We start from the raw sequence: 72,089 nt of genomic DNA, 5'->3' as shown, positions 1-72,089 counted from the left end.
AATTGGCTGCAGTGGTATTTGCTTTGAAGATTTGGCGACATTATTTGTATGGTGAAAAGTGCCGAGTATATACTGATCACAAAAGTCTTAAATACTTGATGTCACAGAAAGACTTGAATTTGAGACAGCGAAGATGGTTAGAGTTATTGAAAGATTACGAGCTTGTTATTGATTATCATCCAGGAAAAGTGAATGTGGTTGTCGATGCTTTAAGCAGAAAGTTGTTGTTTGCTTTGAGAGTTATGAACACTCAGTTGAAAATTTCAGATGACGGTTCGATTTTAGCAGAGTTAAGAGCAAGACCGATGTTTTTACAAGAGATTTCTGAAGCTCAAAAAAATGATCAAGATTTGCTAGCCAAAAGAAAACAGTGTGAAGCTGATACGGGATCAGATTTCAGAATCGGTTCTGATGGTTGTTTGATGTTTAAAAATCAGATTTGTGTACCGAAAAATGATGAGTTTATTCAAAAGATTTTGCATGAAGCACATAATGGTTGTTTAGCGGTTCATCCGGGCAGTACGAAGATGTATAATGACTTGAAGCAAATGTACTGGTGGAGTGGAATGAAAAGAGATATTTCCGAGTTTGTATCAAAGTGCTTAGTTTGCCAACAAGTGAAAGCTGAACACCAAGTACCTTCGGGATTACTTCAGCCTATTATGGTTCCTGAATGGAAATGGGATCGGATTACTATGGATTTTATATCAGGGTTGCCGTTAACTCCAGGGAAGAAAAATGCCATCTGGGCAATAGTTGACAGACTGACTAAATTGGCTCATTTTATTCCGGTACGTACAGATTATTCTCTTAATAAGTTAGCTGAATTGTATATCCGAGAGATTGTTAGACTTCATGGGTTACCTTTGTCAATCATTTCGGATAGAGATCCGAGGTTTACCTTACGGTTTTGGAAAAAGTTGCAAGAAGCATTAGGTACAAAGTTAAATTTCAGCACTGCCTTTCATCCACAAACTGATGGACAATCAGAGAGAGTAATTCAGATTCTTGAAGACTTGCTTAGATGTTGCGTATTGGAATTTCAAGATAGTTGGGAAAGGTACTTACCATTGGTAGAATTTGCTTATAATAATAGTTATCAGACAAGTTTGAAGATGGCACCTTATGAAGCATTATATGGTCGTAAATTTCGGATGCCATTGTATTGGACTGAACTCAAGGAAAGTCAGATTTATGGAGTTGATTTAATAAAAGAAACCGAAGAAAAGGTGAAAGTGATTCGAGATTGTTTGAAAGCTGCTTCAGATAGACAGAAATCTTATGCGGATTTGAAACGAAAAGAAATGGAGTTTCAAGTTGGTGATAAGGTATTTTTGAAAGTGTCTCCATGGAAGAAAGTCCTTAGATTTGGACGAAAGGGCAAGTTAAGTCCGCGTTTTATTGGACCGTATGAAATAATTGAAAAAGTTGGACCGGTAGCATATCGGCTAGCGTTACCACCCGAATTAGAGAAGATTCATGATGTGTTTCACGTATCTATGTTACGTTGGTATCGTTCAGATCATTCACATATAATTTCATCGACAGAAATTGAATTGCGACCGGATATGACTTATGAAGAAGAACCGATTAAGATTTTAGCTTGAGAAGTCAAACAACTAAGAAATAAAAGTGTTGCACTTGTAAAAGTGTTGTGGCAAAAGCATGGGGTAGAAGAGACTACATGGGAACTTGAAGAAACTATGAGAAACCAATACCCACACCTGTTTACCGGTAAGATTTTCGAGGACGAAAATCCTTAAAAGGGGGGAGAGTTGTAATATCCTGAATTAGGGCTTAATCGAAATAGTGGTTTTGTGACCACAAATCTAAGATAGAAATAATTAATTTACAATGATTTTGATGTTTATGATATGATTGCATGATTGTGTGAAAATTTCGTGATGAAATTCTATGCCAAAAGTGCTTAAATTGAAAGTAGGGACTAAATCGAATAAGTTGCAAAACTTGCATTCTAGAAGTTTTTAGTATGAAATTGTTTTGGAATATTAATGAGGAGGTCTTAAATATAAATTTGACCAATTTTAAGTTCATGGACAAAATTAGGACATGGAAGGAATTTTTGGAAAGTTTAGTAGTAAGGGTATTTTGGTCATTTAGTTATTAAAATGAATTAAAAACAAAATTAAAAGCCAATTTTTGTCCATCTTCTTCATTAGGCCGAAATTGCCAGGGTTTTCCATAGCTAGGGTTTGTTTCAAGCTTCCAAGCTCCATAGTAAGTGATTCCAAGCCCCGTTTTTAATGTTCTTTACGTTTTTGGAATCCCGGTAGCTCGATTAAGCTTATGTTAGCAATAAGTCAACCTAGGGTTTATATTTGGAAAAGTACCCATAGGTGAAATTTGTGTATTTTGATGTTTTATGATAGAATATGAGGTTTTAAATTATGTTAGACAACTCGTGCTACTCGGTTTTGAGTGAAAACGAGTAAAAGGGCTTAATCGACAAAAATACCTAATAGTCACAAGTATATGTTAGAGAGAGAATTTGATGTTGCCATAGAAGGGAAAAATGATCAGCATGTTATAAAACATAGGAATAAGGAATACAGTTTAATTCCCGAGCCTAGGGGCAAAAGTGTAATTATGCAAAAGTTTAGGGGCAAAAGTGTAATTTTTCCAAAGTTCGTATTAAATGCTGTTTTGATGAATGTATGTATTAAATAAGATTAATTTGGTATTATAGATCAAGAAAAACGAGATTCAAGTCGCGATCGAGGAAAAGAAAAGATTGTGGACTAAATTGCAAAATCTTTATATTTTGGTACCAAGGTAAGTTCATGTGTAAATGTAGTAACATAATTGTCATTTTAAGCAATTTAATGTTGTTTATATGATATGATGCTGATTATTATCATGAAATATTATGCTTTGTGGTTATTGTTGAATAATATGTAATTATGTGAATTACTTGATGAGTATGAACTATCACCGAAGTACCAGTTTCGATATTTCGTGGAAGACGGCAAAGATGTGTGATCAAGGAAAACGCCCGTTTGAACCTTAGGAATAGATTAGGATACAAGTGACATGTCATTAGGATGGTTGAGCATCCGAACTCGTTGAGTTGAGTCTGAGTTCACTTATGGATGCAAATGTCCGAACTCGTTGAGTTGAGTCCGAGTTCGTGAAATGTAACTAGGCATCCGAACTCGTTGAGTTGAGTCCGAGTTCACTTATGGATGCGAACGCCCGAGCTCGTTGAGTTGAGTCCGAGTTCACTTATGGGCAGGTTACATGGTAGCTTGATTACATATGAGGCACTTATGTGCAAATTATCCGTGTATCTGAGTTGTATTCCGATGTGTTCAACGGGTGAAATTTCTAGTGAAATGGAAGAACATTTAAGATGCAAGCGACGTTTTGGTAAGTGTTGTGAAATGGACACTTTGGACAGGTATGTTCTTAACCCTCGGGTTGAAAATAGATACAACAATGATAAGGTGGTAAGATGAGGAATGATGTTTAGAAATGTGATATATGTTTTGGTGATACCATGCTAAAGTTGTTTGGTATATTTGTATTGTTATGTTACTTGTTATTTACATATGAACTTACTAAGCATTTATGCTTACTCCCTCCTCTTTATTTACTGTAGTTTTGAACAAGCCAGCTCGGGAATCGGGACGGGTCGAAGGTTCGATCACACTATCCAAAGGACTTTCATCTGGGTAAATGGCTTGTAAAACTTAAGTATGGCATGTATAGCAATATACTTATTTTGTGTAAATAATTTTATGATATGGCCATGTTTGGTTGAGAAAATGTTTGATATTGATAAGTCATGGTGATGGCTAATTTAGATCATGTTTGATATTATGGAAGTTTAATAGGTTATCTAGTTCATAAAAATTCATGGAAAGATGAAACTTGCCTTAAAACAGAATATTGCTGCAGCAATGACATGAATTTGAAAAATCACTAAAAATAGTGTAAATGGAACTAAATGATGAGTAAGTTATGAAATTGAATATTAATGAGTCTATTTTCATGTGGATTGAACAAAAAAGGCATATAAATTATATTTTATGAGATATTTAAACTTTTGTGAAACAGGGCCAGAGTGATTTCTAGATCCCCTGTTCTGACTTTAAAAATTCATATTAAATTTTAAAAAAATAATTAGAAGTTTTTCTTTATATGTACAGGTTCTTTATTGAGTCTAGTTTTAATAGAAACAAACCTCATAGTCATTTAATTTCTGTATAGAGAAATATCTGAGTCGTAATACACAGAGGTCAGAGCAGTCGAACCCTGAAATAGGGGAGACTTTAACTAATAAAATGTACTAATTGGCCCAACAAAAAATTCTATAAAAAATTTAGTAAATAGATATATGAGTCTAGATTTAGGGAAAATTTACAGATCTATATTTTGAGTTTCGTAGCTCGAGATATGATTTATCTTGGAACTGTGACGCGGGTAGTTAGAAAGCTGTGAATGTAGAAATAAATGATTTGAAGTTCTTAATTTGATAAATATTGTTCGGTAACCCCTCAAGCTCGACTCCGGCGATGGTCTCGGGCGTGGGGGCGTTACAGTAACTCAATCATATAACATTTCAATTCACTTAATGCAACATTTCATTATCATTCATAAAACAAACAACCACTTAATCAATTCACTATCTTAATCATATCATACAATCTATTTAACCGTAATACATCCCATTTTAGATTAATGCCAAACATTACTTTTTCATTTCATAGTTTGAATTCTCAATCAAATTCATATAAAAATAATATAAAGTTAATTTCCAACTCATATCAGTTCATATTTATACCAAATTTATATATCACCCGCCAATTTAATGTCATTTACTACTTCATTTCATAATATGAATTATGAATCACATTCCATATCAATCTCCAAATTCATGGATTCATTTAACATAATTAATCAACGTTCCAACTCATTCCGCAATTTCATATTCCATTTCGCATTTCACTTTCATTTCACATCATTTGCCATTTCAAATATCAGATATTTTATTTTTACCATTTATTTCCCTATTAACATGACTCAAACTTGGATGGATACGTGGATACAACTAACACACCAATTTGGCACCCAGTGCTTATTTGCTAAACCAGAATAATAAATTGTACCTTGCACTGGTCGATAAAACCAACAAATAAATGTGCCCATCATTGGTCAGTATAACCAACAAATGGGGTGCCATCCACTCCTCGAAACGTAGTCGTATAACCCTAAACTCTTCCTATCCGATGGCATGCCAGTCATACCCAACCCTGCTCGAACAACTAATAGTGTAAGAATTTCTCACATTCGTTTATAACCAATTCTTTATTTCAATATCAAAATCAAAATCATCTAATCCGTAATTCCCATTTATGACAGCATATTTCATCACCACAATAGCACAATTTCACATTTCAAATAATATTTAATATTTCTAAATCTATTCAATTCAACTTATATCACTGTCAACTAGTCTAAATCAAATCAAATCAACTCATTTCATCACATCATCTTGTAATATATTCCATTTTAGTTCAATTTCAAGTCAATTCCATAATTATTTCAATTTTCAATTTATCGTATTCAATTTCATCCTCTTACTCACCTTTTTGTACCAAATTGTAAACAATTAGAATTTCAATTAAATATAATTACAATTATAATTCTAAATGCATAACCATTTAACAAAAACAAATTTTATGAACTTACCTGCTCAAGACATAAAACAAACAACCCTCTAAGGACTAATTAACAAATTTTGTCATTTTCTCGACTATTTTCAATTTAGTCCAATTTCTTATCTATTCAATAATTGAATTGAATTTATCAATTCCAAACATCTTATATCATTCTATTATAAGTATATATTGGTTTAATTTTATTATTCATATATCCCTAAACTTTTGCATTTTATTCAATTTAGTCCCTAGAATCGAACTTATCATATCGTCTGAATTTTAACTCCAAATTTTAAACCCATATCAATTATGTCCATATATGGCCTCCTATTATCACAATTTACAAAAAATTCATACCAATTTCAAGATATTTACACTGTAGTCCTTAAACTCAAAACTAACAAAATTTACTGAACAAATTAATCCTTTTTCATTTCTAAACTTCAAAATCTACCATCAATATGCAAAAACCTCAGTTAAAGTCAATGGAAACTTTAAAAATCTCTAACAGTTTTGAAAGCGGAGATAAGGGTTAACGGGACCTAATTGTAACGATCTCAAAAACATAAAAATTATAAAAAACGGAGTTGTGACAGCCCAAAATTGACCCTAGTCGGGAAGTGGTTTCGGGACCACAAGACCGAGTCATAAAAATAATTGATTTCCATATTCTATGCTTATTATGTGTGTACATGAGTATGTGGAAGTTTCATTCTCCAATTTTGCCAATTGCATGAGAAATTATTAAATAAGGATCGATATGAGACATGGTGAAAATATGATAGGCTAATTTAAAATGGTCTATTAATGCATGTTGTGAAAATGATGGGTTTGCATGTCAAATTACCCAAAATTTGAGCTAGTGGTTGGCCATGCTATGGGTGGAAACATGTTGGGAACATGTTGGCCTAGTGAGGTATGTAGGAAAAAAATAAAATAAGGAGTATGGGTAATAAAGAAAGGAATAACAAAAAAATGAGTGGTTGTTTCCCCCCCCATTGCCGTGAGCTAAAGAAAGGAAAAGAAAAACTTGTTCATCCTTTTTCATCCTCTTTTGACCGAAAATTCTAAGGAAGGAGGAAGGAGTTCTTGCTTCATGTTTGGTTTGGAAGAGGATTAGGAGGAAGTTTGGCCATGCATGTAACTAGATTGAGGTATGTTTGATATTATTCTTTGAGATTCATGCATATTTTAGTTGTTAGCTTGAGTTCTACCTAGCCCATGGTCTAAATCTTGCTATGTGATGGAAATGACACTCGGCCATGGATGCATCATTCTTGGTTGATGTTTGATGTTGTGGTGATGAGGCATGAAGATGAGTTAAGATTCGGCCTAGGTGGAGTTTGTGTTAATGCCATTGCATGCTAAATATGAAGCTTGTTAATGATGCATGTGATGGTGGATTGATGATTCTTGAATCTCTTTTTTTTAGCATTTTTGAGTGAGCACATATGTGCATTGGTTGCTAGATGGGGAAGAATCGGCTAGCAAGTTGTGTGCTAAGGCCGAATATAATTATTGTAGGTTAATGAGTAATGCATGTGCTAAATTGATGGAAAGGGAGAGGATGCTTTACTAGTGTATATATGTGTGTATTAGCCAAGTTTTGAACTTGAAACAAAAGGGTGTTTAGTCAATACAAGTGACCATACTTGTAGAATGTATTAAGTGTTGAAATCGGCCCCAAAGTAGACATGCATATTCGGCCAAGGGGGAAAAATTAGCAAAAAAATGTTGAGTTTGATTCATGATTCCGTACATATGTGACCTTAATGTCTAATGTATAAATATGGGCTAAGTGCCTTGTGTTCCTCTTTTCGATGCTCAAATGATTAAATCAATTTATTTGTTTAATTAAGCTCAAGAGCAAAGGGGAACTAAATCCGATAAAGGGGAGGAAAAAGTGGTCGAATAGCTATCGGAATCGTTCGACAACACCCGAGGTAAGTTCTTGAGTAAGAGAGCTTAAATTAAGATTTGATTAGATCATGTTTTAAGCAAATCAAAATCATGCTCTTTGTGTGTGGCTATTGAGCCGAAATCACAAGAATGATAAGTGTCTTGTGTTTGAGTTTTGCTAACGAAAATGAAACACGAATGTGCTATGATTTATTGTTAAATGTGCATGGTTATTTGAATGATGTCCGGGCTAAGTCCCGAAGGCTTTATGCTAAGTGACAATATCCGGACTAAGATCCGAAGGCATTTGTGCGAGATACTAATTCCGGGCTAAGCCCGAAGGCATTTGTGCGAGATACTAATTTCGGGCTAAGCCCGAAGGCATTTGTGCGAGATACTAATTCCGGGCTAAGCCCGAAGGCATTTGTGCGAGTTATTAAATCTGGGTTAAGTCCCGAAGGCATTTGTGCGAGTTACTATAACCGGGCTATGTCCCGAAGGCATTTGAACGAGGAGCTATATCCGGTTAAATTCCGAAGGTACGTGATTTGGGAATGAATGATCTTGCTGTAAAAATTTCAGCTAATACTCTAGAAACATCCCAACATTGAGGTATGTTTCGTATGTGCTTGAATTTAGTTGAGCCCTTACAAATAAGTATTCGCTCAGTTGATAAACGAGCTACCGGCCTTTGGCTGAGTTGATCTTTTGTGTATGTACATAAGGGTTGGTATGTGAAGCAAGTATGATATCGAAAATTTGTGCATATGAAATTATCCGTTTAGCTATATGAATGCTATACTTTTGTTGTGCTGGAATTCCTTGCTCAAAACTTACTAAGCATAAATTGCTTACTCCGTTTCATTGCTCCTCTGTTTTATAGATTGGTTCTCCTGCTATCGGACTCGGGATCTTGAAGTTGAAGTCGCCCACACTATCAAAGCCCCCTTTTGGTACAATTTTGGTTGAACTTCGAAATGGCATGTATAGGACTACCCGTTTGTTGTGGGTCGTGGACCCTTTGGACTTGTATAATTTTGGATAGCCATGCGAAAATGGCTTATATGTGTTTGAGTATAATGTTATAATCATTCGGTGTGGATATGCTTGACAAGGATTAGCCATAGGAATGGTTAATCACTATCATAAATTGTGCTATTTATGCAAAAAGGGCTAGTTGAATCATGGAAACCATGAAATAGGTAAAGTCTACCTTAAAGGCAGATGCTGACAGCAGCAGTGATGTAGATTTGGAAAATCACTAAAAATAGTAGGAAGGGAATTAAATAGTGAATAAATTATGTAAACAAACCTTGATGAATCTACTTTCATAGAAAAGTAACGAAACAATCATACGGACAGTATGTTAAGAGATATTCAGGTTCTCGTGAGACAGGGCCAGAACGGTTTCTGGATTTCCTGTTCCGACTTTGGAAATTCATTTCAAATTAACCAGAGATAATTAGGAGTCATACCATATATGTATAGATTCCTCTCTGAGTCTAGTTTCTATAGAAACAAACGGCATCAGTATCGAAGCTCTGTGCAGGGAGATATCCAGGTCGTAATGCGCAAAGGTCAGTGTAGTCGATCCCTGTAACATGGGAGACTTTGACTAATAAACTGTACTAATTGGCCCGACCAAAAATTCTAGAAAAAAATATGTAGATGGGAATATGAGTCTAGTTTCAGGGAAAAATCACGAAACTGATTTTCGAGTTGTGAAACTCAAGATATGATTTTTAAAGCGACTAGTACGCAGATTGGCAGTGTCTGGGAAATTTTTTTAAGGGGTTTAAAGTCTGTTAACACCTCGTGTTCGACTCCGGTGTCGGTCTCGGGTTCAGGGTGTTACAGGAGTTGAATTTGGCTTACATGCAAAGAGTTTTGTGTTAGCTGAACCTTGGAAGCTTTAAAAATGGATTCCCAAGCTATGATTTTCTAATTTCGATGGTAGGAACATAAATGAAAGATGATAACCATTTTATTTTATTTTATTAATTTATCATTTTTAACTGATAAAATTTTAAGTTAAACATTCCACAACCATCCATAATGTTACATTATGGTATAATTGTAACAGCCCGATTTTGGGCCTAGTCGGAACAATGGTTTCGGGACCACTATTCCGAGGCCAGATAAAATTATTTTAGTATTATTTTATGTGTTATAATAATAATTTTATAAGTGCATGTAAATTTTGGTAAGTTAATTTTAGCAATTTCTAGTCCAAATTCGAAAAAGGACTAAATCGCGTAAAAGGTAAAAGTTGTGTTTTAATACCTAAAGGTGTTAAATTGCCTTGTATCTTAAATTGGGGGTCTTTAAAGTGAAATTAGGCCGGCCATGGGAGACAAAAAAAATTGTTGAAAAAGTCAAAATTAGGTGAAGTTGGTCACCAATTTTGACTAGTTTTATTATTAACAAATTAAAAAGAAAAAGCTATCATTTTTCTCTTCTCCTCCACCGAAAATGGCAGAAAAGAAAGGGGTTTTGAAGCTCTGAAATATCAGCCACTTACATCCCTTGCTAGTAAGTGATTTTTAATGTCTTTCTTGATGATTTTTACATTTTTGAAACCCCTAAAGCATGAGCTTTCATATGAGGGGTCTATTTTGCAAAATGATGAAGAGTCTAGGGTTTTGCCATGAGAGTAAATGTGTTGTTTGCTGTGTTTTTATGGAAGATTATGAGTCCTAGTTTTCTAATAAACAACTTTTGTGAAAGAAATTGCATGAAAACACCTTAAAAAGGGCTAGATTGCTAAGTTGTAAAATGAGTTGTAAATGTGTGAAATAGTTGAAATTATGAGTTGCTATAGTTATGAAAATGGTTCATCTAGACTCAAGGAGTAAAGAAATATGATACAAATTATTTTACGAGCCTAGGGTAATTTGGTAATTTTGGCAAAATATAGGGGCAAAATTGTAAAAATTGCTCAAGTGTGTCAATGGACTAATTTGATCAGTACATTGTTTTAATAAGTTGAATATGATATTTTAGATGATGAAAATCGAGATTTAGACCTAGAACGGAAAGAAATCGATTAAGGGATAATTACGTCTTTTTTTACCTTTGTGGTATCGAGGTAAGTTCATATGTAAATGTTGGTAACATAGTTATTATTTTAAATGTTTTGATGTTATTTAAATGATATGATAATTGTTATGAGATATTATACTTGTGATAATTGTTTGATAATATGTCAAATTATATGATATACTTGGAAAATGTGAAATACTACCGAGTATTGGTATCGGCATTCCGTAGAAGATGGTTGAGACACATGATTGGGAAAAAGGTCTCGTTGAACCTTAGGAATAGATTAGGATACAAGTGACATGTCACTGGAATATTTGGGCATCCGAGCTCGTTGAGTTGAGTCCGAGTTCACTAATGGTGCGAATGTTCGAACTCGTTGAGTTGAGTCCGAGTTCGTGAGATGTAACTAGGCATCCGAGCTCGTTGAGTTGAGTCCGAGTTCACTTATGGATGCGAACGCCCGAGCTCGTTGAGTTGAGTCCGAGTTCACTTATGGGCGGGTTACATGGTAGCTTGGCTACATATGTCGCACTTATGTGCAAACTTTCCATGTATCCGAATTATATTCCGATGTGTTCAATGGGTAAAATTCTACTCAAATGGAGGAATACTCGACATGAAAGGGACGTATTGATAAATGTTGTGAAATGGATACTTTGAACAGGTATGTACTTAACCCTCGGGTTGAAAACTCGACATAACAAAAAAATGGTAAGATGGTAAATGAAAATGTGATATGAATGTCTCAGTGATGATTATACAAATGATGTTGTATTAATTTTGTGAACAATGATCATGAATGAATAATTTAGCCTTGACAGATTTGAGTTACTGCAGTAGTGTAACTTTGAAAATACACTAAAAATAGTGGAAAATGAGTTAGAGGCAGAATAAAATATGGGATTAAAGCTTAATGAGTGTATTTTCACATGAAAGAAATAGGGGAAGAAAAAGAATTCCATATTGTGTGATATTTGAATTCTTGTGAAACAGGGTCTGAATGAATTCGAGATCCCCTGTTCTGACTTTAGAAATTCACCAAAAATTGTACAAAAATTATTAAGAGTCATACCTTAGGGGAAATAAATGGCATGGTCGTTGGAATTCTTTACATGGAGAAATTCGGTTCGTAGTGCAGAGGGGTCAGAGTGGTCATACCCTGAAACAGGGGAGACTTTAACTAATAAACTGTACTAATTGGCCCAACCAAAAATTCTAGAAAAAAATTAGTAAGTAGAAATATGAGTCTAGTTTCAATAGAAATAGACGGGAACATTATTCGAGTCTTGTACTATGAGATAATTGAACTTTAGTACAGAAGGGTCGGAACTATCAGACAGTGAATCAGGGGTAACTTTGAGGAATAAACAGTACTGTTTGGCTTAACCAAAAATTCTAGAAATTTTATGAAAGAAAGGAAAATAAGTCTAGTTTCATGGAAAATTAACGGAACTTAATTCGGAGTTTCGTAGCTCCAGATATAAATAATTTAGTGACTATTGCTCAGAAAGACAACTTGTAGTGAACTTGAGAATATGTTGTAAACATTGATAAAACAAGTTAATGAGTTGCTTATTATTTTCATATGAACTTACTAAGCGAAAGCTTACCCCCCTTCTTTCCCATGTTTCCTAGGGTTGCCAGGTTAGCTCGGGTTGGAGTTTGTCGGAGATATTATCACACTGTCAAGCTAACGTTATTGGTGTAGTGATTTCAAGTACTTTGAGCCTATAGCATGTATAGGAGTTTAAATATTAGAGTATGTGGTATGGCTTTAGCCATATGTGTTGGCCTATTTTGATTATGGGGTTGTAAATCCATTTTAATTATGCATGCATGTGCTATGGTATTATGTGATGAGTTTATAATGATTATAGGATGAGTGGTAAAGATGTGAGTAAAATCTATGATATCTATTGCATGTGAAATTGCCATAATCATGACATGTTAGGAATGTTTAAGTACCTAATTTTGCCATGTTGTATGTTATTGTATAAGTATGTGTGCATCTGTTGTGAGTGTGACAAAATGGCTTGGAAAATAGCCTTGTATTTGTCTAGGTTTTTGGACACGGGTTCGGGACACGGGCGTGTCCCTAGCACACGGGCGTGTCCCTAGCACATGGGCGTGTGCTCTATACCCACACGGGCGTATGAAGCCTTGATGCAAGAGATTTTCTAAGTTTTTCATGAGTTCTCGGTTGGGTCCCGAACCACTCCAAATGTATGTTTTGGGCCTCGTAAGTCCGTATATGGGACAAATTGTATGTGAAAAGAAAAGTTTTTAATTATTTGAGATTTCATGGCCCTTTTTAGTATAGAAGTGTTAGTAAAAGTCAGGTAGCACCTCGAACCCCGTCCTGGCGTCGGATCGGGCGAGGGGTGTTACAATAATTTCAACGAAACCCTTGCATGTTAAATAATTAAGCCATTTAGCTAGTACAATTCAATAACAATTATGTTTTACAACTTTTACAATTTATTCCTTTTTCCTTAATTAAATATCTAATCAATATAATTTTTGAATCCACTATATAATAGCTCCATAAATATTAAAAAATAATATTTATGAGCTAAGTTTATGAAAATGAGATCCTGATACCTCATTTTTTGAACCCACTGACTTTCATTCCGCGCCACTTGATGTGACACCCCAAAATTTACCCTAGTCGGGAAGTGGTTTCGGGACCGCTAAACCGCGTCATAAAAATAATTAGCTGTCATATTTGATGCTTATTATATGTATATATGCATGTGTGAAAATTCCATGTTTGAATTTTTTTAATTGAAGGTGAATTTTAGTAAATAGGACCTATGTGAGAAAATCTGGAAATGTGATTGGTTAAATTACAAGGACCTATTAAAGCATGTGGTGAGAATAATGGCTTTGCATGTCAAATACCCCTTCTTTTATACATAGTGGCCGGCCATGATGGAGCATATATTAGAATAGGTGGTAAGTTTCCATGAAGTGGTCATTATTTTATGTAAAGGAAAGGAAATAATAAAAAGAAATACTAAGGATAATAAAAGAAGTAACAAAAAAACAAAAGGGGTCATTACCTTGTTCTTCTTAGCCGTACAAGAACAAGAAAAAGGAGGGGGGGAGCAAAGGCATTCGGCCTTTTGAATGAAGAGGAGGTTAGTAAATTTTGTTAATTTTTCTTTTGAAATAATAGTTGTTTGGGTTAATCATCACGTTTTTCTTACCTAGCCATACTAAAATTTCGAATTTAGAGTGTTGGATGGAGCTTTCGGTTATGGTATGTGTGAGAAGAACTTGATTTTTTCTTACCTTTAAGTTTTGATGGATAAAGAAACAAAAGGTTGTTGATGAAAGAAATTAATGTGTTAAGAGATTATATGAAACTTATTCATGTTTATATATGTTATATGCATTGAAAATGGTTGATGATTTTGGAGGTGATTAGCTTGAATCGGCCATGGTATATCCATAAACACGATCTATGCTTGTTATGTTACTCATGGTTAAAACAATTCGGCTATGACATTCGGCCATGGATGGTTGTATTTCTTTGATGTCGTTTTTGATGCTTTAGGGTATTGAGGGTTGATTATAGATGAGGTGAGTTTCTTGATTTAAAATTTGATGGATGTTAAGCTAGTTAGGCAACCAAAGGTTCAATATTTTTGTTATGTGGTCATATGTGCATTTCGGCCATGGTCTTTGCTTGAATATGAGATTTGTAATGTGATTTTCCTAAATTGTCTATGAATTTTTGGTTGCTGATTTCATGGTAATGGTATATTGAATCCATGACTTGAATCCATGAAAATTTAGTAAGGTTGCATTCGGCAACTTGCTTGGAATTAAAAAATTGATGTCTAAGCTTAGGTGATTTCGATGATGATATATATATATTCATAAGTATATTTAGTTGATTCGGCTTTGGTAGTTGCATGAGGTTATTAGCCGAATATACTAACATACATATACATGTGAAATTGGATTGTAAATATTTAGCAAGGTGGTTAAACTAGTTAAATTATTGATTTAGCTCAAGGAGTTAAAGGAGGTGAATCGAGCAAAGGCAAAGAAAAGGTTATCGAGTAGCCGAGTTGGAACCGTCTTACCCAACACGAGGTAAGTCATTAAGCATGTAGTTGGTATTATTTCAATGGTCATAATGTTATGTATTGATGCTGAATGGAATGAATAAATATACATATATATATGCATGTACGTATATGATGATGAAATTGTTGAATGAAAGAAAAGAGGTAAGATGTACTGAGTTGTTGATCTCGGCACTAAACGTGCGGGATAACCATTTATGACCATGAGATTGGCGCTAAGTGCGCGGGATTAAATTGTACAGCACTAAGTGTGCGATTTGACTATGTTGCACTAAGTGTGCGAAATGAATATGATGCACTAAGTGTGCGAATTGACCATGCGGCACTAAGTGTGCGAGTTTGACTATGTAGCACTAAGTGTGCGATTTGATTACGTAGCACTAAGTGTGCGAGTTGATTATGTAGCACTGAGTGTGCGGGCTCAATATACATTCGTGAATCATTATGGACACTATGTGTGCGACACTATTGAGTCGATCGCGGACAGCGGATCGGGTAAGTGTCTTGAGTACATGGCTAATAGGTGCTATGCTTATACTTGGTGTTGAGCTCGGTAAGTTGAACCTATATGACAACTATACTTGAAGTCACGTACATAAAATTTATCGTAGGATGGGTGAAAGGCCGTTTAGTCGTTTGATTGTAACGAAAATAAATTGATTTATGTAAATGCTTCAATGTCCTATTGATGAGTATATGGATTGTGAATGCATGAATTGATATGAAATTGAATCGATAGGTTGGAGGAACTATGGTATGGTTCGGTATGGATGGAGTAAATTGTCTCGTTCCATTTTGTTTCCTCTTGTGATAATGTTATTGATTGATGGTAGTGCATTGCTTATGACTTACTGAGTTATAAACTCACTCGATGTTTCCTTGTCACCCATTATAGGTTGCTTGGACTCATCTATTTTTTTTGCGGGGTCGGGCCGTCATCGAAGTCATCACACCGGATAGCAAGTTTTGGTACTTTCTTCTTAGTTGGCTTAGAAGAACATTTTGGCATGTATAAGCTATTACGTTGTGTTTGAATTTTGGCATGTAAACTTTAAGCCATGCGAAAATGGCACGAATGTTCGATTGAGTTGGATCAAGGGTAGGCATGAGATGGACTCAGTTACTTTCGTAACAGATGCTGGCAGCAGCAGTGTCATGAGATTGAAAAATCACTAAAAATAGTAGAAGTGGAATTAATTGATGAATAAATTATGTAATCGAAGCTCGATGAGTCTGCTTTCATGAGGAAGTAACGAAAAGATCATATTGGCAGTATATTAAGAGAAAATCAGATTATAGTGGGACAGGGCCAGAACGGTTTCTGGATTCCCTGCTCCGACTTTGGAAATTCATTACAAATTAACCAGAGATAATTAGGGGTCGTACCATATATGTACAGATTCCTCTCTGAGTATAGTTTTCATAGAAACAAACGGCATCAGTATTGAAGCCCCGTGTAGGGAGATATCCAAGTCATAATGGGCAAAGGTCAGTGTAGTCGATCCCTGCAACTTGGGAGAATTTGACTAATAAACTGTACTAATTGGCCCAACCAAAAATTCTAGAAAAAAATACATAGATGGGCACATGAGTCTAGTTTCGGAGAAAAATTACGAAACTGATTTTCGAGTTACGAAACTCAAGATATGATTTTTAAAACGACTAGTACACAGATTGGGCCGTGTCTGGAAAATAAATTTTGTAAGGGGTTAAAGTCAGTTAACACCTCGTGTTCGACTCCGGTATCGGTCTCGGGTTCGGGGTGTTACATTTTATTGGTATCAGAGCCATGGTTTAGTCAGTTCTAGGACTACCATAGCACGTATGAGTCTAGCTATACATGCCATAATGTTAATGTTTAAAAGGGTGATGACTTCTGACGGTTGAAATGTTTTTGTTTTGATTAGTAAATGGATCCCGGTGAAGAAAGAACCCTAGCGGATGACGTTGAGAGCGTAGCGGCTGCTCCTGCACAAGGGACGCCGCTTGTTGAACCTCAGTCATCTGCGAATAATCAAGGTGAGGGGGCTAAACAAGCCTTCTTTACCATGATGAATGAGTGGGTCGCGCAATATGCCCGAACCAACCCGGCTGTCCAACAATTCCCAAATTTGAATAATCCACCCCAAGAGCCTGTAATGCCATCAGTCGCTGATCCTGTGAGGCTGAGTAAGCCACCTGTAGACTTGATTAGGAAGCGTGGGGCCGAGGAGTTCAAGGCCATAGTAACTGATGATGCCGAAAGGGCCGAGTTCTGGCTTGATAACACCATTCGGGTGTTCGATGAATTGTCATGCACACCCGACGAATGTCTAAAATGTGCTGTATCTTTGTTACGAGACTCAGCCTACTATTGGTGGAGGACCTTGATTTCCATAGTCCCGAACGAGCGAGTAACTTGGGACTTCTTTCAAACGAAATTCCGGAAGAAATTTATTAGCCAACGGTTCATTGATCAGAAGCGTAAGGAGTTCTTGGAACTCAAGCAAGGCCGTATGACTGTATCTGAATACAAACATGAATTCGTAAGACTCAGTAGGTATACCCGGGAGTGTGTAGCTGATGAGGTTGCTATGTGCAAAAGATTCGAGGAAGGATTGAATGAAGATTTAAAGCTACTAATGGGTATTTTGGAAATAAAAGAATTCGTTACACTAGTCGAACGAGCCTGCAAGGCGGAAGAACTTGGAAAGGAGAAGAGGAAGGCTGAATTTGAAGCTAGAGATTATCGTAAAAGATCGGCGGGTAAAGCTCCGTTCTTAGCTGTAAAGAAGTTCAGGGAGGACATTAATAAGTCGAGGGCGACTGCGGGAATTTCCATCAGGGCAAGACCGTCGATGGGCTCCCGAGCTACTTCAGTAGCTAGTGTGGGCAATAATCGTCACGAGAAACCTGAATGTCCCCAATGTGGAAGACGACACCTAGGTGAATGTTGGGGCAAGTCTACTACCAGGGCCTGTTACGGATGCGGTTCGAAGGACCACTTCATTAGAGATTGCACGGAGCTGGATGAGAAGAATAAGATTCAAGGTGCAAGACCTAGTGGAGTGACATCTAGAGGTAGACCACCGAGATTTTTAGGAGGCAGGGGTGGTAGTCAGAGGCAGCAGGGGTGGTAGTCAGAGGGGGGCCTCTGATACGGCCGATCGCGCCGAGAACCGTACTCCTGCTAGAGCATATGCCATTCGCGCACGAGAGGAGGCATCCTCCCCCGACGTCATCACTTGTACTTTCACTCTCTTTGATACTAATGTGATTGCATTGATTGACCCTGGCTCTACTCATTCATATGTATGCGAAACCTTAGCATCCAGTAAGACTCTACCTGTTGAGTCTACTGAGCTAGTAATTCGAGTGTCAAACCCTTTGGGTCAATGCGTACTTGTTGATAAAGTGTGTAAGAGATGCCCTCTAATAATCCGAGAATCCTGTTTTCCGGCCGATTTGATGCTTTTGCCGTTCGACGAGTTTGATGTTATTCTTGGTTTGGATTGGTTAACCGCGCATGATGCGGTTGTGAATTGCAAAAGCAAGACTATCGATTTGAGGTGCGCAAATAACTAAATAATCCGAGTTGAGTCTGCGGACTTAAGGGGGTTGCCAGCTGTAATATCAGCGATGTTGGCCCAGAAATATGTAAGGAAAGGGTGCGAAGCATACCTCGCGTATGTACTTGATGACAATGAGTTAGAAAAGAAACCCGAATCGGTGCCGGTGGTTTGTGAATACCCGGATGTTTTTCCTGAAGAGTTACCGGGTTTGCCACCTGTTCGGGAGGTAGAGTTTGGTATTGAGCTTGTACCTGGAACTACGCCAATTTTGATCGCTTCGTATCGTATGGCACTAACCGAGTTAAAAGAGTTGAAAGCTCAGTTGCAAGAATTGACGGATAGAGGTTTCGCTCGACCGAGGTTCTCACCTTGGGGTGCACCAGTATTGTTCGTGAAAAAGAAGGACGGAACCATGAGGTTGTGCATTGATTATCGTCAACTGAATAAAGTGACGATAAAGAATAAGTATCCGTTACCGCGTATTGATGATCTGTTCGATCAATTAAAGGGAGCATCGGTGTTTTCAAAGATAGATTTGAGATCGGGTTATTATCAGTTGCGGATTCGAGATTCGGACGTACCCAAAACTGCTTTCAGAACGAGGTACGGTCACTACGAGTTCTTAGTGATGCCGTTTGGGCTCACTAATGCCCCTGCGGTGTTTATGGATTTGATGAATCGGATCTTCAGGCCGTATTTGGATCGGTTCGTAGTTGTGTTTATTGATGACATCTTGGTCTATTCAAGAGATGAGACCGAACATGCTGAGCATCTGAGGCAAGTGTTGCAAATTTTGCGGGATAAGCAGTTATATGCTAAGTTCAGTAAGTGTGAGTTCTGGTTAAGAGAGGTTAGCTTCTTGGGTCATGTGGTATCCGCATCGGGTATTCGAGTTGACCCGAGCAAAATTTCAGCCATACTTAACTGGAAGCCTCCGAGAAATGTTACCGAAGTCTGGAGCTTTCTAGGGCTCGCCGGTTATTACCGACGATTTGTCAAAGGTTTCTCGATGATAGCCACACCAATGACGAAGCTACTTCAGAAGGATGTTAAGTTCGAATGGACGGAGAAATGTCAGAAAAGCTTCGATCAACTGAAAACTCATCTGACTGAAGCTCCAATTTTGGTGCAACCCGAATCGGGTAAAGAGTTTGTCATTTATAGTGACGCATCCCTACTTGGGTTGGGTTGCATATTGATGCAAGAAGGTCGAGTTGTGGCCTATGCGTCGAGACAATTGAAGCCACACGAGAGAAATTATCCGGCCCATGATCTCGAACTAGCCGCCATTGTGTTTGCATTGAAAATATGGCGACATTATTTGTTTGGCGAGAAGTGCCATGTGTTTTCGGATCACAAAAGTCTCAAATATTTGATGACTCAACGAGACTTGAATCTGCGACAAAGACGTTGGCTTGAGTTGTTGAAAGATTACGAGCTTGTCATTGATTACCACCCGGGAAAGGCTAATGTGGTTGCAGATGCCTTAAGCCGGAAATCACTGTTTGCTTTGCGAGCGATGAATGTACACTTGTCTGTTCTACCTGACAATGTGTTAGTAGCTGAATTAAAAGCCAAACCATTATTGACTCATCAAATTCGTGAAGCTCAGAAAGTCGATGAGGAATTGGTTGCAAAACGAGCTGAGTGTGTTCCGAACAAGGAATCGGAGTTTCAGATTGATGATGATGGTTGTTTGAGGTTTAGAAGTCGTTTGTGTGTTCCAAGGAATTCAGAACTCATTCCGATGATTCTGAACGAAGCCCATTGTAGCCGAATGTCAATTCACCCGGGGAGTACGAAAATGTACAACGACTTGAAATGTCGGTTTTGGTGGCATGGTATGAAACGAGACATCTCCGACTTTGTTTCGAGATGTTTAATATGTCAACAAGTGAAAGCGGAACATCAAGTGCCTTCAGGGTTACTTCAGCCGATCATGATACCCGAGTGGAAATGGGATCGAGTCACAATGGACTTTGTATCCGGACTGCCATTGTCAGCAAGTAAGAAGGATACGATTTGGGTTGTTGGTGATAGACTGACTAAGTCGGCTCACTTTATTCCCGTGCGTACGGATTTTTCATTGGATAGACTAGCTGAATTGTACGTTTCTCAGATTGTGAGATTACACGGGGTACCTATTTCTATCGTGTCGGATAGAGATCCGAGATTCACCTCACGATTTTGGAAGAAATTGCAAGAAGCTTTGGGTACCAAGCTGCATTTTAGCACCACTTTTCATCCCCAAACCGATGGTCAATCCGAGCGGATAATTCAGATACTTGAGGATATGTTGAGATGTTGCATCCTCGAGTTTAGTGGTTCATGGGAACGGTATTTACCCTTGATCGAATTCGCTTATAACAATAGTTTCCAATCAAGTATTAAGATGGCACCTTACGAGGCTTTGTACGGTCGTAAATGCCGTACGCCATTGTTTTGGACCGAGCTCGGTGAAAGTAAAATTTTCGGAGTTGATTTGATTAAAGATGCCGAACAGAAAGTAAAGGTAATCCGTGAAAGTCTGAAGGTAGCCACAGATCGTCAAAAATCGTATGCGGATCTGAAACAGAAGGACATTGAATATCAGGTGGGAGATAAAGTGTTCCTTAAAGTTTCGCCTTGGAAAAAGGTACTCAGATTTGGCCGTAAAGGCAAGTTGAGCCCGAGATTCATTGGGCCGTACGAAATCTCCGAACGAGTTGGTCCGGTTGCATATAGATTGATTTTGCCCCCTGAACTTGAAAGGATACACGATGTCTTTCATGTTTCGATGCTTCGACACTATAGATCTGATCCTTCGCACATAATTAGTCTGTCGGAGGTTGAAATTCGAGCCGATATGAGTTATGAAGAAGAGCCGATGTGTATCCTAGCTCGTGAAGTGAAGGAGTTGCGGAACAAAAAGGTTCCGTTAGTAAAGGTGTTATGGCTCAAACACGGGATTGAGGAAGCTACTTGGGAAACCGAGAGTTCGATGAAAGAACGATACCCAAACCTATTTACCGGTAAGCTTTTCGGGGACGAAAATTTCTTAAGTGGGGGAGAGTTGTGACACCCCAAAATTTACCCTAGTCGGGAAGTGGTTTCGGGACCGCTAAACCGCGTCATAAAAATAATTAGCTGTCATATTTGATGCTTATTATATGTATATATGCATGTGTGAAAATTCCATGTTTGAATTTTTTTTAATTGAAGGTGAATTTTAGTAAATAGGACCTATGTGAGAAAATCTGGAAATGTGATTGGTTAAATTACAAGGACCTATTAAAGCATGTGGTGAGAATAATGGCTTTGCATGTCAAATACCCCTTCTTTTATACATAGTGGCCGGCCATGATGGAGCATATATTAGAATAGGTGGTAAGTTTCCATGAAGTGGTCATTATTTTATGTAAAGGAAAGGAAATAATAAAAAGAAATACTAAGGATAATAAAAGAAGTAACAAAAAAACAAAAGGGGGTCATTACCTTGTTCTTCTTAGCCGTACAAGAACAAGAAAAAGGAGGGGGGGAGCAAAGGCATTCGGCCTTTTGAATAAAGAGGAGGTTAGTAAATTTTGTTAATTTTTCTTTTGAAATAATAGTTGTTTGGGTTAATCATCACGTTTTTCTTACCTAGCCATACTAAAATTTCGAATTTAGAGTGTTGGATGGAGCTTTCGGTTATGGTATGTGTGAGAAGAACTTGATTTTTTCTTACCTTTAAGTTTTGATGGATAAAGAAACAAAAGGTTGTTGATGAAAGAAATTAATGTGTTAAGAGATTATATGAAACTTATTCATGTTTATATATGTTATATGCATTGAAAATGGTTGATGATTTTGGAGGTGATTAGCTTGAATCGGCCATGGTATATCCATAAACACGATCTATGCTTGTTATGTTACTCATGGTTAAAACAATTCGGCTATGACATTCGGCCATGGATGGTTGTATTTCTTTGATGTCGTTTTTGATGCTTTAGGGTATTGAGGGTTGATTATAGATGAGGTGAGTTTCTTGATTTAAAATTTGATGGATGTTAAGCTAGTTAGGCAACCAAAGGTTCAATATTTTTGTTATGTGGTCATATGTGCATTTCGGCCATGGTCTTTGCTTGAATATGAGATTTGTAATGTGATTTTCCTAGATTGTCTATGAATTTTTGGTTGTTGATTTCATGGTAATGGTATATTGAATCCATGACTTGAATCCATGAAAATTTAGTAAGGTTGCATTCGGCAACTTGCTTGGAATTAAAAAATTGATGTCTAAGCTTAGGTGATTTCGATGATGATATATATATATTCATAAGTATATTTAGTTGATTCGGCTTTGGTAGTTGCATGAGGTTATTAGCCGAATATACTAACATACATATACATGTGAAATTGGATTGTAAATATTTAGCAAGGTGGTTAAACTAGTTAAATTATTGATTTAGCTCAAGGAGTTAAAGGAGGTGAATCGAGCAAAGGCAAAGAAAAGGTTATCGAGTAGCCGAGTTGGAACCGTCTTACCCAACACGAGGTAAGTCATTAAGCATGTAGTTGGTATTATTTCAATGGTCATAATGTTATGTATTGATGCTGAATGGAATGAATAAATATACATATATATATATATGCATGTACGTATGTGATGATGAAATTGTTGAATGAAAGAAAAGAGGTAAGATGTACTGAGTTGTTGATCTCGGCACTAAACGTGCGGGATAACCATTTATGACCATGAGATTGGCGCTAAGTGCGCGGGATTAAATTGTACAGCACTAAGTGTGCGAAATGAATATGATGCACTAAGTGTGCGAATTGACCATGCGGCACTAAGTGTGCGAGTTTGACTATGTAGCACTAAGTGTGCGATTTGATTACGTAGCACTAAGTGTGCGAGTTGATTATGTAGCACTGAGTGTGCGGGCTCAATATACATTCGTGAATCATTATGGACACTATGTGTGCGACACTATTGAGTCGATCGCGGACAGCGGATCGGGTAAGTGTCTTGAGTACATGGCTAATAGGTGCTATGCTTATACTTGGTGTTGAGCTCGGTAAGTTGAACCTATATGACAACTATACTTGAAGTCACGTACATAAAATTTATCGTAGGATGGGTGAAAGGCCGTTTAGTCGTTTGATTGTAACGAAAATAAATTGATTTATGTAAATGCTTCAATGTCCTATTGATGAGTATATGGATTGTGAATGCATGAATTGATATGAAATTGAATCGATAGGTTGGAGGAACTATGGTATGGTTCGGTATGGATGGAGTAAATTGTCTCGTTCCATTTTGTTTCCTCTTGTGATAATGTTATTGATTGATGGTAGTGCATTGCTTATGACTTACTGAGTTATAAACTCACTCGATGTTTCCTTGTCACCCATTATAGGTTGCTTGGACTCATCTATTTTTTTTGCGGGGTCGGGCCGTCATCGAAGTCATCACACCGGATAGCAAGTTTTGGTACTTTCTTCTTAGTTGGCTTAGAAGAACATTTTGGCATGTATAAGCTATTACGTTGTGTTTGAATTTTGGCATGTAAACTTTAAGCCATGCGAAAATGGCACGAATGTTCGATTGAGTTGGATCAAGGGTAGGCATGAGATGGACTCAGTTACTTTCGTAACAGATGCTGGCAGCAGCAGTGTCATGAGATTGAAAAATCACTAAAAATAGTAGGAGTTGAATTAATTGATGAATAAATTATGTAATCGAAGCTCGATGAGTCTGCTTTCATGAGGAAGTAACGAAAAGATCATATGGGCAGTATATTAAGAGAAAATCAGATTATAGTGGGACAGGGCCAGAACGGTTTCTGGATTCCCTGCTCTGACTTTGGAAATTCATTACAAATTAACCAGAGATAATTAGGGGTCGTACCATATATGTACAGATTCCTCTCTGAGTCTAGTTTTCATAGAAACAAACGGCATCAGTATTGAAGCCCCTTGTAGGGAGATATCCAAGTCGTAATGGGAAAAGGTCAGTGTAGTCGATCCCTGCAACTTGGGAGAATTTGACTAATAAACTGTACTAATTGGCCCAACCAAAAATTCTAGAAAACAATACATAGATGGGCACATGAGTCTAGTTTCGGGGAAAAATTACGAAACTGATTTTCGAGTTACGAAACTCAAGATATGATTTTTAAAACGACTAGTACACAGATTGGGCCGTGTCTGGAAAATAAATTTTGTAAGGGGTTAAAGTCAGTTAACACCTCGTGTTCGACTTCGGTATCGGTCTCGGGTTCGGGGTGTTACACTTGAACTTTGACTAACTGACCAATTTATAAAATATATTAAATCACGATTCACTATTATACTCTATGTAACTCATAAATATTAATTAACTACATCTATGGACTCTCTCATCAGAACTATGGTCTTGAAACTACTATTTCTAACACCATTAAAATATAGGTTGCTACACATAATTCTAGGCTTGAATATCAAGAAAATTACGAGAAAATTTATAGAATGACTTGGATAAAAAATTTCATCAAATAAAATTTGACATTGAAGATGGAAACATGTTAAAAGAATCGTAAAAGTGAAAATATGAAAAAAATGACCAAATTACAAAATTTAGAAAGTATAAGGAAAAATGTGAAAAATCACCTAAATATGAAAAAAATATGAATTATTGTGGATTATTTAACATGAAATGGATTAGAATGTGATTTGGTGTGATGAAAATCACTTTTGGGATTGAATTGAAAATTTTTAATAGTTAAGGACTAAATTATAATTTTCTAATTTTATCGTGAATAGAGCCAAAATGCGATCTTCATTACTCATGAATTGATAATAAATATTTATGATGAATTATGAACTAAAATGATCTAAGTATATAATTTTGAGAAGAATCTCTAAAAAGGGCACAACGGAGAAAAATGGTAGTAAAATGGTAATTTGGTCCATTCCAGAGACTTTTATGATAAAGTAATATTAAATATGATCTTTGATATTCATAATTATTTTGAATTGTTCGAAACTTATTTTAAAGAAACAAGCCTTAAAGTGACATAAATAGACTTTAAATGGATGGGCTTGGGCCTTGAGCCCATTTGTTGACAAATTTAAATGGGGAATGAAACCCCTGTCAACTTATTTCTCTTCCTCTTTAGTTGAAAGCAAGCTCCCATTGCTTCCATTTTCCTCCTTTTTATTTTGCTTATTTCTTTAATTTCTTCCAAAATTTCGATTACCCACCCTAAGATTTTGTTAAAATCTTCATGTAAAAAACCTCCTATGCTCATTTCTTCCATCAATTTCATCATTCCCAACTTAGGGTTTATGAAGCTTTTGTGAGAGAAGATGAAGCTAGTGTGAGAAAGCTTCAAAAAGGTAAGAAATAGTTTCCTACACCTCCATTACTTTGATATTTGTTGAGAAATGATATGAAAAAAACTTACAAAAGAATTTATGTTAACATTTTGTATGTTTTTTATTGTATAGAAATGGGGAAATGTTGGTTCATGGATTTCCAAGCTTAATTGACGAGGAAATGTTGTTCGTGGGAACTTGATTAAGTGTTAGGAAGCATCCATCAAGGTAAGTATCATATATACTCATATTTCTCTTAAGTTAGTAAACTTAGGGTTTATATAATTAATATTATAATTAAGTGGTTAATGGTGCTAATATTAGTATGAAATTTTGTGACATTATGATAATTGAAATTATGACATAAGAATTTTGGGGTGCCATGGAAGTATAGGTGGACACATATAAACCATGTCACTATTATGAAAAGATTAGATAATGCCACTATGGCAAAAAAGAAATGTCAAAGTGCAAAGTCTTGCCTTAAGTTGACAAGTATCGATACAAGCTTAAAATGCCAAAATGATTGTAAGATTTATGGAAATATTTTGTAAATACTTATCTTATGTTTAATTGACTTTATTGAAAATACATTGAGTATAATATTGTAAATTTATATTTGTATGTTTGAAAAATATGGTTTTGAACAAGTAAGTAAAGTTCACCTATGTTAAATGATGCTAGAATTCTTATTATTGGCATGAAAATGACTTCAACGAAGAACCATGTAAGATGTATCCTTATGGAGATAAAAAGGAAAGCTTTGAAATCTTTTGTAGTGGCATAATCCCATGGTTTAAATTATTGATTTATAATATAGTTTTTCACACCATGAATACTGACACATAACCATAATTTGATTTGCGACATGATTTTATTGATATTTTGAAAACCTTGAACAGGGCCCTAGTAGCTTAGATAAATAGTTAGGATACTATTGGTATGCCAATAGAGGATTTCTATTTGTACTATGGTACTCCTGTTACTAGCACTTCAATGCTCCTATTTTTGGCACCACCCCTCATCCATGTTCATAGCTGGATTATGGTTACGGGGATTCTACCACACATAACATAACAAAATCATTCTACACCAATGTAAAATTTATCTAAACAATACTTAGTCATCAAACACATGATCAAAAATATGTTATTCTTATGTTATTAGGGTTAAATTGAGGTTATGGAATCCCTAAAACAATTTTAAACAAAACAAGGACTTAATTGAAACATTTCAGAAAAAGAAGTAAAAAATACAAAGCAGGGATCACACGGCTGTGTGACAGGCTGAGGCCATGTAATTATCTATATCCGTGTATACTAATTGGCACCTAAATCACACAGACCACATGGCTGTGCCATATGCCTGTGTATGGCACAAGGCTATGTGTCAGGTCCTGTATTAGTCCGTGTGCACCTAAAATTCTCTTTTTCAACAAGTTAACTATTCCTAGTTCACTTAAGGCACAAGCTACTTCATACCGTCATTCAAACCTGTTCAAAAATAATCATAACATACCCAAAAAAACAATTAATTCATTCATCCTATGTGCCTAACCAATGTGCCACAATTGACACCTTAATTCAAAAAATTACAATTCAACATTCATCACCATTTAAGAATTATTCACATACCATACACAATTGCACAAATTCAACTTCACATGCCAAAAAAAATATTAGGCAAATTTAGCTAAATGACCTAATCATATTGTCATTGCATCTCAAAACATATAATCAACTAGAACTTATCATTACATACCATTTTAACCACAACTTATATTTACACACTTACAATCAAAATGCCTATTTACATATCACTTATACTGTAACGTCCTCCTACCCGAGACCGTTGCCTGAGTCGAACACGAGGTGTTAATGGACTTAATTCGTTAATTAAACAGCTCAAACAATTTATTTTAGAATTTCCAGACAAGCTAGCTAACTGCATCACAGTCGCTAAAAAACTCGAGTTACGAAACTTGAAATCCAATTCCGTAAATTTTCCCTGAAAATATACTCATATATCTACTTACTAAAATTTTTTCTAGAATTTTTAGTTGGGCCAATTAGTACAGTTTATTAGTTAAATTCTCCCCTGTTTTAGGGTTCGACTACTCTGACCCCTGTGTATTACGAATCAGATATCTCCATGTATAGAGTTACAATGACTATGCCGTTTGTTTCTAATAAAACTAGGATCAATAAGGATTTCATACATGTAAGGTAAAACTCCTAATTGTTTTTTTTTACAATTTATGGTAAATTTTTAAATTTAGAATAGGGGATTCAGAAATTGCTCTGACCCTATTTCACCAAAACGTAAATATTTCATAAAATAAAACTCTTTTACCTATTTTGTTTCTTCCACATGAAAATAGATTCATTAAGCTTAAATTCCATATTTTATTCATTATCTAATTCTATATCTACTATTTTTAGTGATTTTTCAAACTCACGTCACTGCTGCTATGTGATTCTGTTTTATATCCAATTTCACCATTTTATGGATTTGCATAGATTAGTTAACACATAAAGCATACGTGTTATCAAATATAATCTTGATTAGCCACTCTAATAGCTAATAATTCTAAAACATTGCCATGCCATACATGAGCTATATCATAAGATTATATACACAAAACGATTATAATGCTATACATGCCATATTCCCAAAATATGCAAGCCACCATGCCGAGATGGTCCGTTGATAGTGTGAGCGTGCCTCCGACCGTCCTGATCTCCAAACCGGCTTGTCAAAACTACAAGGAATGGAAGGGAGGGAGTAAGCATAAATGCTTAGTAAGTTCACATGCAAATAAAAAATAACTTAACAAAGCAATTATACCAACCAACATTAGCATAATATCACCAAAACATATATCACATTTCTATTCATCATTCATCGTCTTACTACATTATTGTTGTCGTATCAAGTCTCAACCCGAGGGTTAAGTACATACCTGTCCTAAGTGCCCATTCCACAACACTTACCAATACGTCACTTGCATCTTGAGTATTCTTCCATTTCACTAGAATTTTACCCGTTGAACACATCGGAATATAACTCGGATACATGGAAAGTTTGCACATAAGTGCCACATATGTAGCCAAGCTACCATGTAAACCGCCCATAAGCGAACTCGGACTCAACTCAATGAGCTCGGGTGTTCGTATCCATAAGTGAACTCGGACTCAGCTCAACGAGTTCGGATGCCTAGTTACATCTCACGAACTCGGACTCAACTCAACGAGTTCGGATGTTCGCATCCATAAGTGAACTCGGACTCTACTCAATGAGTTCGAATGCCCAAATATCTGAATCTATTCCTAAGGTTCAACGGGACTTTCCTCGTTCATATTCTTAAGGTTCAATGGGACTTTCCTCGTTCATACTCTTTTACCATTCTCCTTGGAATACCAAATTCTCCTTGGAATACCAATGACGATACTTCGGTAGTCTTTCACATTTTTCACATAATTCACAAAATTTTTGCATGTTGTCCAACAATGACCAAAAAGCATAGAATTGCATGATAACAATCATAATATCGTATAAATAGCATTAAATGATTTAAAATAACAGTTATATTACAATATTTACATATGAACCTACCTCGATACAAAATGAGAATAGTCGAGCCTATTCCTCGTAAACTTTATTTTTCCTTCAATCTCGACTCAAATATCTTTTCTCTTGATCTATAATACCAAATTAATTTATTTAATACACACATTCATCAAAACAACCCTTAATACGAACTTTGGTAAAATTACCATTTTGCCCCTAAACTTTCACATATTTACACTTTTTCCCCAAGGCTCGTAAATTAAACCTCATCCTATTTTCTTATATTTTATGACATGCTGATCATTTTTCCCTTCTATAGAAACATCAAATTCACACTCTAACATGTACTTATGAATATTAGGTATTTTTACCGATTATGTCATTTTACTCATTTTTACGGAAAATCACTTAGCAAAAGTTGTTTAACACAATATCAAACTTCATATTCTACCATAAAACATCAAAATTCATACATATCATCCATGGGTAAAATTTTAAATATAAACCCTAGCTCAAAATATTGGTAGAAATAGTTAAACCGAGCTACGAGGATTTCAAAAATGTAAAGAACATTAAAAACGAGCATAGAAATCACATACAATCAAGGCTTAAAAGTGTTGAAACCCTAACTATGGTGGAGAGAAAAATTTGGCAGCAACTTATGGAGAAGATGATCATTTTTTTGTTATTTTTCCCATTTTATTTCATTTAATATTCAAATGACCAAAATGCCCTTCCTTACTAAACTTTCAAAAATTCCATTCATGTCCAATTTTTGTCCATAAACTTAGAAATTGGTCAAATTGTTATTTAAGACCTCCTAATTAATATTTCAAATCAATTTCATGCTAGAAACTTCTAGAATGCAAGTTTTGTAACTTATTCAATTTAGTCCCTAACTTCAAATTAAGCACTTTATGCATAGAATTTCTTCACGAAATTTTCACACAATCATGCAATCATATCATAGACCTAAAAATAATCATAAAATAATTATTTCTATCTCAGATTTGTTGTCCCGAAACCACTATTCCGATTAGGCCCTAATTCGGGATATCACATATACCATATCAAAAAATGATAAAAAATCTACCGAGTCATTGAACAAGTAGTGTGAGCTTCAACTTGAATTCTAACTGACTACAAAACTTTTGAAGATTGGAATGACAAAAATGTTCAAGTGTACACAATCGCAGTAAGTAATAAAGTGACAAGTAAATGTCGAGTTATCGTACCCACAGGGACTGTGAAAAAAAATTATTTATGAATGCAATTTTAAAAACACTTTAGTGAAGAAAAATATTTTGATTTGAGGAGGTTATTAGAAACTAGGATTTTAACTAAGTAAAATAAATAAAAATAAAATAAAGTTCCAATGCACGATTTCAAAAGATGATTTTAATCAAGATGGCATAGTCGTGTTAGATTAATTACATTTCTTAACTTAGAATTACTAAACTCATGTTTACTTTGTTACGAATAAATTCATGGCAACTCGGTAATTTGCTAACTTATGAACATACTTACTTACCAAAATCAATTAATCTCTTGACTATATCTCTAAGTCAATTCAATCGATTAAATAAATTTTAATAAGCAAATGTGTTAATGCACATACATACTTATGAAACTAAAATAATCTCTTGTACATATCTCTATGCCAATTCAAACAATTAATTCAATCTAATAAGCACATAAAAGATTACATGAGCTAACAATGTATTTCTACCTTGACACAGTTTAATCACAATAATCTTGCAAGTTATGGAAGGCTAATGTATCGTTAGATACCATTGCTAATTTAACCCTCAGCTACCTTAGATGATTAAACATGCACTGATTAAGTATCGTGTCAATTAATTACAATTTCAATCTATTTAAATAATTAATTCATTAGTTACCTTACAATTGTAATGCAAGAATAACTTAGTCATGGTTTTACTTAATCAAACATCTTACTGAGGCCTATAACAACACAAACACAATTTTAATAAATTAAGTAGATGAAATGCAATCAACCTAACAAGAAATAAATTTAAGCCATATTAATTAAATTAAACATATCAACATCACAAAGATTCATAGACATGTTCATCATAACAACAACAAAATTAAAAGGATAGGGAACAAGAATCAAATCCGGTGATCCTTCGAGGCTTGACTAGTTTGCTCCGCTCCTCCTTCTCCGCTTGTTCTTGTTGAACCGAGGCCCCCATGAACACTTGAATGCTACTCCAAATGGTGGATGAATGACTCTTTTTTGAGAGATGAAATCGGCAAGGGAATGAAGAATAATGAAAGGGAAATGAAGAAAGAAAAATGAGAGAGAAGTGAAGATATGAGAAGAGTTAAGATGTCTTTGAAGTGAGCAGGAAAGGGGGGTATTTATAGGTTGGGATGGCTGCTAAAATTAGCACAAATCAGCAGCCATAGAGTCCCCCCATGGCCGGCTACACATGTGACAAGTTTGAAGAATTCAAACTTGCTAAGGTAGTGGCAAATCTATAAAGCCACAAATAGTGGAGCGGTTTGAATGCAATTTGAAAGAGCCTTCAATGGCCATTTTGAAAGTTAAATAATCAGCCAAGCAAGCTGATTGGGTCAGCATGTGTTACAGTTTTGGGCTGCACAGTGCTCGGTTGGATCGGTTTTCTCGGTTTAGCTCAATTGGGCCACTTTTCATAATTAATTAATAATAATTTATTTAACCCAAATTAAATTAGATTAAAATCAAAATTAATTATATTATGAATTAATACACATAATTTGGACCATCTTAATTTGCCTTGATGATTCAAAATTGCTTCTCAGTTTTGTGCTTCTAATAGTGTTTGCCGAGCCGTTTTTCGCCCTTTGTGATAATCTATCGAAAAAGATCAAAATTAATCAAAATTTATTATCAAATTAAGTAAAATTCAACATGTTAATAATTTAATTACAATTTAATTACTTTATAATAATTAAATATTTTTTGACAAGAATTTTACTGGAACTGCATGAATTTGAGTTAAAAAAGGCATGAAAAAGTGTGTATATTTTCATGTTTCCAATGATCTAAAAGAAATAAAACAAAATAAAAGTAAGAAACACAATTCTTAGTAAATTTGTACATACATTTAGCATAACTTACTCGAGTCTAATATACATATGCATTGAACATACAATTTATACATTTAAGAAACATGGTGATCATGGATGGCCTATTCAAACCACAATCCAAGAAGGTTAGTTCCTTCACATAACATGAATAAAACATTGCCATGCATATGAACTATATGCAAATAAAAATACTTGGTACATAAATCACCACTCACTTGTAGCAAATTATACAATCATCTCCAATTCAAATAACTATTTTCCATTTCATATATCCATTTGCCACCAAATGAACCATAGTGAAAAAACATTGGATACAAGGATAACAATGCTCACACGAGCTGTTAAAAATGGGCCTGTGCACACGAGATGTGAAGAATCCACAATAAATATAGGATCTTAGCCATCGGTAGGACATCCAAAACCAACGCCCGAAACGGTAACAACCCTAATGACATGTCATTTGTATGCTAGCCATTCACAAAGTTCATAAGGACCTCGATTCATAACCATATTTTAACATTATCACCTTCACATGAATACAACAAATGTAATTTCCACTTTCAATCACGTACCTCAATTATAATATCATTACATATTGATCCATACAATGATTAAAATTATTATACAAAGTAATTGAATCACAGACATACTCAAACATATTAAAAAAATACAACCATTCAACTAGTTTATACACTATACAAACTTACCTAAACTGAATCAGCAGCAAATACGACACCAGAGACTATTCAGTAATTTTTCCTTTACTGCGTTTGTTTACCGGTTGATCCGTTTCTTGATCTATATGATAATTTAATTCAATTAACCATTAAAATACATTGAAACATTTAAACTCATGCATATTACCCCTTTATAAATGTTTTACAAATTTGCCCTAAAATTTTTCCTTTTATTCAATTTACTCCCTAAAACTGAAACTCACATATTTTCACAATTAAACCAACAAACTTAGTGTCAAATTCAAAATAGTCCCTTAACAACCCATAAGTAACTATATTTCATAATAATTCCTTTTAAATTAAATATTTAATCAAATTTGTCCCTAAGCTCAAAACTAACTAAAAATTACTTTACAAAGTAGTCATATTTTAACACCAAGCTTGTAATCTACCAACCAACCTCAAGTACACTTAAAAAACCATTAATTGCAAGTCCCAAAACCTTTAACAATAGTCATTGGGTTAGCTAGATTAAGCTACAACGATCTCAAAAACATAAAATTTACTAAAAACGAAATCAAAATTAATTTACACTAAAGATGAATTCTTGGCTGAAACTTCTAAGGTTTTCCAATGGTGGTTTTAGTTGATAAAATGCAAATGGAGAAGATGAAAGCTTGTTTTCCTATTTTTATTTTAATTCTATTTACTTATTTACCAATTTACGCTTGTAATTTAATTAAAATTTTAATAAAAACTTGCAAAAACCTTCCACCTACATTCAAAATATGGCTATTTTCCATTTAAAGCGATCTAATCATGCTTAAGTAGTCATTTAGAACCATTATATTTATAGTGATTAGCTTTTTAGCTTTTACGATTTACTCCTTTTTACTATATTAACCACCAAACATCAAAATCACTGTATGACACTTTAATAGACTCGTAAATTTCAGAAAAATAATATTTACTATTTCACTAGTCAGAATTGTGGTCTCGAAGCCATCGTTTTTGACACCACTAAAAAACTGGTTGTTGCAACTCTCCTCTAAAGGAGTTGATGTCGTTGAAAATCTTACCAGAGAAAAGGATCAGGTATTACAATTTCATAGATTCTTCCAGTAGCCAGGTAGCTTCCTTGATATCATTACACTATCAAATAACATTTACTAAAGCTATACGTTGTTTCTAATTTCTTTGATTTCCCAAGCCAGAGCTTTAATCCATTCCTCATTATACGTCACATTAGACTATATCTCTATATCAATTGGAGAGATCACGTGGGAGGGATCAGATCTGTATCGTCTCAACATCGATATGTGAAAACTTTATGAATCTTTTCTAGTTTTGACAGCAAAGCTAAACGAAAAGCTATTGACCCTATTCCCTTGAAAATCTCATACGAATCGATGAATCGTGGACTAAGTTTCCCTTTTTGGCCAAAATAGAGAACTTTCTTCTAGAGAGATACCTTCAGGAACACTTTCTCACTAACCTTAAATTAAATGTCTTTTCTTTTCAGATTGGCGTATGATTTTTGAAGGTCAAAAGCAGCTTTCTAACAATCTCGTATAACCTTAAATTTTTCTTTGATTTCACAGATCAAGTCTGTACCCAAAATCTTTTTATCACTCAATTCAGTCCAGTACAGTGGAGTTCTATACTTTCGACCATAGAAAGTTTTGTACAAGGTTATTTTAATACTCGATTGGTAACTGTTGTTATAAGCAAATTCAACTAATGGAAGAAAATTTTCCTAGTTCCCTTCAAATTCAAGAATTCAACAATGGAGCATATCCTCGAGTATCTGAATTACTCTCTCAGATTGAACATCGGTTTAAGGATAAAATCCCATGGTAAAATTCAATTTAGTGTCCAGAGCCTTTTGTAAGTTAGCCCAGAATCAAGGGGTAAATCTTGGATCGTGGTCAGAAATAATTTACAATGGTACACAATGCTATTTGACAATCTTAAAGACATACAACTCTGCCAACCTCTCAACTGAATAATCTATGTGTAAAGGGATAAAATGTAACACCCCACTTGGTAAAGCCCTAGTGTCTTGATACTATTTAGGTAAATAAGCCAGAGAGATAAGTTTTGAATAGGTATAGTGTAAACTCTAAATTATATATATTTTATAGCTGTTTATATCACCTTTTTACTTAGATTTTATGTTAATCCCAAGTATTTGGATATTTAATTGGGTGATTTTTGTTCTTATTGAGACAAAGGGCATAATTTTAGTAAAGTATGCAATTTTATGGCTTTATGTATTAAATTTTACATAATTTAAGTATCTTATGTTACATAGCATTTTCTATACTTTAATTGTTGCAGTGAGACCTTGAATTAATAAATGTGGGAGCTTATTCAAATCATATATGGATGGCAAAGACAACAAATTGAGTCAAGAGAAGTTAATTTGATCCAGTCGAAGTTGTCTGGTTGAGAAGAGTAAGTCTGATAGTGATTTGGGTTAAAATTCATCCAAGTACGAGAAAAGTAGTCCAATTTGGCTAAGGCATCAAGAGCAACCCAAATTAGCTTTGAGATAATTAATTTGGATGTCCCTACACTTTTGAAAAAAGAATGATAAATCAACCCTTAATTAATACCTAAGAAACCATCCAACCCCTTGCATGATTCATGCATGAAATCAAGTATGAATCAAACAACCACCAACCTCTTCCTCCACATTTCATGATCGGCCAAGCAAGGGAGCATTTCAAGGTATCTCTATGCTATTCTTAGTAAACTCCCTAGCCATCCCTCTACTATAAATACCATCTCTCATTTCCCATTTCAAGCATCATTCACTCATCCCTCAATTCACAACATTTCTTATCTTTCTTTTCTTTTTTCCACGTATAAGCCTTTCCATTTCCCCATTTCTTTTAGCTAGAATTTTTCCTTTAGGAAAACCACTCGTGGCTAGCCACCTTGTAGAGCATTTTGTGAAGAAGGAATCATGAGAATCAAAGGAAGCCACCACGATCGATCTTTAGAGAATCACCGAAATTATCGAGAGTTTCTTCTTTCCTATTATTTAATTTTTTTCTTTGTTATTCAACATGTTTGCAATTGTTGTGATGTTTTTCCATTGACAATGTTGACTTAATTTTGTTGAGCTAGAATAATTGCAATGACTGGATAAAATTCATTTAATTCATGTTTATATTATTTTTTGCCTTAGTTGTTCATGCTTCCAATTAAAATCATTATATATTTCATGCATTAAAATATGTTTCAATGCGTTAGAATTAGTTTGTCAATCCTAATCAGATGATAAATAATGGACACGATAATTTTTAAGGTGCATGCTTAATTTATATCCTAATTAGAATAAACTAGGGGGTCATAATAGACTAAGAGAACTTATTACCTTGCATAACTTTAGGTTTATGTGATTAAATTGTTTCAAACTTAATCTGTCCTTGTTACTTCACATAAATTCTAAGGAATCCTTAGTTAAATTATAGCATTGGTTTATGCATATTTTTCTAAGGATAAGATTTGGTTGAACTTATTTGAGATTCCCAGTTAATGAATGATTGAGTTGGCATGGAACATTTTCCGAACATTGTTAAAAATGATGAAAATGATTTTAGTCAAATGTTGTAATTGTTCTAGCTTATTCATGTTATTGTTTTTGAACTTATGAAATTGCTACTAAACCATCACTTTGCATTTTATTTCATCTTATTTTCATTTAGGTTAAAATTTGCATTTAGTTAATTAGTTTAATTTAACATCTATCATTTCAAAAAAATTGTGTTTTCTTTACCAACTTGTGAATTAATAATATTACAATTATTTGATTAATAGATACAGTACCTGTGGAGATGATAACTCTTTTACTTACTTATTACTTGATAATGACTGTGTACACTTGCACAAACATATACATTACAATTTTTTGGTGCCATTAGCGGGGATTTTTAATTTAATCATTATTTGTGAAATTATTTCTTACAATTTTGTTTTTTTTCTTATTTAATTAATTTTTTATTTTTATTTTTTTGATTTTCTTCTCAGGTGCTTATGATCATAGATCGAATCATTGATTTACTCCCTATAGACCTTGAAATCGAGTAGACATTTAGACGAAGGAGATGAGAAATACTAGCCCAAAGACAAGTCACGGAGATGGACTTTGAAAGTCAAAATAAAGTTCAAGGAAAAGGAGCCATTAATGCTTGTAATCCAATCCTTATTGTAGATGATAGGGCTCGAGCTATAAGGTAATACGTTATGCCACTTTTTAATAAGTTAAATCCAAGAATTAGGAGATCGGATGTTGAGGCACCGTAGTTTGAATTAAAGCCTGTAATGTTCAAGATGCTTCAAATAGTGGGCCAATTTAGTGGAATGCCTACAGAAGATTCATACCTTCACATTCGACTATGCATGGAGGTGAGTGATTCCTTTAAGGTAGCCGATGTAACTGCTGACACATTGAGATTAAAGTTGTTTTCATACTCGTTGAAAGTCTAGCATGACCATGGCTTGATTTGTTGGCACCACATTCAATTTCAACATGGCAAGAATTAGTTGAACACTTTCTGGTAAAGTATTTCCCACCTAGAAAAAATGCTAAGTTGCGAAATTAGATCATCATTTATCAACAAATGGATGAGAATCCTTATATGGTGCATGGGAAAGATTCAAGAAGTTACTTCGTAGATGCCCTCACCACGAGGTTTCACATTTCATCCAACTGGAGACATTTTATAATGGTTTTAACGCACACACAAGGTTGGTGGTAAATGCTTCTGTGAATGGTGCTCTCCTGTCGAAGTCTTATAATGAGGCTAACGAGATCATCAAGAGAATAGCCAGTAACAACTATCAGTGGCCAACAAATCCAGCAGTTTCAAGAAGACAAGTAGCCAAAATGCATGAAGTAAACACCTTTACTTCACTCTCAGCTTAGATATCTTCTATCTCTTCAATGTTGAAACAGTTTACTACTAATGGTTTAAATCATGTTGCAGCTTAGTCACCAAGTCACTTTGATGTTATTTCCTACGTATATTTTGGGGACGTTCATTCTGTCGAGAATTTTCCATCAAGTCTTGAGTTTGTTTACTACGTAGGGAATCAACACCAAAATAGAAGTTGTAATGCCTCAAATTTCGAAAACCCTTGTTAAAATTATTTTTGTGTGTTTTTGGCGTGGAGGTATGTCTGCCTTAGTGGTTTAGTGCTCTGGGAGTGTTTGAGAAGTCTTGGGTTCAAGCCTTGGCTTGAGTAAAATTTTGCTTCTACTTGAATAAACCCTTGTCTCCAGCTAGTAGACTCTTAAATTAATGTTAGTGTCGCATGTCAGAAAAGGACTACTGGTTAAGAGGGTAAGTGGCGTGTTAGGATGCCTAAGGGGCCTGAGTTCGAGCCCTCCTGTGCGTAAAGGTGTTCTTTTTGCTGCTCTTTCTTTGTTGGAAGTTGGGTTTGATCGAAATGCTGCCTACGTGCGTAGAGTTGAATTGGCGGTTGTGGAGACCATGGTAGAGCGTTTCTAGGAGGAAAAGGTGAGGGATTTGAAAACGTGGGGATTGTGTAGCTGAAATGGTGGAGGGATTTGAGGAGAGAATCATGGAGAGTTGTGGGGAGAGCGAGTGTTTCACCGAATTGGGACTTTGGGCACTCAAGAGGAATTTGGCTTTGGGAGGGGGTGAGAGTTATTTCGGCTGAAGTGTATTGTGTTGTTTTTTTCTTCTTCTCTCTTGTTTTCGGCTTTTGAATCTGCTTTTGGGTTCGTTTCTTTCCTCGTTGTAGAGTTGTCGAAATTGGCGTTTGACCATTCGATGTTTTGAAGTGGTTATTCTTTGTTTTGCCGAATACTCTCCCCTTCTTGACGTTCTCTCTATTGCCTTTGAGTTTAATTTTTTGGGTAAGTTCTCATTAACTCTCATTCTTCATCTCTTTCCCCAATCGATACCCTCTCTTGCCGATTACACCTTTTCCCTCTTTGGACTCCCTTCGTGGTTAGCGTATTCCCTTTCTTTTCTTCCCTTATTGTTCACTTGCCGAATACCTTATTCTTCTCCTCTCTTCTTGTCATCTTCCATTTTAATACTTCAACCGTTACTGCATATATCTCTCTCTATTCTATTTTTGGCTTTTGCAAGTGATCATGGATAAATAGGTAAATACACATGATTCCCTCTGGTTTCTCTCTATCGGTGTGAACCTTTTGCTTGACATCTGCTTTCCTTTGCCGAACACTACTAGAGGGTGCCTCTATCATTCTGTCTGTACTTTCGACTTGTGTGTGGGTGAGAGACGATTGCTCTTTCCACCCAATATAGATTCTGCGGTTTTAGTAAGTGACCTTTCGTCAAGTTCAAACTATTCTTTTGTTGATGGCTGATAAGGCTCAATCGGTATACAGGTAATCCTTGAGGCATAAGGATTAGACTCTTACAACGTAGTAAGAGAGAAAACCTAAATTGACTGATCTAGACAAGTGAAAGGTAATCTTATGATTAGGGGCCTTGATTAAGGCTCGCTTCAACTCGGTTGTTAGAAAACTAACCAAAGCTTTTGTTGAAATAGGTTGGGAGTGCTCGTGGTATTGTGGAATTCTCGCAATCAGGTGTGTAATCACACTGCTATTAGCATAGATTGCAAAAGCCGAAAATGTATAACTTTTTTCGCTACACGAGCGTACACTTACTCGTGTGGTGAACCAGATGCACAAATGTGGGCATTCGATCGTAGAGGCCACCATGAGAGATTTCAGGGGCTCAGGCCGTTTTGGGCCACGTTGGGCCATGTAGGCCCCACGGGCTCGTGGGCCTACGCGAGTAAATCACACGAATGTATGGAGATTATTAGGTCAGGCTGTGTAGTTCGTAAGACCAAGGCCATTTTTGGGATTATTGGGCCACACTGGCGTGTGGGCCCACATGGGCCATGTTATAGGCTTTTGGCCCATTTGCGTTGATTGTCTGTTAAGGTTGCATGGGTCACCCAAGATGATTGTGGACCTACTGTTGGGCCGGTAAGTGTACTTGGAGCCTTATTTTTGGTAAATGATTGATATACCTCTATGTGATGTATGACTGTTTGAGCATGCCATTTATACTGGTTATACATTTATATTATGTTGCATTGCATGGGGTGGGATATATAATTTGGAGGAAGTGTACTGAAAGGCTATAAGCCTATTATTGGTAGCTCTGCTGCAAATACTGTTTTAAGTGCCGCAACTGGTGCTACATGGAGTGTAGGGTTGGGTGGGTCGATTTTATCCCCACATGGTGTGTAGGGTTCGTACGGAGATGGTGTGTAAAGGCTGGATTGAGTAGTATATTCTGATTGCATACTGTACTGAAACTGTTATTGAAATGGGCTCAGGCCCAGACTACTACTGTTACTGAAATGGGCTAAGGCCCTCACTGGGATTGCAAGGGTTTAGGCCCAAATTGTGTTTACTCTAATTGATTGCTATTATGGGATTACACACTGAGTTTCGTAAACTCACTTATCTGTTAATAGTGCAGGTAATCCCTAAACTTAGGCTGGATCGTTGTGACAGAGGACTCAGCGGTGGCCACTCGCTTTACTTATCTTTTCTTAATTTACGTTTTGGTTATATTTTGGGCTTTTCCTTCTGTAATAAGGCCTCTTGGGTATTTATTTTTAATTTGGTAGTTTATTTTTATTCATTGGATTTATATCTGCTAGCGGTAGGAAAGTCGCAAGATTTCAAAAGCCAAATGTTTTCTAAAACACCACAAAATCGCAACTAGTTTTAAAAGCTTCCGCAAACGAAAACTGTTTTATAAAATTAATAACGTTTTAATATAAGTAAACTTTAATCATTTAATTCCACATCATCAATGAATAGACATGCTTTTCAATGCGGCTTTTCAAACTATACAAAGAGGCTTGCTAAAGTTTTGATTTATGTTTTTAGAAAAGCACTTCGATGTGATATCGCCAAATTCGGTCATAACGTCTGGCCGAGTTTGGAGTGTTACATTTAGTGGTATTAGAGCGAGGTTACAAAACTCGATTGTGGATTTGGGCTTTTGTAAAAGCATGAGATTTTAACAAAATTATTTCAATTAGTTTAAAGTGATTGATATAATGTAGAAATGTTTTATGGAAGGAGTTGTACACCGAGTCTCTGCGCCAGTCCTGTAAGTCTTCTGATTGTTTATACTGAAAAGATTATAATGAAATGTTATTACTGAGGCTACTTTAGATAGTAAAACTGTACTAAAACTCTCTAGTTAGAGTAAACTACAAAATGTAGTAGGATTGTTGATTGATGTAAATCGTGATAAGTTTTATACTTTATGAATGACCATTCTTGAATACTAACTATTTTCATGACAAAGGAAAGCACACCTATCGAAAAGTAGTATAGCTTATGGCAAGACCGGAATGTCGAACCCAAAGGAACAAAAAGTACTAGTATTAACTTTTTTATTATTATCTAGCCTAAAAAATAAAGGAATTTGTTTTATCTAAACTAATTATTAAACTAAGAATACATAGAAAGTGAATTAGGGAAATAAATTTTTTGAAAACTGAATGATTTGGACAATACCTAAGGAAAAAATCCACCTAGACTTCACTTGTTATTGACTCTGAATTAGACGATTTATTCATTTGACTTGATCCGTAGAAATCCCTAATTTATATTATTATCTCTCTCGAGACTAACAATGTCTAACCCTAGGTTGATTAATTGAAATCTGTAACACCCCGAATTTGGGCCTAGAAGTATTGGGCCTTGAGTGTGGGTCCGTAAGGAGGTTTTATATAGGTATTTAATTGTGCAATGAAATGACACAATTAAATGTTTGCTTTAGTGGTTAATGGATTTGAGAAGTGTTAGAGGAATCTTGGGTTCAAACTTGGGCTTTAGCAAAAAATTTTGGTATTAAGTGAAAAAAAACCTGGATGTTTGGATGAGGGTCTTTAAATTATTGTGTTAAATAAATGACACAAGGAAGCTTGTAGTCTAGTGGTTGTGGCGTCATTAAGGTTGTATGGGAGCTTGGGTTCAAGCCTTGGCTCTTGCAATTTATTTTTGGTTTTTAAAGGGATCCTGGACTTTGGCCTTTAGACCTTATAATTAATTGGGGATAAAATATGACACAAAAAGCCTTGTGCTTAGTGGCAAGTAGCGTGTGGAGCATTTAAGGGGAGGCATAGGTTCGAATCCCATGGCAAGCAAGGAGCATTTATTTTGCTAACAGGGCGCGGCAAGAGTTGGTGTTGAATTTAAACTCTAATGTTGGAGGGATCCCACATCGGGAAGCTAACATAAGAGTGGATGCGAAGCTGGCTTTAAATAGAGAGAACCATGAGGAGAGTAGAGGTACCTTTCTTGGCTGATCCCTTTCGCTGTATGGCGTGCTCGTTTGGGTTGGGCGTCGGCTAAGAGTGCTCGGAGTGTGGATTAACTCCAGTCTCCTATCAGGTGTGTATTTCTTACTACTCTAGCTGTAGGATGGCTACTTTGGGCCGCGATGGGTCGAAAGGGGTCATGTGGGCCTAATGGGCCTACAGGCCCAATTAGATAAGTTGTTTGATTGTGTAGTAAATATTGGGCTAGGCTACGTGAATCTAATATTTGTGGCTAGATTTGGGCTAAAAGGGCCACACGAGCGTGTGGGCCCATTTTGGCCGAGAATAGGCTTTAGGCCCATTCGTATTGTTATCCCTGTTTAGAATACTTTAGTTTACTAAAATTACCGAAATACGCTTAGTTTGTAAAAATACTGAAATACCCTCGATTTGTAAAATTACTGAAATACCTTCGACTTGTAAAATTACCAAAGTACCCCCGATTTACAAAATTACCATTTTACCCCCGATTTACATAATTACCATTTTAACCCCGATTTACATAATTACCATTTTACCCTTGATTTACAGAATTACCGTTTTACCCTCGACTTACAGAAGTATCGTTTTACCCTTGATTTATAGAATTACTGTTTTACCCTCGATTTACAAAATTACTAGAATACCATAGTCTGTAAAATTGCTAAAATACCCTTGGTTTGTAAAATTACAGAAATACCCTCAATTTGTAAAATTACCAAAATACCCCTAGTTTGTAAAATTACCAAAATACCACTGGTTTGTGAAATTACTGAAATACCCTCAATTTGTAAAATTACCAAAATACCCCTGATTTACAAAGTTTCAGAAATACCATTGACTTTCTAAAAATTATGGAAATACCATTGGTTTACAAAATTACTAAAATACCTTTGGTTTGTAGATTTACCAAAACACCCTTGTAGGATGAAATGACTAAAATACCCCTATTAGGTAAAAAGACCGTAAAGCCCCTGTAGGGTAAAGTGACCGTAAAGCCCTTGTAGGGTAAAGTGACCGTAATATCCCTGTATGGTAAAATGACGAATATGCCCTTATGTTCCGTATGACTGATGTGCTTAGGATTTACATATATTGATATTGGAATAGTTGAGTTTGAGTGACAGGTGGTGGTTATCGTAGGCGATTGATTTTGGAAACGTTTCAACTTCAACCCGTAACAGGTGTGGACTAACCCTCGTAATAGCTTAGATTAATATTTGCTGAAAAGCCGAAAGCTTCATATTTTAGTGATTCGGGAATTAATATTTAGATCTATTTTCTACGCACGTTTAAGTTGGATTCACAACGGATATGGGGTAGGAAGGTATTTGGAACGTTCTTCAACGAGTAGATCTCTTGGTAAGTATTCGAACCTTCTTTCCATTTGTATCTTGTGGTTTAAGAAAAGCTGAAAACCCCTCTGTCGACTAAGGCTAAAAGGGTTTTTGGTGTTATTTGGTTTGTTGGTGCTAGTGAGGATTAAAGGCTACCGATCGAGGAGTGTGTGAAAAGCTTGGATCATCGGAGTGACTAAATCTAGTCTTCAACTTCGGCAAAGGTGTGAACCTAAGGGCCATTGTGGATGGTGGTCGAATGTGTAAGTGATGATAATAGGTAGTTTTCGATTTGGTTTAATATTAACATGGTCTAATCTATAAGTGGTTGATTATAGGAGAAATCGCATAGGAGATCTCGTCAAGGAATATCGCAAATCAGGTGTGTAACGAACCCTTTTTCATAGCTTAAAGCGATAAATGCCGAAAAGCCGAAATGCCAAAATTTTGGCATTTCGAGGACTTGTGAGCAAGCGAACGCTCACTAGTTAGTTAGAATCGATGAGATGATGATCGGGAACAATGGAAATGGTAAGGACGTGTTTTTGGCGTTCACGGTAAGTTGGGCCTCGAGGGGCTGAAATAGGGCCCAATAGGCTTTCGAGCCCATTTGGGTAAAATTGGTAGAAAACGGAAATCTATTAAATTGCCTGTTAAGGCTATTAATACTATTATGGATATAGGCTATATGGGCCTAGATGACAAAATCGACTAAGTAGGGCCCATTAGGGGTTTTAGGCCCAATAACTCGATTTCGCTAAAAATGGGCCAGAATCACTGTTTGCACCCATGAATTGTTAGTAATCATTAATGAACATGGAAACCCTAATTTTTGGTAAAATTACAAGATTACCCTTATAACATGAAAAGGACCGTTTTGCCCCTAGGTAAAAATGACCATTATACCCCTGGGGTTTATATATGAACTTAATGCATGGGATTTTGATAAACATGATATGTATGATATGCACAAGACATGTATGATATGCACATGATATGTATGATATGCACATGAGATGTTCATAAATGCATTGGGTTGGGTTTTTATATGGATGGAGGAAGTGCAAAAGGGCTTATGCCCCAGTTATTAAAGGGCTTATGCCCCAGTTATAATGAAGGGCTTATGCCCCAGTTACGATAAAGGGCTTATGCCCCAGTTATAAAAAGGGCTTTTGCCCCAGTTACTAAAAGAGGCTAGGCCTCCAGTTATATGATAAAGCAGCTATGCTGCTAGTGGAGAGTTATGGCGGGGTGGGTCGAGTTAATCCCCACATGGTGTGCTGGTTGGTACGGGTGGAGAGTAGCGGATGGTGGGTTGAGTAGTCTCCCCAATTGGGCTTGCATTCTTTTATTGACATTATATGTGATATTGAAATGGGCCTATGGGCCTTACCGTTTACAGTAAAGGCTTCGGCCTAGTAATATGAAATATGAAAAGGCTTCGGCCCAGTGTTATGAAATATGAAATATGAAAAGGGCTATGGCCTAGTACATGTTTGAGATTGGATTTGGGCTTAGGCCCAACAGGCTGTTATTGTTTTGGGCTTTGAAAGGGGGCTTGTTGCACACTGAGTTTCCAAACTCACCCCCTTTCCTTAACCTTGCAGGTGAGCCTTGATGTGGGGACTTGGGCCGGAGGGGATTCAGAGTGGCCACGATGATCGCTTTTGGACCTTTAAATAAGCGTTGGTTTTCATTTAATTCTTTTTAATTATTATTTATTTTTGGGTTGTAATAAGGCCATTTTAACTTTTCTTTTATATCTTCTCGGGATTATTTTATTTTTAATAACTTCAAACCTGGTTGATAATTGTTCAAATGGGCTAGACTTAGGACGTGTTTTCAAAGCGATACTTGTTTTCAAAATATCTCAACACCACGATTAATCGATTTATCAAAGACGTCCACTTAAACAAACTTAAGCTCGATATAACAAAGTGTGGCTATGGTTGTGGGCATGTCTAGGATTGGATCCAATCAAAGAGCTTGGTACTTAAGCAGCCTTCATGGCTCACCTCCTTTGTCTCGGATACCTACCTAGTGCCCAGCTTCCATACACTTTGTTAACTCAACAAAATATATGGTTTTTAAAACACTAAAACGGAACGTGGGTTTTCAACTCCAATGTGGCACGTCAGATTCGGCCATAACGTCTGGGCCGGGTTTGGGGTGTTACATTTGTGGTATCAGAGCCTAGGTTGCAACAACTCGGTTATGGATCGGGTCCGAAAATTTTTCGAAAATTTAGGCCTAAGAAGGGTATTTTTGGAAAGTTCATTTCAAGAATGTTTTACAGAGTATACATGTTAAAATGGTTTAAATTTTTCTGGGTTTTTGAAATTTGGTAACCGAAGAAGTGGCACACTGAATCTCCGGCTCCAAGTCTGTAAGTATTTCTGTTCCTCATATTACACTGTATTAAGATATTACTGTAGATAGAACTAAGACCATATCATGACATTATAACTAGGGCAACCCTAAAAACTCTAGAATACCGAGACTGTAGCTAGGCTATGATTCTGTGAAAATAGAAACTTTAAAATACTATCTCTGCATAAGACATATGAATAAATAGTAAAATTTTTGAGATCTTTGTAGTTAATTGATATGTGTACTGGTAATGTAACAGCCCTAATTCGACCCTAGTCGGAATGTGGTTTCGGGACCACAAAACCGAGTCATAAAATTTAGTTAAAATTTTATTTGCATATCTTATATGTGTGATAGTACTTGTACAAAAATTTGATGTTTTAATTTTATATTAGGAATGTGAATTTTGCTTGAAAGGATCTAGTTGAAAGACTTGGAAAATTATGATAGGTAAATAAGTAAGGACCAAATAGTATAAAGTGGGAAAGTGTTGTCCTTGCATGTCAAATTAGCCAAACTAAAGCATAGTGGCAGGCCATGCTATGGGTGGAAACATGTCTCCAACATGTTATGCTAGTGATGTATGTTAAGAAAAATAAAATAATGAGCATGGTGATTAAATAATGAAAGGAAGGGTGATGAAAAAAAAATAATATGGTCTCATCCATACCCCCTTGTTGCCGTGAATTGAAGAAAGAAAACAAAAAAAGTGTTCATTCTTGAACATCTTTGGCCGAATAGAGGAAAGAAAGGAAAGGGAAAAGCTTGAGAAAATCGGCTATGGTGGTTTGCTAGACTAAGGTATGTTTGATGTTGTCCTTGAGATGCATGCATGTTTTAGTAATTGACTTGAGTTCTAAATAGCCCATGTTCAAATCTTGAATCTTGTTGGTAACATGAGCAATCGGTCATGAGAAAGTGTTCAAGAAATGGTTGTTGTTCATGTTATTTGGATGAGAAATGGTGAGTTTTGTTGTTTCATGTTAAAGTTAGGTGAATGATGATAGAGGAGTGTTTGAACTATAAAAAGAATCGGCTACCTTGTTATGAGCTAGGGCCGAATGTGAGTTTGGTTGTGTTTGAATATTACATGCTTGGTAGAATGGTGGATGAAGGTGCCGAATGTATGTTGGATTGATAGAGTCTCCAAATTGATTTTATGTGTGTATGCATGACCGAATATACGTGGTCACATGAGTAAGGAAATGAGTTATTTGATATGTGGTAAAAGTTAAGTACTAAATCGAAGGTTGCTAAAATTGCCATTTCTTTAGCCGAATATGTGTTTGATCAATGAAGGAATTGTTGAAGAATATAGGTGAACTTGGTGAGAGTATTCGGCTTAGTGTATAAATGATATAAAGATTTTAGGAAATTGTTTTGGTTAGGTGTATGTATGATTAAGTATATTCGGCAATATACTTAAAGTGGGTACATGATATTACATTATAATTATTGAGCTTAAGTATATGGATATGTGTATATGTGGTCATATAATGACATTTTGGTTTGAAAATTTAATGATATGTGATTGCCGAATGTGATAAATAAATTCATGTTATTGGGTTAAACATTGAATACTCTTATTTGTATTATTTAAGCTCAAGAACCTAAAGGAGAGGCGTCCAACAAGGGGAAATCGAAGGTCATCGAGTAGCCGACTCGGAATTATTTTACCCAACATAAAGTAAGTCATTAAGCATATAGTTGGTATTAATTCAAATGGTCATAACGTTTATGTAATGATGCTGAATGGAATGAATAAATATATATATATGCATGTACGTATGTGGTGATGAAAGTGTTGAATGAAAAGAAAAGAGGTGAGATGTATTGAGTTGTTGATCTTGGCACTAAATGTGCGGGTATAAACATTTATGACCATGAGATTGGCGCTAACTGTGTGGGTTTAAATTGTGCAGCACTAAGTGTGCGAATTGAATATGCAGCACTAAGTGTGCGAGTTTGACTATGTAGCACTAAGTGTGCGAGTTGACTATGTAGCACTAAGTGTGCGAGTATGATTATGTAGCACTAAGTGTGCGAGTTGATTATATAGCACTGAGTGTGCGGACTTAATATGTTCTTGAATCATTATGGACACTAAGTGTGCGACACTATTGAGTCGGTCACGGACAGCGGATCGGGTAAGTATCTTGAGCTCATGGCTAATAGGTGCTATGTCTATATTTGGAGTTGAGCTTGGTAAGTTTGAACCCATGTGACGAATATACTTGAAGTCACGTACATAAGATTTATCGTGGAATGGGTGAAAGGCCGTTTAGTTGTATGATTGTAACGAAAATAAAATGATTTATGAAAATGCCTCGAATATCCTATTGATGAGTATATGGAATGTGAATGCATGATTTGGTATGAGATTGAACCGATAGGTCGGAGGAACTATGGTATGGTTCGGTATGGATGGAGTAACTAGCCTCGTTCCATTTTGTTTCCTCTTGTGATAATGTTATTAATGGATGGTAGTGTATTGCTTATGACTTACTGAGTTATAAACTCACTCGGTGTTTCCTTGTCACCCATACTAGGTTTCTTGGACTCGTCTCTTTTTGCGTGGTCGGGCCGTCATCGAAGTCATCACACCGGATAGCAAGTTTTGGTACTTTCTTCTTAGTTGGCTTAGGAGAACATTTCGGCATGTATAGGCTATTATGTTGTGTTTGAACTTTGGTATGTAACCTTTTAGCCATGCGAAAATGGCATAAATGTTCGGTTGGGTTTGGATTCATACGTTAGGTCGCAAATCTTGATAATTCGACCTTTTTATGCCATACGTCATGGTTGATTATTTTGGTGTTAAAATTCATGATATGGCAATAGTGTAGTAGGGGGAAGTTTGACAATGATTAGCCTTTGGCATGGTTAGTCATGATCATAATTTGTGATATGCATGATGAATTATTAGTTAGATCAAGGAGTAAACACGATGTGGGCATAGTTGCTTTCGTAACAGATGCTGGCAGCAGTAGTGACATGAGATTGAAAAATCACTAAAAATAGTAGGAGTGGAATTAATTGATGAATAAATTATGTAATCGAAGTTCGATGAGTCTATTTTCATATAGAAGTAACGAAAGGATCATATGGACAGTATGTTAAGAGATAATCAGGTTCTCGTGGGACAGGGCCAGAACGGTTTCTGGATTCCCTGCTCCGACTTTGGAAATTCATTATAAATTAACCAGAGATAATTAGGAGTCATACCATATATGTATAGATTCCTCTCTGAGTCTAGTTTCTATAGAATCAAACGGCATCAGTATGGAAGTTCTGTACAGGGAGATATCCAGGTCGTAATGCGCAAAGGTCAGTGTAGTCGACCCCAGTAACATGGGAGAATTTGACTAATAAACTGTACTAATTGGCCAGACCAAAAATTCTAGAAAAAAATATGTAGATGTGAATATGAGTCTAGTTTCAGGGAAAATTCACGGAACTGTATTTTGAGTTCCAGAGCTCAAGTTATGATTTTTAAAGCGACTAGTACGCAGATTGACAGCTTGTCTGGAAAAATTTTAATAAGTGGTTTGAAGTCTGTTAACACCTCGTGTTTAACTCCGGCGACGGCCTCGGGTTCGGGGTGTTACATTTGATTGGTATCAGAGCTATGGTTTAGTCGGTTCTAGGACTACCATAGCGCGTATGAGTCTAGCTATACATGCCTTAATGTTAATGTTTAAATGTGTGATGACTTCTGACGGTTAAAATGTTTTTGTTTTGATTAGTAAATGGACCCCGGTGTAGAAGGAACCTTAGCGGATGACGTTGAGAGCGTAGCGGCTGCTCCTGCACAAGGGACGCCGCCTGTTGAACCTCAGTCATCTGCGAATAATCAAGGTGAGGGGGCTAAACAAGCCTTCTTTACCATGATGAATGAATGGGTCGCGCAGTATGCCCGAACCAATCCGGCAGTCCAACAATTCCCGAATTTGAATAATCCACCCCCGGAGCCAGTAATGCCATCAGTTACTGATCCTGTGAGGCTGAGTAAGCCACCTGTAGACTTGATTAGGAAGCGCGGGGCTGAGGAGTTCAGGGTCATAGTTACTGATGATGCTGAAAGGGCCGAGTTCTAGCTTGATAACACCATTCGGGTGTTTGATGAACTGTCATGCACACCCGATGAATGTCTAAAGTGTGCTATATCCTTGTTGCGGGACTCAGCCTACTATTGGTGGAGGACCCTGATTTCCATAGTCCCAAACGAACGAGTAACTTGTGACTTCTTTCAGACGGAATTTCGAAAGAAATATATTAGTCAACGGTTCATTGATCAAAAGCGTAAGGAATTCTTGGAACTCAAGCAAGGCCGTATGACAGTATCTGAATACGAACATGAATTCGTAAGACTCAGTAGGTATGCCCGGGAGTGTGTAGCTGATGAGGTTGCTATGTGCAAAAGATTCGAAGAAGGATTGAATGAAGATTTAAAGCTACTAATGGGTATTTTGGAAATAAAAGAATTCATAACACTAGTCGAACGAGCCTGCAAGGCGGAAGAACTTGGAAAGGAGAAGAAGAAAGCTGAATTTGAAGCTAGAGACTATCGTAAAAGATCGACGGGTAAAGCGCCGTTCTCAGCCGTAAAGAAGTTCAGGGAGGACACTAATAAGTCGAGGACGACTGCGGGAATTTCCATCAGAGCAAGACCATCGACGGACTCCCGAGCTACTTCGGTAGCTAGTGTGGGCAATAATCGTCTAGAGAAACCTGAATGTCCCCAATGCGGAAGACGACACCTAGGTGAATGTTGGGGTAAGTCTATTAACAGGGCCTGTTACGGATGCGGTTCGAAGGACCACTTCATTAGAGATTGCACGGAGCTTGATGAGAAGAATAAGATTCAAGGTGCAAGACCTAGTGGAGTGACAACTAGAGGTAGACCACCGAGAATTTTGGGAGGTAGGGGTGGTAGTCAGAGAGGGGCCTCTGATACGGCTGTTCGAGCCGAGAACCGTACTCCTACTAGAGCTTATGCCATCCGCGCACGAGAGGAGGCATCCTCCCCTGACGTCATCGCTGGTACCTTCACTCTCTTTGATACTAATGTGATCGCATTGATTGACCCTGGCTCTACTCATTCATATGTATGCGAAACCTTAGCATCCAGTAAGACTCTACCTGTTGAGTCTACTGAGTTCGTAATTCGAGTGTCAAACCCTTTGGGTCAATGCGTATTTGTTGATAAAGTGTGTAAGAGATGCCCTCTAATAATCCGAGATCCTGTTTTTCGGCCGATTTGATGCTTTTGCCGTTTGACGAATTTGATGTTATTCTTGGTTTAGATTGGTTGACCGTGCATGATGCGGTTGTGAATTGCAAAAGCAAGACTATTGATTTGAGGTGCGCAAATAACGAGATAATCCGAGTTGAGTCTGCGGACTTAAGGGGGTTGCCAGCTGTAATATCAGCAATGTTGGCCCAGAAATATGTGAGAAAAGGGTGCGAAGCATACCTTGCGTATGTACTTAATGACAAAGAGTTAGAAAAGAAACCCGAATCTGTGCCGGTGGTTTGTGAATACCCGGATGTTTTTCCTGAAGAGTTACCGGGTTTACCACATGTTCGGAAGATAGAGTTTGGTATTGAGCTTGTACCTGGAACTACGCCAATTTCGATAGCTCCGTATCGTATGGCACTAACCGAGTTAAAAGAGTTGAAAGCTCAGTTGCAAGAATTGACGGATAGAGGTTTCGCTCGACCAAGTTTCTCACCTTGGGGTGCACCAGTATTGTTCGTGAAAAAGAAGGACGGAACCATGAGGTTGTGCATTGACTATCGTCAACTGAATAAAGTGACGATAAAGAACAAATATCCGTTGCCGCGCATCGATGATTTGTTCGACCAACTGAAGGGAGCCTCAGTGTTCTCAAAATAGATTTGAGATCGGGCTATTATCAGTTGCGAATTCGAGATTCGGACATACCCAAAACTGCTTTCAGAACGAGGTACGGTCACTACGAGTTCTTAGTGATGCCGTTTGGGCTCACTAATGCCCCTGCAGTATTTATGGATTTGATGAATCGGATCTTCAGACCATATTTGGATCGGTTCGTAGTTGTGTTCATTGATGACATCTTGGTCTATTCAAGAGATGAGATCGAACATGCTGAACACTTGAGATTAATGTTGCAAGTTTTGCGGGATAAGCAGTTATATGCTAAGTGCAGTAAGTGTGAGTTCTGGTTAAGAGAGGTTAGCTTCTTGGGTCATGTGGTATCCGCATCGGGTATTCGAGTTGACCCGAACAAAATCTCAGCCATACTTAACTGGAAACCTCCGAGAAATATTACTGAGGTTCGGAGCTTTTTGGGACTCGCCGGTTATTACCGATGATTTGTCAAAGGTTTCTCGATGATAGCCATACCAATGACGAAGCTACTTCAAAAGGATGTTAAGTTCGAATGGACGGAGAAATGTCAGAAAAGTTTCGATCAACTGAAAACTCATTTGACTGAAGCACCAATTTTAGTGCAACCTGAATCAGGCAAAGAGTTTGTCATTTATAGTGACGCATCCCTACTTGGGTTGGGTTGCGTGTTGATGCAAGAAGGTCGAGTTGTGGCCTATGCGTCGAGACAATTGAAGCCACACAAGAGAAATTATCCGACCCACGACCTCGAACTAGCTGCCATCGTATTTGCTTTAAAAATATGGCGACATTATTTATTTGGTGAGAAGTTCCATGTATTTTCGGATCACAAAAGTCTTAAATATTTGATGACTCAAAGAGACCTAAATCTGCGACAAAGACGTTGGCTTGAGTTGTTGAAAGATTACGAGCTTGCCATTGATTACCACCCGGGAAAGGCTAATGTGGTTGCGGACGCCTTAAGCCGGAAATCGCTGTTTGCTTTACGAGCGATGAATATGCACTTGTCTGTTCTACCCGACAATGTGTTAGTAGCTGAATTAAAAGCCAAACCATTATTGATTCATCAAATTCGTGAAGCCCAGAAAGTTGATGATGAATTGGTTGCAAAACGGGCTGAGTGTGTTCCGAACAAGGAATCGGAGTTTCGAATGGATGATGATGATTGTTTGAGGTTTAGAAGTCGTTTGTGTGTTCCAAGGAATTCGGAACTTATTTCGATGATTTTGAATGAGGCTCTTAGTGGCCGAATGTCTATCCACCCGGGTAGTACTAAAATGTACAACGATCTGAAACGTCAGTTTTGGTGGCATGGTATGAAACGAGACATCTCTGACTTTGTTTCGAGATGCTTAATATGTCAACAAGTGAAAGCAGAACATCAAGTGCCTTCAGGATTACTTCAGCCGATCATGATACCCGAGTGGAAATGGGATCGAGTCACAATGGACTTTGTGTCTGGGCTGCCATTTTCAGCAAGTAAGGAGGATGCGATTTGGGTTGTTGTCGATCGACTGACTAAGTCGGCTCACTTTATCCCCGTGCGTACGGATTTTTCATTGGATAAACTAGCTGAATTGTACGTTTCTCAGATTGTGAGATTACATGGAGTACCTATTTCTATTGTGTCAGATAGAGACCCAAGATTTACATCGCGATTTTGGAAGAAATTGCAAGAAGCTTTGGGTACCAAGCTGCATTTTAGCACTGCTTTTCACCCCCAAACCGATGGTCAATCTGAACGAACAATTCAGATACTCGAGGATATGTTGAGATGTTGCGTCTTAGAGTTCTGTGGTTCATGGGAAAGATATTTGCCTTTGATTGAATTTGCTTATAACAATAGCTTTCAATCAAGCATTAAGATGGCACCTTACGAGGCTTTATACGGTCGCAAGTGCCGTACCCCATTATTTTGGACTGAACTTAGTGAAAGTAAAATCTTTGGGGTTGATTTGATTAAGGATGCCGAGCAGAAAGTCCGAGTAATTCGCGAAAGTTTGAAAGCCGCTTCGGATCGTCAAAAGTCGTATGCGGATTTGAAAAGAAAAGACATTGAATATCAGGTTGGAGATAAAGTATTTCTCAAAGTTTCACCCTGGAAGAAGGTGCTTAGATTTGGTCGTAAGGGCAAATTGAGTCCGAGATTCATCGGCCCGTACGAAGTATCCGAACGAGTTGGACCAGTTGCATGTCAAATTAGCCAAACTAAAGCATAGTGGCCGGCCATGCTATGGGTGGAAACATGTCTCCAACATGTTATGCTAGTGATGTATGTTAAGAAAAATAAAATAATGAGCATGGTGATTAAATAATGAAAGGAAGGGTGATGAAAAAAAAATAATATGGTCTCATCCATACCCCTTGTTGCCGTGAATTGAAGAAAGAAAACAAAAAAAAAAGTGTTCATTCTTGAACATCTTTGGCCGAATAGAGGAAAGAAAGGAAGGGGAAAAGCTTGAGAAAATCGGCTATGGTGGTTTGCTAGACTAAGGTATGTTTGATGTTGTCCTTGAGATGCATGCATGTTTTAGTAATTGACTTGAGTTCTAAATAGCCCATGTTCAAATCTTGAATCTTGTTGGTAACATGAGCAATCGGTCATGAGAAAGTGTTCAAGAAATGGTTGTTGTTCATGTTATTTGGATGAGAAATGGTGAGTTTTGTTGTTTCATGTTAAAGTTAGGTGAATGATGATAGAGGAGTGTTTGAACTATAAAAAGAATCGGCTACCTTGTTATGAGCTAGGGCCGAATGTGAGTTTGGTTGTGTTTGAATATTACATGCTTGGTAGAATGGTGGATGAAGGTGCCGAATGTATGTTGGATTGATAGAGTCTCCAAATTGATTTTATGTGTGTATGCATGACCGAATATACGTGGTCACATGAGTAAGGAAATGAGTTATTTGATATGTGGTAAAAGTTAAGTACTAAATCGAAGGTTGCTAAAATTGCCATTTCTTTAGCCGAATATGTGTTTGATCAATGAAGGAATTGTTGAAGAATATAGGTGAACTTGGTGAGAGTATTCGGCTTAGTGTATAAATGATATAAAGATTTTAGGAAATTGTTTTGGTTAGGTGTATGTATGATTAAGTATATTCGGCAATATACTTAAAGTGGGTACATGATATTACATTATAATTATTGAGCTTAAGTATATGGATATGTGTATATGTGGTCATATAATGACATTTTGGTTTGAAAATTTAATGATATGTGATTGCCGAATGTGATAAATAAATTCATGTTATTGGGTTAAACATTGAATACTCTTATTTGTATTATTTAAGCTCAAGAACCTAAAGGAGAGGCGTCCAACAAGGGGAAATCGAAGGTCATCGAGTAGCCGACTCGGAATTATTTTACCCAACATAAAGTAAGTCATTAAGCATATAGTTGGTATTAATTCAAATGGTCATAACGTTTATGTAATGATGCTGAATGGAATGAATAAATATATATATATGCATGTACGTATGTGGTGATGAAAGTGTTGAATGAAAAGAAAAGAGGTGAGATGTATTGAGTTGTTGATCTTGGCACTAAATGTGCGGGTATAAACATTTATGACCATGAGATTGGCGCTAAGTGTGCGGGTTTAAATTGTGCAGCACTAAGTGTGCGAATTGAATATGTAGCACTAAGTGTGCGAGTTTGACTATGTAGCACTAAGTGTGCGAGTTGACTATGTAGCACTAAGTGTGCGAGTATGATTATGTAGCACTAAGTGTGCGAGTTGATTATATAGCACTGAGTGTGCGGACTTAATATGTTCTTGAATCATTATGGACACTAAGTGTGCGACACTATTGAGTCGATCACGGACAGCGGATCGGGTAAGTATCTTGAGCTCATGGCTAATAGGTGCTATGTCTATATTTGGAGTTGAGCTTGGTAAGTTTGAACCCATGTGACGAATATACTTGAAGTCACATACATAAGATTTATCGTGGAATGGGTGAAAGGCCGTTTAGTTGTATGATTGTAACGAAAATAAAATGATTTATGAAAATGCCTCGAATATCCTATTGATGAGTATATGGAATGTGAATGCATGATTTGGTATGAGATTGAACCGATAGGTCGGAGGAACTATGGTATGGTTCGGTATGGATGGAGTAACTAGCCTCGTTCCATTTTGTTTCCTCTTGTGATAATGTTATTAATGGATGGTAGTGTATTGCTTATGACTTACTGAGTTATAAACTCACTCGGTGTTTCCTTGTCACCCATACTAGGTTTCTTGGACTCGTCTCTTTTTGCGTGGTCGGGCCGTCATCGAAGTCATCACACCGGATAGCAAGTTTTGGTACTTTCTTCTTAGTTGGCTTAGGAGAACATTTCGGCATGTATAGGCTATTATGTTGTGTTTGAACTTTGGTATGTAACCTTTTAGCCATGCGAAAATGGCATAAATGTTCGGTTGGGTTTGGATTCATACGTTAGGTCGCAAATCTTGATAATTCGACCTTTTTATGCCATACGTCATGGTTGATTATTTTGGTGTTAAAATTCATGATATGGCAATAGTGTAGTAGGGGGAAGTTTGACAATGATTAGCCTTTGGCATGGTTAGTCATGATCATAATTTGTGATATGCATGATGAATTATTAGTTAGATCAAGGAGTAAACACGAAGTGGGCATAGTTGCTTTCGTAACAGATGCTGGCAGCAGCAGTGACATGAGATTGAAAAATCACTAAAAATAGTAGGAGTGGAATTAATTGATGAATAAATTATGTAATCGAATTTCGATGAGTCTATTTTCATATAGAAGTAACGAAAGGATCATATGGACAGTATGTTAAGAGATAATCAGGTTCTCGTGGGACAGGGCCAGAACGGTTTCTGGATTCCCTGCTCCGACTTTGGAAATTCATTATAAATTAACCAGAGATAATTAGGAGTCATACCATATATATATAGATTCCTCTCTGAGTCTAGTTTCTATAGAAACAAACGGCATCAGTATGGAAGTTCTGTACAGGGAGATATCCAGGTCGTAATGCGCAAAGGTCAGTGTAGTCGACCCCAGTAACATGGGAGACTTTGACTAATAAACTGTACTAATTGGCCCGACCAAAAATTCTAGAAAAAAATATGTAGATGGGAATATGAGTCTAGTTTCAGGGAAAATTCACGGAACTGGATTTTGAGTTCCAGAGCTCAAGATATGATTTTTAAAGCGACTAGTACGCAGATTGACAGCTTGTCTGGAAAAATTTTAATAAGTGCTTTGAAGTCTGTTAACACCTCGTGTTCAACTCCGGCGACGGCCTCGGGTTCGGGGTGTTACAGGTAATGTAGTGTATTGATATGGATTCTGAGGGTAAGCAAAGTCTACCAACTTCGGGTTGCGGTAACTCGGAGCTTGGTACTGAGGCACTGGCCGAGTTAGTAAGGAAAGTGGTAGAGGAAGTATTGGATACCAAAATTAAGGAAATTAGGGAAACGCTTCAAGCAGGGTGCTTGGAGTGTAAGAAAAGGAAGGATTCTAGTTCTTAGAAAGCCAAGCCTCGTTCTGTGAAACATGTTAAGGCACGACCAAACTATCCAATCTGCAAAGACTGCAACGGACGTCATCCGGGTGAATGCCATAGGAAGACAGGAGCATGTTCTAAATGTGGGTCCAAGGAGCATCGAGCTCGGGATCGCCAAGTTTATTTTATTTAAATATGTGTTACGAATTGTATGCGTGCTTGATAAATGTTTCTTTACTTTGGTAATTAGATGTTCTGGGTTGTACTAAGAATTATTTTTAATTAGATTGCGTAGCGGAAGCATAGAGGTTTGACTTGAGTAATAAGGTTAGTTGATAGTTGGAAATTTCGAGGACGAAATTTCTTTAAGGGGAGTAGAATTGTAACACCCCAAATTTGGGCCTAGAAGTATTGGGCCTTGAGTGTGGGTCCGTAAGGAGGTTTTATATAGGTATTTAATTGTGCAATGAAATGACACAATTAAATGTTTGCTTTAGTGGTTAATGGCTTTGAGAAGTGTTAGAAGAATCTTGGGTTCAAACTTGGGCTTTAGCAAAAAATTTTGGTATTAAGTGAAAGAAAACCTGGATGCTTGGATGAGGGTTTTTAAATTATTGTGTTAAATAAATGACACTAGGAAGCTTGTAGTCTAGTGGTTGTGGCGTCATTAAGGTTGTATGGGAGCCTGGGTTCAAGCCTTGGCTCTTGCAATTTATTTTTGGTTTTTAAAGGGAACCTGGACTTTGGCCTTTAGACCTTATAATTAATTGGGGATAAAATATGACACAAAAAGCCTTGTGGCTTAGTGGCAAGTAGCATGTGGAGTATTTAAGGGGAGGCATAGGTTCGAACCCCATAGCAAGCAAGGAGCATTTATTTTGCTAACAGGGGGCGGCAAGAGTTGGTGTTGAATTTAAACTCTAATGTTGGAGGGATCCCACATCGGGAAGCTAACATAAAAGTGGATGCGAAGCTGGCTTTAAATAGAGAGAACCATGAGGAGAGTAGAGGTACCTTTCTTGGCTGATCTCTGTCGCTGTATGGCGTGCTCGTTTGGGTTGGGCGTCGGCTAAGAGTGCTCGGAGTGTGGATTAACTCCAGTCTCCTATCAGGTGTGTATTTCTTACTACTCTAGCTGTAGGATGGCTACTTCGGGCCGCGATGGGTCGAAAGGGGTCATGTGGGCCTAATGGGCCTACAGGCCCAATTAGATAAGTTGTTTGATTGTGTAGTAAATATTGGGCTAGGCTAGGTGAATCTAATATTTGTGGCTAGATTTGGGCTAGAAGGGCCACACGAGCGTGTGGGCCCATTTGGGCCGAGAATAGGCTTTAGGCCCATTCGTATTGTTATCCCTGTTTAGAATACTTTAGTTTACTAAAATTACCGAAATACGCTTAGTTTGTAAAAATACTGAAATACCATCGATTTGTAAAATTACTGAAATACCTTCGACTTGTAAAATTACCAAAGTACCCCCGATTTACAGAATTACCATTTTACCCCCGATTTACATAATTACCATTTTAACCCCGATTTACATAATTACCGTTTTACCCTTGATTTACAGAATTACCGTTTTACCCTCGACTTACAGAAGTACCGTTTTACCCTTGATTTATAGAATTACTGTTTTACCCTCGATTTACAAAATTACTAGAATACCCTAGTCTGTAAAATTGCTAAAATATCCTTGGTTTGTAAAATTACAGAAATACCCTCAATTTGTAAAATTACCAAAATACCCCTAGTTTGTAAAATTACCAAACTACCACTGGTTTGTGAAATTACCGAAATACCCTCAATTTGTAAAATTACCAAAATACCCCTGATTTACAAAGTTACAGAAATACCCTTGACTTTCTAAAAATTATGGAAATACCATTGGTTTACAAAATTACTAAAATACCTTTGGTTTGTAGATTTACCAAAACACCCTTGTAGGATGAAATGACTAAAATACCCCTATTAGGTAAAAAGACCGTAAAGCCCCTGTAGGGTAAAGTGACCGTAAAGCCCTTGTAGGGTAAAGTGACCGTAATACCCCTGTATGGTAAAATGACGAATATGCCCTTATGTTCCGTATGACTGATGTGCTTAGGATTTACATATATTGATATTGGAATAGTTGAGTTTGAGTGACAGGTGGTGGTTATCGTAGGCGATTGATTTTGGAAACGTTTCAACTTCAACCCGTAACAGGTGTGTACTAACCCTCGTAATAGCTTAGATTAATATTTGCTGAAAAGCCGAAAGCTTCATATTTTAGTGATTCGGGAATTAATATTTAGATCTATTTTCTACGCACGTTTAAGTTGGATTCACAACGGATATGGGGTAGGAAGGTATTTGGAACGTTCTTCAACGAGTAGATCTCTTGGTAAGTATTCGAACCTTCTTTCCATTTGTATCTTGTGGTTTAAGAAAAGCTGAAAACCCCTCTGTCGACTAAGGCTAAAAGGGTTTTTGGTGTTATTTGGTTTGTTGGTGCTAGTGAGGATTAAAGGCTACCGATCGAGGAGTGTGTGAAAAGCTTGGATCATCGGAGTGACTAAATCTAGTCATCAACTTCGGCAAAGGTGTGAACCCAAGGGCCATTGTGGATGGTGGCCGAATGTGTAAGTGATGATAATAGGTAGTTTTCGATTTGGTTTAATATTAACATGTTCTAATCTATAAGTGGTTGATTATAGGAGAAATCGCATAGGAGATCTCGTCAAGGAATATCGCAAATCAGGTGTGTAACGAACCCTTTTTCATAGCTTAAAGCGATAAATGCCGAAAAGCCGAAATGCCGAAATTCTGGCATTTCGAGGACTTGTGAGCAAGCGAACGCTCACTAGTTAGTTAGAATCGATGAGATGATGATCGAGAACAATGAAAACGGTAAGGACGCATTTTTGGCGTTCACGGTAAGTTGGGCCTCGAGGGGCTAAAATAGGGCCCAATAGGCTTTCGAGCCCATTTGGGTAAAATTGGTAGAAAACGGAAATCTATTAAATTGCCTGTTAAGACTATTAATACTATTATGGATATAGGCTAAATGGGCCTAGATGACAAAATCGACTAAGTAGGGCCCATTAGGGGTTTTAGGCCCAATAACTCGATTTCGCTAAAAATGGGCCAGAATCACTGTTTGCACCCATGAATTGTTAGTAATTGTTAATGAACATGGAAACCCTAATTTTTGGTAAAATTACAAGATTACCCTTATAACATGAAAAGGACCGTTTTGCCCTTAGGTAAAAATGACCATTATACCCCTGGGGTTTATATATGAACTTAATGCATGGGATTTTGATAAACATGATATGTATGATATGCACATGACATGTATGATATGCACATGATATGTATGATATGCACATGAGATGTTCATAAATGCATTGGGTTGGGTTTTATATGGATGGAGGAAGTGCAAAAGGGCTTATGTCCTAGTTATTAAAGGGTTTATGCCCCAGTTATGATAAAGGGCTTATGCCCCAGTTATGATAAAGGGCTTATGCCCCAGTTACGATAAAGGGCTTATGCCCCAGTTATAAAAAGGGCTTTTGCCCAAGTTACTAAAAGAGGCTAGGCCTCCAGTTATATGATAAAGCAACTATGCTGCCCGTGGAGAGTTATGGCGGGGTGGGTCGAGTTAATCCCCACATGGTGTGCTGGTTGGTACGGGTGGAGAGTAGCGGATGGTGGGTTGAGTAGTCTCCCCAATTGGGCTTGCATTCTTTCATTGACATTATATGTGATATTGAAATGGGCCTATGGGCCATACCGTTTACAGTAAAGGCTTCGGCCTAGTAATATGAAATATGAAAAGGCTTCGGCCCAGTGTTATGAAATATAAAATATGAAAAGGGACATGGCCTAGTACATGTTTGAGATTGGATTTGGGCTTAGGCCTAACAGGCTGTTATTGTTTTGGGCTCTGAAAGGGGGCTTGTTGCACACTGAGTTTCCAAACTCACCCCCTTTCCTTAACCTTGCAGGTGAGCCTTGATGTGGGGACTTGGGCCGGAGGGGATTCAGAGTGGCCACGGTGATCGCTTTTGGACCTTTAAATAAGCGTTGGTTTTCATTTAATTCTCTTTAATTATTATTTATTTTTGGGTTGTAATAAGGCCATTTTAACTTTTCTTTTATTTCTTCTCGGGATTATTTTATTTTTAATAACTTCAAACCTGGTTGATAATTGTTCAAATGGGCTAGACTTAGGACGTGTTTTCAAAGCGATACTTGTTTTCAAAATATCTCAACACCACGATTAATCGATTTATCAAAGACGTCCACTTAAACAAATTTAAACTCGATATAACAAAGTGTGGCTATGGTTGTGGGCATGTCTAGGATTGGATCCAATCAAAGAGCTTGGTACTTAAGCAGCCTTCATGGCTCACCTCCTCTGTCTCGGATACCTACCTGGTGCCCAGCTTCCATACACTTTGTTAACTCAACAAAATATATGATTTTTAAAACACTAAAACGGAACGTGGGTTTTCAACTCCAATGTGGCATGTCAGATTCGGCCATAACGTCTGGGCCGGGTTTGGGGTGTTACAAAATCTCTCTCTAATTAAAACCCCTAGTGTTGCATTAACTCGATTTATGGATTCCTTTATTAGGTTTCACCCTAATCCGGCAAAATTATGTCACCTTATCGCTAGGCGTGCAATCAACTCCGCTTAATTATGTTAGATCTACTCTTAAACAGGGACTTTTACTCTTTTAAAATTGTCCCAAACACTAGACTCAGTATTATTCAAAATGTTCTTCGAAAATAAGTTTGGAGGAATTGAAAAAAGTACCAAATGCTCGAGAATTGCAGTACACAAAGTAAGTGCTCGTGTTATTTTAAATAAATAAAAAAAGAAGGGGAGCACATGTATTTGAAAGAGATGTATAAAAGAGCATATGAAAGTCAAGTTGGTGTATTGAAGGTAAAAACTCTGAAGGTTTGATTGACGTTGAGTCTAGGGTTTTAAGCCAAAATTTATCCATCTTTCACCTACCCTAGCCTAGCCACGTTACAACCTTGATAAGGACCTATTGATTCAAAGTCTTAATGCTACCTACATTAGTGGAGAGAAATTGCTACAATCAACATATGAAGACATAAGTTAAGCTATGATTGCAGCTTAGTCTTGAATAAAGAAATAAAAATAAAAATGGTTAAGGGTTAACATGTCTTTGTTACAAAAGCATTTAGTCTAAAATTTGCTATTATAATAAGTTTTTGAATCTAATCTGAACATTATACTTAAGTAGCATAACTATCATATTTCTTGTTTTTGAGCATGAGTATATCAAATTTATAATTTTAGGGATAATGTTGTTCTAAAGGAGTTTTTCAAAAGTGTTTCCGATAAATTCTTTTCAAAAAATTTGTGCATTACTCGGGACGAGCAATGAATTAAGTTGGGGGTGTGGAAACACAAAAATTTATATGCTTTTTCATACCCATTTTTACTTAAATACGAGCAAATCAGTTAAAATTTGTCGAAAAATAATTAAATATTATAAAATAATTAAATTGTGTTAAAAATATGAACATGGTGAATTTTAGTTAATTTTATACTTAATTTTGATTAATTTTGACTATTTTCGACAGAATCGCACAAAGGGCGAAACTTGGCTCGGTTGACACTACAGAAAGCACAAAATTGAGAAGCAACTTGAAGTATCGAGGCACATTAATTTCCAGCCTAAGACGGTCCATATATGTGTATTAATTCATAATTTAATTAATTTTAATTTATTCCCCATTGAATTTGGGTTAAATAAATTATTTTCATTAATTATGGAGAAAGAGTTCAGTTGAACCACATTGGTCAAACCAAATTGAGTGAACCGAACCAGCCACTAATTGTTCAGCCTAGAACCGTCAATATGCTGACCCAAAAGCATTTTTTCTGATTAAATATGCTTGCAAAAATTCCCTTGAAAGACTTCCAAATTGCATTCAAACCCCACCTTTAATTGTGGCTTTGTAGATTTGCCCCAGGCTATTTTTAGCAAAGTTGAAAGTCTCAATGTAATATCCTAAATTAAGGCTTAATCGGAATAGTGGTTTCGTGACCACAAATCCGATATAGAAATAATTATTTTACAATGATTTTGATGTTTATGATATGATTGCATGATTGTGTGAAAATTTCGTGATGAAATTCTATGCCTAAAGTGCTTAAATTGAAAGTAGGGACTAAATCGAATAAGTTGCAAAACTTGCATTCTAGAAGTTTTTAGTATGAAATTCTTTTGGAATATTAATGAGGAGGTCTTAAATAGCAATTTGACCAATTTTAAGTTCATGGACAAAATTAGGACATGGAAGGAATTTTTGGAAAGTTTAGTAGTAAGGGTATTTTGGTCATTTAGTTATTAAAATGAATTAAAAACAAAATTAAAAGCCAATTTTTGCCCATCTTCTTCATTAGGCCGAAATTTCAAGGGTTCTCCATAGCTAGGGTTTGTTTCAAGCTTCCAAGCTCTATAGTAAGTGATTCCAAGCCCCGTTTTTAATGTTCTTTACGTTTTTGGAATCCCGGAAGCTCGATTAAGCTATGCTAGCAATAATTCAACCTAGGGTTTATATTTGAAAAAATACCCATAGGTGAAATTTGTGTATTTTGATGTTTTATGATAGAATATGGGGTTTTAAATTATGTTAGACAACTTGTGCTACTCGGTTTTTAGTGAAAACGAGTAAAAGGGCTTAATCGGCAAAAATACCTAATAGTCACAAGTATATGTTAGAGAGAGAATTTGATGTTGCCATAGAAGAGAAAAGTGATCAGCATGTTATAAAACATAAGAATAAGGAATAAAGTTTAATTCCTGAGCCTAGGGGCAAAAGTCTAATTATGCAAAAGTTTAGGGGCAAAAGTGTAATTTTTTTAAAGTTCGTATTAAATGCTGTTTTGATGAATGTATGTATTAAATAAGATTAATTTGGTATTATAGATCAAGAAAAACGAGATTCAAGTCGTGATCGAGGAAAAGAAAAGATTATGGACTAAATTGAAAAATCTTTATATTTTGGTACCAAGGTAAGTTCATGTGTAAATAATGTAGCATAAATGTTATTTTTAAGTTATTAATGTTAATTATATGATATGCTAATTTTTAATCGTAAAATATTATGCTTTGTGGTTAATGTTGAGTAATATGCAAATTATGTTTACTACTTGATAAATATGAATTGCTACCGAGTATCGGTTCCGATATTCCATGGAAGACGGCAAATGTGAGATCGAGGGAAAAAGCCCGTTTGAACCTTAGGAATAGATTAGGATACAAGTGACATGTCACTAGGATGGTTGAGCATCCGAACTCGTTGAGTTGAGTCCGAGTTCACTTATGGATGCAAATGTCCGAACTCATTGAGTTGAGTCTGAGTTCGTGAGATGTAACTAGGCATCCGAACTCGTTGAGTTGAGTCCGAGTTCATTTATGGATGCAAACGCCCGAGCTCGTTGAGTTGAGTCCGAGTTCACTTAGGGGCAGGTTACATGATTTCTTGATTACATATGTGGCACTTATGTGTAAATTATCCATGTATCCGAGTTATATTCCGATGTGTTCAACGGGTGAAATTTCTAGTGAAATGAAAGAACACTTAAGTTGCAAGCGACATTTTGGTAAGTGTTGTGAAATGGACACTTTGGACAGGTATGTTCTTAACCCTCGGGTTGAAAATAGATACAACAACGATAAGGTGGTAAGATGATGAATGATGTTTAGAAATATGATATATGTTTTGGTGATACCATGCTAAAGTTGTTTGGTATATTTGTATTGTTACGTTACTGGTTATTTACATATGAACTTACTAAGCATTTATGCTTACTCCTTCCTTTTCATTCACTGTAGTTTTGAACAAGCGACTCAGGAATCGGGACAGGTCGAAAGTTCGATCACACTATCCAAAGGACTTTTATCTTGGTAAATGGCTTGTACAACTACTTAAGTATGACATGTATAGCAATATACCTATTTTGTGTAAATAATTTTATGGTATGGCCATGTTTGGTTGAGAAAATGTTTGATATTGATAAGTCATGGTGATGGCTAATTTAGATCATGTTTGATATCATGGAAGTTTAATAGGTTATCTAGTTCATAAAAATTCATGGAAAGATGAAACTTGCCTTAAAACAGAATATTACTGCAGCAATGACATGAATTTGAAAAATCACTAAAAATAGTGTAAATGGAACTAAATGATGAGTAAGTTATGAAATTTAAGCTTAATGAGTCTATTTTCATATGGATTGAACAAAACAGGAATATAAATTATATTTTATGAGATATTTAAACTTTTGCAAAACAGGGCCAGAGTGATTTCTGGATCCCTTGTTCTGACTTTAAAAATTCATAATAAATTTTACTAAAATAATTAGAAGTTTTTATTTATATTTACAGATTCCTTATTTAGTCTAGTTTTAATAGAAACAAATCTCATAGTCTTTGAAATTTTTTATAGAGATATATCTGATTCGTAATACACAGAGGTCAGAGCAGTCAAACCCTAAAATAGGGGATAATTTAATTAATAAACTGTACTAATTGGCCCAATAAAAAAATTCTAGAAAAAAATTAGTAAATATATATATGAGTCTAGATTCATATAAAATTTACGGATCTTGATTTCGAGTTTCGTAACTCGAGATATGATTTTTCTTGTAACTGTGACGCGAGTAGCTAGAAAGCTGTGAATGTAGAAACAAATGATTTGAAGTTCTTAAATTGATAAATTATGTTTGGTAACCCCTCAAGCTCGACTCCGATGATGGTCTCAGGCGTGGGGACGTTACATTTAGTGGTATCAGAGTAGGTTTAGTCGATTCCCGGACTACGTGTTGTATGTACGGATTTTGCTATACATGCCATATGTATGAATTGTGATAGTGTGACGACTTCTGACCTTTTTAAATGATTTTTATATAGTAAATGGATCCCGATCCAGCTATGGCAGATGAAGTAGAGAGTATTGCGGCAGCTCTGGCTGAAGGGGCAGCGCCGACTGAAAACCCACCTCCTACTGTTGGTCAGGGAGGAGGAGAAAGGGATCGGGAAGCCTTTCTCCAAATGATGAGTGCATGGTACACTGAGTTCGTTCGTACGAACCCAAATGTACGACCTCCCCCACCTCCCCTAATTCCTCAACCTATGCCTCCAATGCCTCAAGGAGTGGATATGATAAAATTTCACAGAACCCTCGTTGATAGAATTCGTAAACAAGGGGCTGAAGAATTTAGAGCAAATATTGATGATGATGCAGAGAAAGCAGAGTTCTGGCTTGAAAAATCTATCCGGGTATTTGATGAATTATCTTGTACACCTGAAGAATGTTTGAAATGTGCTACATCTTTGTTGAGAGATTCAGCCTATAATTGGTGGAAGACTTTGATTTTGGTGGTACCGAAAGAGAGGGTAACCTGGGAATTCTTTCAAGAAGAGTTTCGGAAGAAATATATTAGTGAAAGATTTATTGATCAAAAATGTAAAGAGATTCTTGAGCAGAAGCAAGGTAATATGATAGTCTCAGAATATGAAAGAGAGTTTGTTCGATTGAGTAAGTATGCCAGGGAATATGTTCCTACAGAAGCCAAGATATGCCGACGATTTGAAGACGGGCTCAACGAAGACATTAAAGTATTTGTCAGGATCCTTGAACTGAAAGAAATGGTAGTCCTAGTTGATCGAGCTTGTAAGGCTGAAGAACTACTTAAAGAGAAGAGGAAGGTAGAGGCTGAGACACGAAATTGGAAGAAAAGGCCAATGAGTAAGGCACCTGCACAGCAACCCGGAAAGTCAAGAAATATGAATCCTCGTTCCCAAGTTTCAGCTGGGCAATCATATGGAAATTTTAAGAAGCAGAATGCGGGTCCTAAATCTCAGAATACTTCTGCAGCCAGCGTAGGGAACTCGAGATTTGTTAAACCCGAGTGCCAGCGGTGTCGTAGAAATCATTTTGGTCCGTGCAGAGCAAATGAATGTTTTCGATGTGGTTCTCCGGATCATTTTATTAGAGACTGCCCAGAGAGAGCTGAGAAAGAAAAATTTCAGAGTGTAAAAGCTAGTGGTGCAAACTCGAGGGGAAGGTATCCGAGAAATGCTGGAAGTGAAACAAGCAGTAGGAATGTAGCCAGAGATGCAGCAGTTAGATCTAAGGGAAGAGCTCCGGCTAGAACTTATGCTATTAAAGCGCGTGAAGATGCTTCCTCACCCGATGTGATTACCGGTACATTTTCTCTTTATGATATTAATGTTATTGCTTTGATTGATCCTGGTTCTACTCATTCATACGTATGCATTAAACTGGTGTCTAGTATGAATATACCTGTTGAGAACACAGAATTTATGATTAGAGTGTCGAACCCGTTAGGCAAATGCGTTATAGTTGATAAAGTAAGCAAGAAATGCCCTTTAATGATTTGGGGTCATTACTTTCTGGGCGACTTGATGTTGTTGCCGTTTGATGAATTTGATGTTATTTTAGGTATGGATTGGTTGACATTGCATGATGCTATAATAAATTGCAAAGAAAAGGTTATACAATTAAAGTGTGAAAGTGGTGAAATCTGCGGGTTGAGCTAGACAAATCAGAGGCATTATCTAGTATGATTTCTTCGATGTCGGCTCAGAGATATTTGAGAAAGGGTTATGAAGCTTATTTGGCGTATGTAATTAATACAAAAGAAGTTGAAAAGAAAGTTGAATCAATGCCGGTTGTGTGTGAATTTGCGGACGTATTTCCAGAAGAATTGCAGAGTTTGCCTCCAGTCAGGGAAGTAGAATTTGGTATTGATTTAATACCGGGAATAGCTCCGATCTCGATTGCTCCATATAGAATGGCACCAACAGAGTTGAAAGAATTAAAGTCGCAGTTGCAAGAGTTGACTGATAAAGGCTTTGTGAGACCGAGTTTTTCACCTTGGGGTGCTCTCGTGTTATTTGTGAAAAAGAAGGATGGTTCTATGAGATTATGTGTTGATTATCGGCAGTTAAACAAGGTGACAATCAAAAACAAGTATCCGTTGCCGAGAATTGATGATTTGTTTGATCAGCTAAAAGGAGCGACATGGTTTTCAAAGATTGACTTGAGATCTGGGTATTATCAGCTGCGAGTAAAAGAGTCAGATGTGCCTAAAACTGCTTTTAGAACAAGGTACGGTCATTATGAATTTTTAGTTATGCCATTCGGGTTGACAAATGCTCCTGCTGTGTTTATGGATTTAATGAAACGCATATTTCGGCCATACTTGGACAGATTTGTTGTGGTGTTTATAGATGATATTTTAATTTATTCAAAAGATGAGACAGAGCATGCTGAGCATTTGAGGATAGTTTTGCAAACTTTGAGAGATAAGCAGCTGTATGTTAAGTTTAGTAAAAGTGAATTTTGGCTCCGGAAAGTTGGATTTTTGGGTCATATTGTTTCAGGTGATGGTATACGGGTTGATCCTAGTAAAATTTCAGCCATTGTTGATTGGAAACCACCGAAAAATGTAACTGAAGTTAGAAGTTTCTTGGGGCTAGCTGGGTATTATCGGCGGTTCGTAAATGAATTTTTTATAATTGCTGCTCCTATGACTAGACTACTCCGAAAGGATGTTAAATTTGAATGGACGGAAGAATATCAACAGAGTTTCGAAGAATTGAAAAAGTTATTAACTGAAGCACCAGTGCTGATACAACCCGAATCAGGTAAAGAATTTGTGGTGTATAATGATGCGTCTCTAAATGGTTTGGGGTGTGTACTCATGCAAGAAGGAAAAGTGGTGGCTTATGCTTCGAGACAGTTAAAACCTCATGAGAAGAATTATCCTACTCACGATTTGGAATTAGCTGCGGTGGTATTTTCTTTGAAGATTTGGCGACATTGTTTGTATGGTGAAAAGTGCCGAGTATATACTGATCACAAAAGTCTTAAATACTTGATGTCACAAAAAGACTTGAATTTGAGACAGCGAAGATGGTTGGAGTTATTAAAAGATTATGAGCTTGTTATCGATTATCATCCAGGAAAAGCGAATGTGGTTGCCGATGCTTTAAGCAGAAAGTTGTTGTTTGCTTTGAGAGTTATGAACACTCAGTTGAAAATTTCAGATGACGGTTCGATTCTAGCAGAGTTAAGAGCAAGACCGATGTTTTTACAAGAGATTTCTAAAGCTCAAAAAAATGATCAAGATTTGCTAGCCAAAAGAAAACAGTGTGAAGTTGATACGGGATCAGATTTCAGAATCGGTTCTGATGGTTGTTTGATGTTTAAAAATCAGATTTGTGTACCGAAAAATGATGAGTTGATTCAAAAGATTTTGCATGAAGCACATAATGGTTGTTTAGCGGTTCATCCGGGCAGTACGAAGATGTATAATGACTTGAAGAAAATGTACTAGTGGAGTGGAATGAAAAGAGATATTTCCGAGTTTGTATCAAAGTACTTAGTTTGCCAACAAGTGAAAGCTGAACACCAAGTACCTTCGGGATTACTCCAGCCTGTAACACCCCAAACTCGACCTAGAAGTTTGGCTCGAATCTGGCGTGTCACATTGAAGTGTTTTTTAGAAACCATGTTTCCATTAAAAACCCTTCTTAATAATTAAAAACTTGTATCCTTTTTAAACCTTGTTAGAAAACCTCAGCTGAATAACATTCTTAACAACTTTGTAAAAAAAAATCCTGGCAGTTGCGGAAGCTTAATTTAAAAACAATTGCGGTTACGTGATGTTTTGAACAACAGTAGTTGCTTTGGAAAACCGTGTTCTAATACTAGCAATTATAAGAACAATAAATAAAATTCCAAATTTGAAATCCAAAAAATTGCAACGGCTTTACTACAACCCACATAAAACATTTAAAAGTAATAATCAAAATTGTAACATAAATAGTGTGTGTGGCTTCCTCCGAGCCCCTCGCAGCTCCGATCCGTCTAAGTCTGGAAATTACCTGAAAGGTTAATAAACGGGGTGAGTTTACGAAAACTCAGTGTGAAATCGCCTACTATAAACAGGAACAGTCAGTCATATAAAAGAATTAAAAGTCTGGCCCCAACCTTACTTACAGTTTCAGTATCAATTGGGCCTTAGCCCACTATAACAGACAGTATCTGATGGGCTTTAACCCATTACAGAATAAGAAACATTATCATAACTAGAATCAGAATCAGAATCAGGTGACAGAATCAAAATCAGAACCAGAATCAGAATCAGTATCAGGTAACAGAATCAGAATCAGAACCAGAATCAGAATTAGGTAACAGAATCAGAATCAGAATCAGTATCAGGTAACAGAATCAGAATCAGAATGTGAATGCAATCCCAACCCAATCCAGCCGTATACACCCCCGTACCAACCTTACACCATGTGGGGAGACTACTCGACCCACCCAATAGCTACACACCACAGAAATTGCAGCGAGGCTGCCAGATATTGTGACGAAGTCACCAAAACAGATATATGTGGCGAAGCCACCAGATTGCAGCGAGGCTGCCAGATATTGTGACGAAGTCACCAGAACAGATATATGTGGCGAAGCCACCAGATTGCAGCGAGGCTGCCAGAATGCTTCCTCCATCAATATAACCCATATCCCATGCAACAGATATGTCATCGCATACAACATACAGAATCAGAATATCATGTCCATATTTGAATCAAACAATCACAGTCAAATCATTCATATCACCAACATATATTCACAATCAAATCCGTCAACCACACAGTCCAAGTCAATCACTTGCCCACAAGGGCAAAACAGTCATTTAACACCTTAGGGGCAAAATGGTAATTTTACCCCACAAGGTATCTCGGTAATTCCACCCTACAGGGGTATTTTAGTAATTCTACCCTACAGGGGTATTTCGGTAATTCTACCCTATAGGGGTATTGCGATAATTCTACCCTACAAGGGTATTTCAGTAATTCTACCCTATAGGGGTATTTCAGTAATTCTACCCTACAGGGGTATTTCGATAATTCTACCCTACAGGGGTATTTCAGTAATTCTACCTTATAGGGGTATTTCAGTAATTCTACCCTACAGGGGTATTTCGGTAATTCTACCCTACAGAGGTATTCGGTAATTCTACCTTACTAGGGTATTTTAGTAATTCTACCCTACAAGGGTATTTTGGTAATTTTACAAACTAGGGGTGTTTTGGTAATTCTACCCTATAGGGGTATTTCAGTAATTTCACAATCGAGGGTAAAACGGTAATTTTGTAAATCAAGGGTAAAATAGTAATTTTGTAATTCAAGGGTAAAATAGTAACTCTGTAAATCGAGGGTAAAATAGTAATTTTGTAAATCGAGGGTAAAACAGTAATTCTGTAAATCGAGGGTAAAATGGTAATTTTGTAAATCGAGGGTACTTTGATAATTTTACATGTCGAGGGTATTTCAATAATTTTGCAAACTGAGGGTATTTCGATAATTTTACAAATCGAGGATATTTGGGTAATTTTATAAACCGAGGGTACTTTGGTAATTTTACAACTGAGGATATTTCAGTAATTTGGTAAACTAAAGTATTCTAAACAGGGATAACAATACGAATGGGCCTAAAGCCCTTCTCGACCCAAATGGGCCCACACGCTCGTGTGACCCTTTTAGCCCAAATCTAGCCATAGATATGAGATTCACCTAGCCTAGTCAAATATTTACTACACAATCAAACAACTTATCCAATTGGGCTCGTAGGCCCATTGGGCCCACATGAC

At 36.7% G+C, this 72,089-nt stretch overlaps 1 non-coding gene across 1 annotated transcript; it reads right to left on the bottom strand.

The window, feature by feature from the left end:
• Positions 1-37,535: 37,535 nt before the first annotated feature.
• Positions 37,536-37,640, bottom strand: LOC121208696 (small nucleolar RNA R71). The gene has a single exon (XR_005903827.1). It is a non-coding gene; the product is annotated as a small nucleolar RNA R71 (small nucleolar RNA).
• Between the last annotated feature and the right edge of the window lie 34,449 nt (positions 37,641-72,089).

This window comes from Gossypium hirsutum, chromosome A10, assembly GCF_007990345.1.
Source record: "Gossypium hirsutum isolate 1008001.06 chromosome A10, Gossypium_hirsutum_v2.1, whole genome shotgun sequence".
Lineage (NCBI taxonomy): Eukaryota > Viridiplantae > Streptophyta > Magnoliopsida > Malvales > Malvaceae > Gossypium > Gossypium hirsutum.
This window is presented reverse-complemented; position numbering and strand designations above follow the sequence as displayed.